The sequence below is a fragment of the Dama dama genome, chromosome 20, assembly GCF_033118175.1.
Source record: "Dama dama isolate Ldn47 chromosome 20, ASM3311817v1, whole genome shotgun sequence".
NCBI classification, from domain to species: Eukaryota; Metazoa; Chordata; class Mammalia; order Artiodactyla; family Cervidae; genus Dama; species Dama dama.
The window spans coordinates 10868123-10939822 of record NC_083700.1 but is presented as its reverse complement, the minus strand read 5'-3'; the positions used below and the strand labels follow the sequence as shown (position 1 = coordinate 10939822).

General features: G+C 45.1%; 1 protein-coding gene and 1 long non-coding RNA gene across 2 annotated transcripts in view; both read left to right on the top strand.

Annotated features, from left to right (window-relative positions):
• The window catches only part of VANGL2 (VANGL planar cell polarity protein 2), a 28069-nt gene extending 4947 nt beyond the window's left edge, over window positions 1–23122 (top strand). The window contains exons 2-8 of the mRNA XM_061120389.1: window positions 10291–10551; window positions 10679–10799; window positions 12640–13247; window positions 13987–14123; window positions 14606–14741; window positions 18562–18793; window positions 19585–23122. Coding sequence (XP_060976372.1) covers window positions 10481–10551; window positions 10679–10799; window positions 12640–13247; window positions 13987–14123; window positions 14606–14741; window positions 18562–18793; window positions 19585–19845 — 1566 coding nt within the window. The 5' untranslated portion in view covers window positions 10291–10480 and the 3' untranslated portion in view covers window positions 19846–23122. The remainder of the gene's footprint in view (window positions 1–10290; window positions 10552–10678; window positions 10800–12639; window positions 13248–13986; window positions 14124–14605; window positions 14742–18561; window positions 18794–19584) is intronic.
• A 21453-nt stretch (window positions 23123–44575) lies between these two features.
• On the top strand, window positions 44576–68711 carry LOC133040545 (uncharacterized). Its single transcript, XR_009688998.1, has 3 exons — window positions 44576–44948; window positions 47529–47600; window positions 68682–68711. It is a non-coding gene; the product is annotated as an uncharacterized LOC133040545 (long non-coding RNA).
• The last annotated feature ends 2989 nt before the right edge of the window (window positions 68712–71700 follow it).

Here is a 71700-nt window from a genome sequence, read left to right as displayed (position 1 = left end):
ATCTCCCAGAGTTTGCTCAAACTCATGTCCATTGAGTTGTTGATGCTATCCAACCATCTCATCCTCTATTGCCGCCTTCTGCTCCTGCCCTCAATCTTTCCCAGCATCAGGGTCGTTTCCACTGAGTTGGCTCTTTAAGTCAGGTGGCCAAAGTATTGGGGCTTCATCTTCAACATCAGTCCTTCCAGTGAAAATTCAGGGTTAGCCTTGAGATCAACCTTAGCTGGATTTATAGGATGAGTCAGGCAAGCAGGGAGGGACTTGGGAGGGCGCTGCAGGTAGAGGCTGAGCATGAGCAAGGAGCAGGGGTTCCAGGGAGCCACATGCAGCTGGTGTTCCTGGATCTTGAAGTATTAACTGGGGATTTGGCCTCAGTTTTCCTGCCTATGAAACAAAGTCTTGTGTGGTGGGTGGGGTTGGAGGTATTAGGGAGAGGAGAGGCTGGGATGATACTGCCTGTTCTCAGAGTCTGGGTCGCAGATGGGACTTTTTCAAACTTGCTTTCTTTCCTCCTTCCTGGGCAGCTCCCTGCTGTGTGCATCTGCCGTCATCCCTGTGGGTACCCATCTTCTTGTTTTATTGGGCATTGACTTCCCCTCTCTCTTAATTGACCTGAAATTTCTCTCACACTCTCCAGGTGGGTAACCCTGTGCATGGGGAGATTTTGATAGCAGAGACGAAGGAAATGGCCTGGGAGTAAATCCTACACACACCCATTCCCCAGAAGCCTTCCCTTTTTTTAATCCTGCCTTTTGCTGATCTGACTTGGGCAGCCTTCTGTCACCTTTTCTCCTGTGATCTGGAGGGAGATGAGGTGGGCCAGGAAGAGTCTCTCCATCGTTCTCTCCACCCTGCTTGGTGCAGAGTAGAGGCCTTGTATGGCCGCTACTTAATTTCCAGGAGTACTTTGGAAATTAGGTGTTGCTGTGCCTGTCTGATGCCCCTGGCAAGGCTGGTAATTACAGACATCACAGCTGGGAACGGGTTTGGGAGAAGCGGCTTAGAATCAGCAGAGCTGAGGATATCCTGGTAATCAGGGTGGGGCAGTCAGAGGGGAGAGTGGGAAGAAGCTGGGGGCTTGAGTCGGGCGGCAGACTTGGGGGCCCCTTCTTCTACCACTCCACACACAGCTGGGCTTAGCAGTTTCAGGAGAGAAGGCGGTGATTAGAGCCCAGGCCCTGCCTCACTCTACATGTGGAAGGAGGGAGGGGAAGAGAGAGGCTGGGCGATCCAGGAGCCTCCGAGGAAAGAGGCAGAGAGTGGGGTGAGGGGTTTTGGCTGCTCTCTCAGACCTGGGTGTGGTCTAGGTTAGACAGCGGCCGTCATATGGGGGCTGAGGCCACCATGGTAGCCAAAGTGTTGGTTCCATGTTATTCTGGGTGGGGTCTCACTTCTCACAGTGAAGTTTTGGGAACAGGGAGTGAGTGAAAGGAATTGACTGCTCACCCTCTATTGGAGAAAGAGGTGGGAAACTAACATTTTATTGAGCATCTATTATGTGCTTGACTTTGTGATATTCTGTATGCATTATTTCGTTGAATCCTCAACCTTCTGAAGTTGTCGCCATTATCCCTATTTTGCAGATGAGAAACCTGAGGTTTGGAGAGGGCCGGGGACTCATCTAAGATTACATAGCTCCTCAGAGGCTGTGCCAGGTCTGTCTGAGGTCATTGCTCTTCCGTTTCCCAAAGTGCTCGTTCCACCTTTCCATCCTCTCATTTCATTTGTTCAGGTTTGCTCATTATTGCCCTTATTCTTGAACTTGAATAATTTCCCTCTCTCCTGAAAAGCAGACATGAGTCCAGCTGTCAGCCTGAGATGTAAAGGAAGTCTGTCTTTACAGAGGTGTCAGTCTGCTGGAAGAATGGGGTCTCCCAGGTGGAGCACCTCTTTGGCATAGCCTGGGGCAGGGCTGCCGCCTGGACAGAACATCCTCGGGGGCTGGCCTCTTCCCCGCTGCTGGGTCACTTCACACGTGGGGGCTCCAGCACCATGATCCATGGAGTCTTGTTTTGTTTGGAAGGGCCTGGCTCTCGCTGGAGAGTTTTCTAGCAACCCCCTAACAGTATCGCTCAGACCCCAGAGAGTTTCACCAGAGAGTTCCTGGCTCCCCCACTCCGGTTAGAAGAGAGGGTGTGTCTGTGTAGGGAGTCTGGGGAGGGGCTCTGGCCTTTTAAGGTGAGTGGGGGCGCGCAGAAGCAGGTGTGACTGCAGTAACTTAAAAAGCAACCGAGTATGAACAGAAACACTCATTTTGTCATCTGCTTTACTCCAGGATTGGGGTGGCAGATGCAAGGGTTGGGGCATGTTGAGGCTCCTCAGAAAGAGTGAAAACCTCAGGCTGTGGGTTTGTCAAGATGGAGGACTTGGTTGGTGCTTGGGCCTTTCAGCTGGCTCGGTTTTCCTAGATAAGAACTGGCTGATTTACCAGATCAGAGGCCCTGGAGTGAAGCAGGAGGAAGAGGTTTACAGAATGGGGAGACCCAGCTCTGCCACCCGGGCCCCGAGTCACACTGCATCTCACACCCTACTGCTTTTGCCACACAAACTGGCCTTTGTTGGCGTGTCCCCTCGTCACAGCTCTTCCCATCCACATGCAGACCTAAAGGTGGCTGGCTTCTCATCCTGAGAAACCGCTTTCTGTTCCCCCTGACCCCATCCCGAGGCGGCAGCTGGGTGAGCAGGCTTTGTAGGTCTCAGGGTCAGGGACAGTTGGGGCCCACCTCGGAGAGGAGGCTGAGCAGAGGGCGAGGCGTTTTTGTCTTCCCGTGAGGGTGGGAGCATGTAGTGTCCAGGAAGGCGGCCTCTGGGTCAGTCCAGCTTGTCTGCCTCCCATGGCCCACCTTCTCCTGTCCCTGAGGACAGCTCATGGCGCCCGTTTTCCTGCCTGACTCTCCCACAGCTTCCTGATGGGCACGCACGGCTTGGTCCTCTGCTCCAGCTGAGGGAGGAAGAAGTTCCGAGCCTGGTGGGTGGGAAGGAGGGGGCTGCTCACGGGTGAGAATTAAACAGAGGACCCAGCCACCTAGAAGCCCTGGTTCCCTTCTCACCAGCTCAGCATCCGACTCCCTTCTGGCCTGCCCCTGGGAGAGATGCCAAAGGGATTACTCACCCTTTCTGCCCCGTGCTCCATCCGCCCACCCAGTGCTCCCTTCCAGACGGACTGGGAATGGGTCTGGGGGAGTCGGGGAACGGACCGCTGTGGTGTGTGTGCAACATGCGTGTGCTTGTGTGCAGTGTTTTGGGAGCAGGGACTCTGAGCGCTGGGGTGGGGGTGGGGGTGCTGGCGAGAAAGCGGAGCAGGTCTCTACAGAACCTGCCTGGCCAGGGTGGGTGGAGCTGGGTGGGGCAGTCAGGAGCCATTCCAGGTTTCCAAGGGGGAATCCGAGTGTGGGGGTGCACGTGCGTGTATCTGTGTTCAAGTGTGTTTGTGGCCTTGGAGGGTACTCAGCCTCCCCCTTGCTTTCGATAGAGGGAAGCGAGGGAAATAGATGGAGAAAGGCCTGCCTCTGGCCCCCCAGCTCCTTTTCAGCTAGAACAGCAGCTCAGGTATCCTGGCCAGGAGCCCAGTCTGAGGCTCCCCCGCCTCGCTCCCCGGCAGGCACCGTGCACTGGGGTCTGCTGGTGAACAGCCGCATGGGCTGTCTGGGTGACCCAGGCATGGGCCTTCCCCTGCTCCTCAGCCCAGGGAGGAGAGGGACCCTGCCCCCTGCCCCCGGGCTCTCAGGATGGTGAGCTCACGTCTGGGGCTGTCCTGGGAGAGTGCTGGGTTTATAGGGCGGGGGCGGGGCTCGGCGCCAGCTTTTGGACTCCTGGGTCCAGCTCTTTCTTACCCCTCGGCCCACTGAGGTCCACCTGTTCTCTCTGGCCTCCTGGATGGTGTTGTCACTTAAGGGCATTGGTGTTGTTTTCCAGGGTACAGGAGTGAGGGTGGGGGTGAAACCCCCTTTCTGGTCTAGGGCTTGGGGCTGGTCCTGGCCCACTCTGTGCCTTAGCTGTCTGGGGGGTAGAGAGAACCCAGCGTGGGCCTTCTGGGATGGAGGGCTTGTCCCTGGTGCTCGGCTAGATAGGAATGAGGAGGAGACGTGGAGATCCTCAGTCAGGAGTGGTCGGTGGGTGGGGAAGGGAAGTACCTCTCTAGGGCCAGGGGCTCTTCAGTCTCAACTGTCTCAACAAGCTGAGGCCTGTCCAGACTCTGTCCCTATGTCACTGGAGAGAAGAAGGGACAGGGCAGGAGCCAGTGAGTTCCCTCCTGTCCTGGCCACCTTCTAGTCTTGGCTGTTTCAAGAACCAGAGTCTGGAAGGACTGCCAGGGAGGGGCCTGGTCTCACTCTGAGAGGAGCACGCCTGAGTCACCGTGTCAGTGAGGTCTTTCTAACAAAGAGGCCAGAAAGGGCTGCTGCAGAGGTAGCACCAGGAACTATCGCCCTTCTTCCTCCGGGCCCTGCCTTTTCATCTGTAAAACTTGGGGTCGCACCTTGGAAGGCCTCTTCTGTGTTAGTGCTGGAGCCTGCCGAGAGTTGGGTGGGTCAGTCCACTGTTTCCTCCTGTGGTGGGTGGGGGTGAGCATGGGGAATGATGCGGGCACAGTCAGAGACACTGGCACTTCCCTCTGCTCTGTGGGAGTGTGTTAGGGGCTGCCTCCCCCCATCCCAACATCAGACACCTCCTGTCTCCACCAGTGTCTGAACAGGGTGGCCTGGACTGAGCATGCCCGTGAGACTCGGGGCGGTGTGACCAAGTTGGGGAGCCAAGCTGGACAATCAGTTGTGACTTGGAATCTGCCCTGCCTCACACTAGCTGATGTCTTGGCAAGGGGCTCGGTCTCTGTGGACAGACATCTAGCTCCTTGGATACCGGGCTGGGAGGCGGGACTTCTGGAGGGTGGGCATCCAGCATTTTGGGCAGAACTCACACTGATATCCTTGGACGCTGAGGCTGTGGTGGGTGACGCTTAGGGAGCCATGAGGCTGGGGGCCCACATGACCACACCTCCCATGGGTTTTAGTGGGGAAGGGGGGGTGCACGGTACATGCAGTAAGACCTAGGTTCTTGTGTAGGGATCAGAGACTTTTTTAAAAAATTGAAGTGTAGTTGATCTACACTGTTGTGTTAATGTCAGAGGTGCAGTACAGTGATGCAGTCTTTTTGAAGGCTACGGGAACCAGAGACGTTTTGTGGGCAAGGGTCCACAGACTTCTCTGCAGGAGGGGTCTGAAGGGGTGATCATGTCCATCTCCTTGCATCCAGGCAGGACCACCCTTCCCCTGTCCTGGGCTGAGGAGAGGAAGGCCATTTGTTTAAAAGATGGTCCGATCAGAGTGCTGCCCCTGTCAGAGGAGAACTTTTGGCTTCCTGTCCTCTTTCATTCTGAAGTCCTCTGCATGTGCCTTCCCTTGCAGCCCTGCTCTGGAACTCCCAGCCTGTCCTCTAAGTGCATATCTGTGTTCTGTCCCCTCCCCACCGTCTTCTCTGCCTGGTGGCCCTACCCCCACCGCGCTTTCCCCCAGCTCCATCGGGGTCCTCCTCACTGCCTCCTTTCCCCACTCCTGGAAGCAGCTGGGACCGGGTGTACGGTGGCCGAGAGCAAGGGAACGAGCTGGTGACCACAGCCACCTGGTCCTCAGCCCGCGCCTGGCCAGAGGATGCTCAAGTCGGGGTCCAAGGTCTCATCCACCCAGGCTGCTCCTGTGAGCGGGCAGTGGGGAGGGCCTAGTCTTGGTCTGCCTTTTGGCCAACACTAGGCCCTCCCATGCCTCCCAGTGTACCCAGGGCCTTACTCCCTCTGCCTGTTGCCAGGTTCTGAGTGTATTTTCTCCAAAGGCCTCTGATTGTTTCCTGAAGAAACCTGATCCCAGAGCTTATACAAAAGCTGGGGCCGCCAGAGGAGAAACCCCATTCTCTCCCGCTCTGTCCCTAGCCCCCCCACCTCCATAACCTCTCTCTCGCTTTGGATGCTGGGTATGGGTTCCAGGACCTGGCTGCCATCACCTAGGCAACAGGGGGCTTTGGTTGCCATGGTGATCATTGTGGGAGAAGCTGGGCAGCGGGGACAAAAGCCCCCACATTTCCCCCCCTGGTCCTCACCCCAGTCCTCATGGGATGATACTGAGACACATTCCATTAATTTTATTTCTGAAAGGCCTTTGGAGGGGAGAAGGGTCTCCTTTTTGTGACAGACTTTCTCTTCCTTCCCTCACTCCTCTCTGGCCTGTTTTTAACCCCAGATAATCCATGGTTGGCTTGAGCAGGGGACCGAGTCACTGTGTTTTTGTGTCTGAGGTGGGGTTGGGGGCCTGGTGAAAAGCAACGGAACACATTCCCTTTTACAGCCTCCCACCCTTTAAACCAGGGCACTCCCTGCCCTGGACGAAGTCCGGACTTCCCTCCTGGTCCGTCGTGCCGCCCATATTTCCACTTGTTGATCCCATCCAGTGATCCCCTCCCCCACTCTCTTCCCTGGGAATGCTGCCCACCTGGGAGACCCTCCAAACCCCTGATTCCTGGGTCCGATTAAACAAGGGGAACTTCTGCCCTTCTCGTGTCTCATAAAGTCCCTTCCCATAGCCTCTCCAGTGCTTGGGTTAATTCCTGGGGTGCTCCAGGAGACAGCAGGCAAAGGTCTCAGAAGCTGGCTTCATTTTTGGCCACTCTGTTTGGCAGGGGAGGGAGCAGCATGTTTGGGTGCTTTCTGAGGACCTTGAGTTGGGTTGGTGGGGTGGGAGAAGCAGGCCAGGGGAGCCAGGTTTATGTTGGGTCTTTAATCAGCAGCTGGGAGGAAGGTAGGGAGCTCTAGGCTGGAACAGTTTAGAACAAAGGGTTGGGAGGGGACTGGCACCCTGTCTGGTTTGAAATTTATCTGTAGGGGAAGCACAATGGCATCAGCTTCCCTCCTGGGTGTGTTTGAAGTGGTGGTTCTGATCTGCTGTGTGTGTGTGTGTGTGAGTGTTTGTGTGTGTGGCTTTAGTTGTACAAGCAGCAAGATTTATTTATACCACCTCTTTCCCAAGTTTCAGAGGAAGTGTCTGGGGATTGGAGCAGGAGTGACCCTGAAGTCAGAGTGTATTAATTGCTTAACTTATTACTTGCTGAGCAGTTAAAGTACTACTTTTATCTCCGGTATACTTAACAACAACCCCATGAGGTGTTGATGTAAAACATCATTTCCCCTGTTTTACCAATGAGCCTACCACGCTGCCAAGCGCAGCAAAGTTAAGTAACTTGCGCATGATCACACAGCTCCTCAGTGGGAGAGTTAGGTTATAAACTCAGATACTCGGGTGCAAATCCCATGCTCTTTTTGCTGTTGACTCCTCTGGCAGATGTGAGAATTCAGGCTCGGGAGACGGAGAGTCTGGGTTATGGTGTCTCTGTCTAGACTCAAGTCCATGGCAGCCCTTTTCCTCTTTATTTCTCCACCTCCCTCACCCTGTCACCCACTTGCTCTCTTCGAACCTCCTGGTGAAATTGAGTTTGTAGGAGGACTAGGAAGAACGGGCTGAGCCACAACAGGAGAGATACAGGAGATGTGTCTGAACTGTATCAGGGACTAGACCAGGAGAATGGCCTCTCGGGAGATGGGGTAGAGCAGTCCAGCATAATTTGCAGATAAGAAGGTGAATAGGGCCTTGTTTGTGGCAAAGGTTTCTAGAAGGGTTTAGGGTGGGTAGGTTAAGATACTGTTGTCTGCATTGCCCGAGTGTGTCTCTGTTACATACTTGTCTTGATATGGGGCTATGGACAAACGTCACCAGGCCATGGAGTGTCTCCACATACCTCTGTGAGGAAGATAAATGAATGGAGGTAGCATTTATTTCATCTCCCTACAGTGTTTGCAGTTTCCCCGAGAGTCAGGCGGTATCAGTTACTAGCCGTGTGCCAGTGGAAAGGTGGTGGATACAAGTCCGTATCAATCATAGTTCTTATTCTCAAATTACTGATGGTTCAGCTCAGTTGGAGAAAAGTTAACAACTACATAAAGCAAATTCATTTCAGTTCTTAGCATAATTGACCTCATGGCAGCGCTTGACCTGGCTGATTTTATTCCCACCTTGAAGCAGTAATTCTTGGCTGTATGAGAGCCCACTCTTCTGGTCTCCTTGCTCCTCTGGCCTCATGGCCTCAGCCCCTTTGCCTCTTCTGTGTCCTCGGACATGTTTACATGTTGGGGTTCTCAGGGACCCCCTGTTTAACCCTCTCACTGGGTGATCCCATCCACTCCCTTGACCTTGCACACCACCCATACCTCCAGCTCAGCCTCTTTTCTGACTCTAGCTCCTCTGACGCTCAGCTGCCTGTTTAACTGCCTGTCTCACAGCCATGAACTCAGCATGCCAGAAGCCGAACTCGCCAGTTCCTCCCCAGTCTTCCCAGCTGGTAATAGCACTACCACCTCCTCTCACACTCGGGCCAGAGATCTTGATGCTCCCCTCCCCCTCAGCCAGTCCAATTAAGGCCTGCTGGTCCTACCCAACGTATGTCATGAATGTGACCATTTCACACCTCCTCTGCTTCTCTGCCCCATCGCTGCAGTCACCTCCTTCCTCGTCTCCCTACTTCTGCCTTCCCTTCTTTCCAGTCTCTGTCTGGAGAGCTAAAACCCTTCCCAGGCTTCCCACTGAATTAACCCAGCTCTTCCCCCAACCCGGGGCTTCCCCGGTGCTCAGCAGTGAAGAATCCGCCTGTGGTGCAGGAGTCACAGGAGACGAGAGTTTGATCCCTGGATCGGGACGATGCCCTGGAGGAGGGCATGACAACCCACTCCAGTGTTCTTGCCTGGAGACTTCCATGGACAGAGGAGCCTGGTGGGCTATAGTCCATGGGGTCGAAAAGAGTCTGACGTGACTGAGCAACTTAGCATGCACGCACACTTTCCCTGACCCCGAGCCCTGGCCACCTCTTCAGCCTCACCTTCCATTGCCTCTCCCTCCCTCACACCCGGCTCCACTGGGCCACCCAGCTCTCTGCTGCCTTTGGCCTTCCTGTGGGTGGCTGTCTGCTCCGCAGGCTTTCCGCTCCGCTCTACCTGCTTAGCCCTGGGCTCCTTCAGGCTTGGTGGTTGTTTCCTCAGATTTTCCAGAACCACTCAGTTTAAAGGAGCCGTGCTCCCCAGCCTTGTCTGTCATACTGTCCTCATCCTTCTCCTTTCATCACTGATGTAGTTAGTTGTTCGTATGCACCCGTTTACATGCACCAACCCTGCTGGGCTGTGAATCCGGGGTTTCTTCCCCACTGTACTCACGGCTTGGCAGCGGATATGGTTTCTAGATGGGGCCTAAGCAAGAGGTGACGACTCAGCGAGTGAAGGTGGGAAATAACTGCTCAGTGCCCAGGGATGTAACACTGGGTGCTGAGGGTGAAGGGGGCTTTTGTGAAGGGGTTGGGGCTGGGTTGTGAGGTGGTAAGCAGGGTTGGGTGAGAGTTAGGGAGGATGGGAGAAGGAGAGGTCTTTCTCCTCTGCTGAACTGGAAGGTGAAAGTGTAGAAGAAAGACGCTGCCCCTCGGTCCACAGTGGTCAGATAAGCTACTGACATTGCCTGGTTCAGGATGTCAGGTTTTTAGAGAATGGTTTCTGCTTACCTTCCCCTCCTGCCCCTTACCACGTGATTTGTAGTTTACATTCTTTACCCTGGCCATGTGAGCACATTTATGCATGCACACAAGTCAGGCCACTCACAGACACAGACACAGACACAGACACACACACAGCCTTAAGGGGGACAGCCAGCTTAACCTCACAGTAACTGTATGTTTGACGATTTACATGCTAGGGAGACAACACCAAGAGAAGCAGCCGTAGGCAGCCGCCTGTGGGCACTCAGACATTAAGAATGGGAGGAGATTTTTGCATCTATGTCCAACTAATAAAAATAAATGGAAAAAAAAAAAAAGAATGGGAGGAGATGAGAGGCCTGGGGTAGCCTCTGGACTGATGCTAGCTGCCTCCTGCTGCGGTCTACACTGGGCCGGCCAGCTGGCCTGGCCAGAACCCATGTTCTCCAGAGTTCCTGGCCAAGGATAGGAAAGTGCTGCCCAGTTCTCCCCTGCGGGGGTCCAGGGTTGGGTCATCCTGGGTGGCCTTTGCTGTCATCTTCCCCCACCCCGCGGCACAGTCTGGGGGTGCTCTTGCTAGCAGGCAGGGCAGGAGGAACTGGGCCACTGGACAGAGCAGGAGCCTGGGGGGCCGTTCTCAGGTGGGAGCGAGGCTCCCCTGAGCTTCCGCCCTGCTTCCTGGGCATGGCCTCCCTCCCTGCTCCAGCCCCACCCCGACCAGCTGCTTCCTTTCCTCAGGAGCGCCGCTTGATTTTCTCCGAGACAAGCCCACCTGTCCAGCAAGATAGAGTCCCTCAGGGTGACGGTTGACTTCCTGAAGGTGCCCCTTGGCCTGAAGAAGCCGGTCCTGAAGGAGGTGGCAGGGGCGCCCCCCAGAAGGCCCCCGCCTGTGGCCCTGGAGCGCTACAAGGCGCGGCGTTCGGACGCCATGGACACCGAGTCCCAGTACTCGGGCTACTCCTACAAGTCTGGCCACTCCCGCAGCTCCCGCAAGCACAGGTGGGTGTGCGCGGGGTGGGCGCGCGGGCTGGGCGCGCCACAGGGCCGGCGGGCTGCAGCCGGCCGCTGAGAAACTCGGGTCCTCCCCTTGACCTTCCGTGCCTGTCCCCCTGGCCTTCTGCTGCAGGGACCGCCGGGACCGACACCGCTCTAAGAGCCGCGACGGGAGCCGGGCGGACAAGTCGGTGACGATCCAGGCTCCGGGGGAGCCCCTGCTGGACAATGAGTCCACGAGAGGGGATGAGCGGGTGAGCATCAGGGGCTGAGGTCTGGACCAGGTGTTTCCACTCGGATCCCCGGAGAAGCCGGAGGTCCATCCGAAAGGGGAAGGGACTGGAAACCTGGCCTCTTTTGACACAGAGAGGAGGGCATTTTGGGTCTACTAAGGGACGCAAGCTAGGATCTCGTCTCAGTAGAATTCTGTAGAATCTTGGTAGAGTTCAGAGATCCCTTTGGAAGCAGCAGCGTCTTTCATCTTTTACGACCCATGTGACCTGGGCTGTGTAATGGGAATTGCCTCTCCTCTGGGCTCATGCCAGCCAGTTAGGGGACTGGGAATCTGGAGTGGGAGGACGGTGGTGGGTGGGGGCTAGAGGTGTGGCAGCTTGGTTTCCCTTGGGCACTCTGGTGCCCTCTGGTGTCGGACTGTAGAATAGCACCCGCTGGTCAGAGGGAGGAGTTGATGGAGGAGGAAGTGAGCTTGGGGAGATGGGAGGGGGTTTTCCGCCCATTGCTCCCGCCTCTCTGGCCCACTGTGTGCCCCTGGCAGGGAGGGCAGGAGGCAGTGCCCAGGGCTAGAAGAGGGAAGAGGCAGGATTTGGGATGACTGAGGTGGTCCATGCATCATTCCCCCTTTCTTCTTGGGAGCATCTTAGGGAGCTGGAGACCTCACGAGACATCTCTATGACTGACCCTGGGGCTTCCTGGGGCTTGGAAGCAGATCAGTACCTGAGGGAGATGATCTTTCTCCCTCTTTCCCAATCCCGTCTTCTCCCAGAGACCTGGCCTCCTGAGTTCTTGAAGTGAGCCTGATCAGCTCTTCTGTTGTTGGGGGGTGTGCCCAGGCTCTTGAAACTTGGAGCACACGTGTCGGTATAGTGGTTGTGGTTACTCACGGGTTCCCTGAGCTGAGACAGGCAGTGCCTCCACTTTCTGCCTTCTGTTCAGGCTCCCCTTTCCGTGGGGAAATGCCCATGTGGTAGGCATTCAGACGGGCCAGAAGAGCCAGCCAGGCAGAGCAGAGACCCGGAGTGGCCCTGAGTCTGCACCACGCCTTGCATGCCCTGCACTAGTCTCTCACCTTCCTCATCCCTTCCTCTCGGTGTCCTCTTCCCTCCCCCATGCTGCCTTGGTCAGGCCGCTCCCTTAACCAGATACTCGAGTGGCTGTCTGTACTCTGAGGATAGGTACCTATCGCCTACCCTGGCCTTGGGCTTCCCAGGTAGTGCTAGCAGTAAAGAACCCACCTGCCAATGCAGGAGATGTAAGAGACTCAGGTTTGATCCCGAGGTTGGGAAGATTCCCTGGAGGAGGGCATGGCAACCCACTCCAGTATTCTTGCTTGGAGAACCCCATGGAGAGGAGCCTGATGGGCTATAGTCCATAGGGTTGCAAAGAGTTGGACGTGGCTGAAGTGAATTAGCACGGCACAGTATGGTACATCCTGGCCTTGCGAGTGGGTTGCTCGAGCCTGCTTGCTTTGCCTGGAGAGTCTGGACCTCAGGTGCCATTCTCGGACTGAGCAGCTCCCTGGCATCTCTCTTGGACCCTCTGTTCTGAGGGTGCATGTGCAGGTGTTTCCTGGTTGACTGACGGCATGAAGCTCCCCGAGGGCCCAGGTCTCAGATGTGCCATCCCTGCAGAGGCCAGACTTGGGCATGCAGGGAAAGTGTTAGTTTCTCAGCTGGGTCCGACTCTTTGTGACCCATGGACTGTAGCCCGCCAGGCTCCTCTGACAGTGTTGATTACCCTCTTTTCTCCTCTGCCTGCTTTGCTGTCTGTCTTCTTCCCCCTCACCTCTTCTCCTGTGTCCCTGCCTCCTCCTCCTCCTCCTCTTCTTCCCCATCACCACGGCCGCTCCGGCTGTAGGACGACAACTGGGGGGAGACGACCACGGTGGTGACGGGCACCTCGGAGCACAGCATCTCCCACGATGACCTCACGCGCATCGCCAAGGACATGGAAGACAGCGTCCCGCTGGACTGCTCCCGGCACCTGGGTGTGGCGGCGGGGGCTACGCTGGCCCTGCTCTCTTTCCTCACGCCTCTGGCTTTCCTTCTGCTGCCCCCACTGCTGTGGCGGGAGGAGCTGGAGCCGTGCGGGACGGCCTGCGAAGGCCTCTTCATCTCCGTGGCCTTCAAGCTGCTCATCCTGCTGCTGGGCAGCTGGGCCCTGTTCTTCCGCCGGCCCAAGGCCTCTCTGCCCCGCGTCTTCGTGCTGCGCGCCCTGCTCATGGTGCTCGTCTTCCTGCTCGTCGTGTCCTACTGGCTCTTCTACGGTGTTCGCATCCTGGACGCCCGCGAGCGCAGCTACCAGGGCGTGGTGCAGTTTGCCGTGTCCCTGGTGGACGCGCTGCTCTTTGTGCACTATCTGGCCGTGGTCCTGCTGGAGCTGCGCCAGCTGCAGCCGCAGTTCACGCTCAAGGTCGTGCGCTCCACGGACGGGGCCAGCCGCTTCTACAACGTGGGCCACCTCAGGTACAGGCGCCTGGGGCAGGCGGCGGGCCTGGGGCGGCGCGGTGTGATGGGGCCCTAGGTGACGCGCTCCGAAGGCTGGGTGGGAAGTTGTGTGCTCCGCCCATTCTAGGTTTTCAACAGTGCTTGCTGCTTGATGGTGGGATCATGCTGAGGGTCCTGGAGCAGATAGGGTGGCAGTTAGGAGTTGGGAGTGAACAGATGAACAGGGATCAGGGATCAGGGATCTTACAGAGGGATGGACCAAAGAGGAGAAAGGAGTGATTCTTGGGAATCACCACGTTTCTAGCTCTTGGAGGCACGGTCTCTTGAGGGCACTCAGTGAGCGGTCACTGAGATGAGCTGGCCAGAGGAAGAACCCCCCAGGGAAAAGATAACGAGGGAGGTTCTTCGGCTCCCTAAACGTGGGAGCAGGATGCCCCCCCTGGCCGCCCAGATTGTCCTTAGTCCTGCGAGGAATCTTGAGGGGAATGCTGGAGGGGAGGAGGTGACCCCTGGCTGGGGATCCTGGCCCACTGCCCTTTCGCCCCGGGCTTCAGCACGGCAGTGAAGGAGTAGCAGGCCCAGCCCTGGGGAAGGCTTAGGAGCCTGGTGAGTAGACCGCAGGCCCCGAGCCAGGCTTCTTGGAAGCAGCTTGTCCCTGCCCTCTGTCCTCTCCGGCCCCGCCGACCTGCCCTGATGTGTCCCCCCCTGCGACCCTTGTCTGTCCTCTCCGCCTCCCCTCCTGCCGTCTCCCCCACAGCATCCAGCGTGTGGCAGTGTGGATCCTGGAGAAGTATTACCATGACTTCCCTGTCTACAACCCTGCCCTCCTCAACCTGCCCAAGTCCGTCCTGGCCAAGAAAGTGTCTGGCTTCAAGGTGTATTCCCTCGGAGAGGGTGAGCGGCCCTGCTCCTCGGCCTCCTGGTCTCCTCCCAAGCAGGACTCCCGAGTTCCTGCCTCCCGTGGCTCTTTCACCCTTCCTCCCGTGCTTTCTCCTTCCGCAGACTGCACCCCAGCCCCTCCTGTTCTGTCACCCTCTCCACGCCAGGGGGCTGTTTGAGCTGCTGATTGACCTCTCTTTCCCTCTCTGCTGCGGTGTGTCCCCTTGCCCTGGCCCCGCTGTGTCTGCGCCTCAGCCCTGGCTCGGGGAGCTCGGGAGGCACCCGCGCGGGACTCCTGCTCTCTGGCGCCCCCTTGCGGCCTTGCTGTGGGCCTCTCCCAGACGTCGTGGCCAGGAGGGATGGGGACGGGAGGTGTTCCTGGGGGGGTGGTCCAGCTTCCTCTGGACGTGTCAGGGGGCTGGCCCCAGACTTCCTGGAGTGGGAATCAAGACGGCGCTCTGAAGGGACCAACCTCTCTCTCTCCTGCTTCTGCACAGAAAACAGTACCAACAACTCCACGGGTCAGTCCCGAGCTGTGATCGCAGCGGCGGCCCGCAGGCGGGACAACAGCCACAACGAGTACTACTACGAGGAGGCCGAGCATGAGCGGAGGGTGCGCAAGCGGAGGGCCAGGTGGGTCTCGGGGAGGGGCCGGGCCGCTGGGGAGGGGAAGACCGCCTGGCGTCTGTAGCCGATGATGACGTGGTTGGCGTGTGTGTGTGTTCGTTTTCTGTTCCTGCCTCAATAAGTCACAATGAGCTGTGAAACAACTCACATGTATTGTCGTGCAGTCCTGAGAGTCCGGAGCAGGTGAGCTGAACCCTCCACTCAGGGTTCGCGGGCTGAAATCAAGAACAAATCTAGTTTTAGCCCGAGACCCCTTCCAAGCTCACTGGTTGCTGGCAGAATTAATTCCTGGTCACCTGGACCCATAGGCAGTTTTCCTTGAGGCCAGCAAGACCAGGTCTCTGGCCAGCAGCCGGAGAGAACTCCATTTCAAAGGGCTTGTGATGAAATTAGGTCTGCAGGGTAGCCTCCTTATTTTAAAGTCAGCCGACTTGGCACTTTGATTATCTCTGCAAAACATACCAAGATTATTGGATAACCAGGGGTTGGGGATCTGGTGGAGGTGGATGGGCCTTTGAGTTCTGCCTGCACAGTGGGGCAGGGGCCGTTAAAGCCCGTGAGCCTCCCCGGCAATGGCAGGGACCGAGGCTAGACCAGCCCTCCTTCCAGTAAATCTTGGAGGCTTGCTCAGCAGATGGTACATATTTACCTGCAAAAATGAGGTTCTAGTGCCCATATCTTGGTAAATTCTTAAACACTGTCCTCATGCTTCCTTTTTTCATGTTCACATTGTCATGTGAGTGCTGTTCATGCCTGAAGATTCTTTCTTGGTGTCGACTGCTTGCCAGGGCCTGCCTTCATCTGTTGGTATTTCTACAGGGGAGGAACAGAGGGTCTTGGGACTCTGCCCTTCCTCACACATGACCTCCAGGCTTTGAAGGAGGAAGGGAGCCCTGACCCTGTTCCTTTTTTTTTTTTTTTTTTAGTTTTTAAAAAGGTTTATTTTAATTGGAGGAAGATTGCTTTATAAGTTGTGTTGGTGTCTGCTGTACAACAGTGCAAATCAGCCATCAGTTCAGTTCAGTCGCTCAGTCGTGTCCGACTCTTTGCAACCCCATGAACCACAGCACGCCAGGCTTCCCTGTCCACCACCAACTCCCGGAGCTTGCTCAAACTCATGTCCGTCGAGTCAGTGATGCCATCCGACCATCTCATCCTCTGTCACCCCCTTCTCCTCCTGCCCTCAATCTTTCCCAGCATCAAGGTCTTTTCCAGTGAGTCAGGTGGCCAAAGTATCGGAGTTTCAGGTGTATTGGAGTTTCAGCTTCAGCATCAGTCCTTCCAGTGAATATTCAGGACTGATTTCCTTTACGATTGACTGGTGTGATCTCCTTAAGGGACTTTCAAGAGTCTTCTCTGACACCACAGTTCAGAAGCATCAATTCTTCAGTGCTCGGCTTTATAGTTCAACTCTCACATCCATACATGACTACTGGAAAAAATAGCTTTGACTTATACGGACCTTTGTTGGCAAAGGTAATGTCTCTGTTTTTTAATATGCTGTCTAGGTTGGTCATAGGGACATGGGTTTGGGTGGACTCCGGGAGTTGGTGATGGACAGGGAGGCCTGGCGTGCTGCAGTTCATGGGGTCGCAAAGAGTCAGACACGACTGAGCGACTGAACTGAACTGAACTGAGGTTGGTCATAGCTTTTCTTTCAAGGAGCAAGTGTCCTTTAATTTCTTGGCTGCAGTTACCATCTGCAATGATTTTGGAGCCCAAGAAAATAAAATCTGTCACTGTTTTCATTGTTTTCCCATCTATTTGCCATGAAGTGATGGGACCAGATGCCATGATCTTAGTTTTTTGAATGTTGAGTTTTAAGCCAGCTTTTTCATTCTCCTCTTTCACTTTCATTGAGGCTCTTTAGTTCCTCTTCACTTTCTGCCATAAAGTGATTTCTGATTTCTGTCAGAAAATGCAGAAAGTGGCGGAGATCAGCCATAATTATGCATATACCACCTCCCTCCTCTTCCCCTAGCCTACCCCTCTAAGTCATCAGGCTGGATTTGCTGTGTTATGCAGCAGCTTCTCACCAGCTCTCTGTTTTACGCATGGTGGTATGTATATGTCAGTGCTGCTTTTTCTGTTCGTCCCATTCTTTCCTTTCTCCAGTGTGTCTATAAGTTCATTCTCTGTATCTGCATCTTCGTTCCTTCCCTGCAAATAAATTCATCAATACCATTTTCTAGATTCCATATATATACATTAATACACTTTATTTGTTTTTCTCTTTCTGACTTAACTTCACTCTGTATAACAGGCTCTAGGTTATACAGAGTTATAGAACTGACTCAAATTCATTCTGTTTTATGGCTGAGTAATTTTCCATTATACACACACACACACACCACATCTTCTTTATCCATTCATCTTTTGGTGGACAAATAGGTGACTTCCATGTCCTAGTTATTGTATGTACTAGTATGTACTATGAACATTGGGGTGCATGTGTCTTTTTGAATTATGGTTTTCTTAGGGTATTCATCCAGTAGTGGGATTGCTGGATCATATGGTAGCTTTATTCCTGATTTTTTAAGGCATCTCCATACAGTTCTCCGTAGTGGCTGTATTACTTTACATTCCCACCAATAGTGCAAGAGGGTTCCTTTTCCTCCAGCATCTGATCCTGTTTTTACACGAGGCTGCAGTAGATGGAAGATTAGCAGCCCCATTTCTGTGACATTGCAGCAAGTCTCCAGTTGCCGTGGGAAGGAAGCTGGAAAAGTTCCCTGCCTCCTCTGCCTTCTGCCTTGACGATGATCTCTGGATCTTCTGGGCTGCTGCTACCATAGGGGACCCTTTCCTTCCCCATTACCTTGGTTGTAACCAAGAGAAAACTTTCCCCCTTGGTTCACCTAAGACAAAGGGATCTTTTCTAAAGGAACTTTACTGAGACACTCAGGGAGGCAAAAGAATAAACAGAGATACAGCAGAATTACACAGATCCACATGTGTACTTGGCCCAGAATCCTATCCTAAGCTACTTGAAGTCCCCAGGTTCCTGGGTTTCCCTGATACTGGTGTTTGCATGTCTCTATACTTTTAATGTAAATGGGCTGCTTTTTCCTGCTTCCCTCTTGCTAACGTATTTTTGAGATTCACCCTGTCTGTATATCTGGTTTGTTGGATCTTATTGCTGCCTAGTACTCAGAGAATACTTTCAACATCTTGACCAGTCATTTGCCTAATTTTTTTTTCCATTTTGATGAATAAGTAGTATCCTTTTAACATTTAATTTTCTTACTACTGTCTAGTAACAACTTCATCTTTTTTCAGGCTTTCAGGTCTCTTATGAATTATTTGTTCACTTCTTTGCCCATTTTCTATTCTGTTCTTACCTTTTCCTTCTTGACTTGTGGCACATTTTTTGGCCTTACCTTTGCCCACCCCAGGTGTTAGTTAATGTTGCTCATGCTATCACAGTTGAATAGACATGTGTGATTTTGATGTAGTTATATCTAATAATGTTTCATGCACTGAAGTGCAATTCAGGGGGGCTCTTAATTAAAAAGGCTTTTTCTAGGGTTCCATCTATAGTTGTCTCTCTGACACTTGATTGTCCTCTATGGGTCCCCGGCTGGGCTCACTGAGCTCTACAGCTGTTTCCTATTTCTAGAGGGGTGAAGACCCTCTGCCTCCCACCCATATGCATGCATTCTCATATGCACACACACAGTCTCCAAAGCCTGGTTCTTGAGTCCAGATGAGAGCCAATAGCTTCAGGCAGAGCACAAAGGCCTGACCTCTCTCAGGCTGCTGGAGGGCTGAAGCTGGGGGGAAGCTGAGAGGTGGGAGTCTGGTCCACACCCCTTGTCTCCCCCAGGCTTGTGGTGGCAGTGGAGGAGGCCTTCACTCACATTAAGCGGCTGCAGGAAGAGGAGCAGAAGAACCCCAGGGAGGTGATGGACCCCCGGGAGGCAGCCCAGGCCATCTTCGCATCCATGGCCCGGGCCATGCAGAAGTACCTTCGCACTACCAAGCAGCAGCCTTACCACACCATGGAGAGCATCCTACAGCACCTTGAGTTCTGCATCACGCACGACATGACTCCCAAGGTAGGCCCACCTGCCCCAACATCCTTTCTCTCTCCCTTACTCTGGCCTCTTCCCTTCTGCTTCCTCTCCCTTATTCTTTCACTTCCTTTCCTGACCTCCATCCCTCTCCTGTCCCTCCCTCCTTACAGTCTCTCATCCCTACTCCATCTGCTCCATCTCTGAATGGGGTAGCTTTCTTAGGTGCTGAGAAGAGGGAGTGTGGGGACCATTTGGGGAATAACTGAGACCTATTTCTCATCTCTGTAGAGGTTCCAGAATTTTCAGATCCAAACTCCCACCAGATGTTGTTTGCTCTATGCTCTTTTTGAGCCAGTTCCACGGTCCAGTTCTATGGCCAGCTTCCTAGAATTGCCTCCCCTGAGCCATCTCTGGGGAACAGGTCACTACAGATGTTGCATTTCAACTGTGATGCCTCTAGCTTTCTGCTGGTGCAGCCCTGCTGAGTGCTACCCACTCGAGCAGAAGGGAGAGGAAAGAGTACAATGGAGGGCTTTCCCAGGTCATAGCAGGTACCTGGGAAGAGCAGGGGATGTGGGGGTCAGGAGAGCCAATCCCAGACCTGACCCTGCTGAGCCATACCACCTCTGTGGGCTCCTGCTCCTGCATTGATAAACCAGGGTCCCAGGCAGATGATCTCAGGCTGTTTTCTGCTCTAGCATTCTGAGATTGTTTGCATAGAGTGAGCTTGGGACATCTTGGTGGTCTTTGGAAGCTTTACCCCCAGAGGGGTAAAGGGGACGTGGGTAGGTGGGAGGGAAAACTTCCTGAGACGTCCCCTCTCGCTTCCTCAGGCCTTCCTGGAGCGGTACCTGGCGGCTGGACCCACCATCCAGTATCACAAGGAACGCTGGCTGGCCAAACAGTGGACACTTGTGAGCGAGGAGCCGGTAACCAACGGGCTCAAGGATGGCATTGTTTTCCTCTTGAAACGCCAGGACTTCAGCCTGGTGGTCAGCACCAAGAAGGTCCCATTCTTCAAACTCTCCGAGGAATTTGTGGACCCCAAGTCGCACAAGTTTGTCATGAGGCTGCAGTCTGAGACCTCAGTGTGACTGCGCAACAGCAGGGGGACTGGGAGACGCGGGGGGCTCCTGAGGGCGGCAGTGGGGGCTTGGTTCTCAGGCCCTGCCACGTTCCTGCCGCCCTTCTTCCTCTTGCTCTAGCCGTTTTTTTTACTTGAATTACCCCCCTCCCCCACCTGGCTCCTCCCCATTCCTTGTTTACCCCATGTGAACCTGGAGAGACATCTTGCTGTCAACAGTACCTGGGAAGCTCCCCCTCCCTTCTCCCGCCCCCTCGGTTTCGTATCATCCCTGGCCCTGCAGGAATCAGTGCCTCTCTCCCTCTCCTTTCCCCACCAACAGTCTCTTCTGGAAGGGCCTGGCAGAGCCCCACTCGAACCCAGGTTCTTGTAGCAGTTCTCTCCAGTGGTTTCCCCAAAGGATTTCTCTGGGGGGCGGGGGTCACAGATCTGACTCCAGAGAGCCACAGTGCCAAACCCCCCGGGCAGCGCTGCCCGCAGCCTCCTGGTGGCAGACGGACCTGCTCCCCCGTTCACTCACCCCACCTGAGCAAACCCGGAATACTTAAGCAGGGATCCCCCCGTGTCCTCCCACACAACCCGAGTTGGAGCCTCCCCACCCAGGGTTGTTTGCTTCCAGCTCTTCGAACCTCTTCCCCATCCACATATTCAGAGCAGGGGAAGTTCATGGGCCCTGGGGGGCAAGTACCTTTCTTCCACGGGGTCTTTCCTAGGCAGCCCCTTGGGGAAGGTCGGGAGAGAGCCCCATGAACATCGCTGACCACTACCCTCTGAACTGCCCACACCTTTGCTCCCACCATGCTGGGGTGGGTCTCCCCCTTCCTGGTGAAGGATGCCACGTAGACTTCTGTAGAGAGTTAGTGGCTTGGCTGGACCCTGACCCACCCCAGTGGTCTCAGACAAATGTTTTTCTTTTCTTCACCAGCCACCCCCCATTTTGCTGTCTCTTCTCTCGGCTCCAGAGACCTGTTGCCTCATCTCTTTTTGGGGGGGTAGCCAGCAGCTCCTCCTCATCCCCTGCCTTAAGTCCACTTCTTTGCCTCAGGGGTCTCTTCTCCTTGGCTGGCCAGGGTCTCCCCAGTTCCCTCTCTGCCTGGTTTTCTGGGCTCTGGTCTCCCTCTGTAATGGGATGAGGGACCAAGATTGCTGCCTTTGTTGGGTACTTAGCCCCTCACCCCATTTAGCTTCCATAGTCTTTGCACCCAATCTGAATTCTTGAGAGTTTCACTCTCATTTTGAGCAAAAGTTGCTGGCTTTCTAATACTTAATTTCCCTGTAAATCTGAGCCTTGAAATCAGACATCCCTAAATTATGTAGTTTTAGCCAAGGGGGATAGAACTAAGGAGTACTTACATACCTCCAGCCAGCACCCAGGTTGGGGAGTGTCCTCGTGGCCCGGCTGGAGCAGTCCCCTGGGCCAGTCCTCAGAATAACTCACAATGCCCCTTTGTAGGCCCATCTCTCCCCTGGAAAACTCATTGGTTCTTGCCTTGCAGGAGGCACCCTGGGATAAGATCCCCATTGATCTCTTACCAGGGAGGCTTCCTGTCTGTATTGGCGACTCTGGGCATGATGGAGCCTGGGGATTGTTTGTCCTGCCGTCCTTTTTGAAAAAGCACATCTGTCCACACACCGCTTCCTCGAGAAGCACTTCAGCCAGTGCTTACCTTGTCTGCACACGGGTGGGTTGCACGGCTGACTTAAGCAGGGCCTGGAGGGCAGCCTTGGGCTGGGGCTGTGGGTTTGAAGATAAGCCCGAGTGATACACATCCTGTCCTGGGGGTCCTGGGAAGGTTTTTTTTTTTCTTCTTCTCTTCAAAGACCTGGTTTCAGAGGAATCCCTTCTGGATCACATTTCTAAATACCTCACTATCCTGGAAAACGGGGCCTGGATGGTGACTGGGGTCACTGCCGTTGTGGGCAGGAGTGGGATGTGGTGTGGTTTGTGGAAGAGTTGGGTGGGGAGAAGGGAAAGTTTCTGTGATCATAGTTGCTGCCCTAGATGAGGGGTGGGGGAGTGTTTATTTTAAGAACCTGCCATGTGTTTTAATCACTGTGATTTTTTCATTCCTTTTAACTAAAACAAAAAGACATTTCCCCCCACCCCGACTCTCTCTCTAAGCACTAAGGGCTGTAACTGAGACTGGTCATGTTTTGGTCCTTTGCGTCAGAACTGTGGTATCTTCGTCTTCTTTGATTACTGTTACTGTTATTTTTTAAAATGTCAGGATGAACTGTCATGTGTGTGGCTGTGTTTGTCTTTTGCTTCTCCTGTGTGGGAAGTTGTCTGCATACTGTGAACTGAGGTGGGGTCTGTAGCTGCCTCGGTCCCTCTGACCAGCGTCCCCCACTCTGTCCCATCACAGGCTGGACTTTCTCACCCTTCCCTCGTCGGGGCGTGCCCACCCATCACCACCCCACCCCGCACACCGTCATCAAGGATGCTGTGGCTGCGTCTCTCCAGTGCTTCTCTGTGACCCCATGGCATCCTAGCTCATCCCCGCCACACCTCCCAGGCCTTCGTTTTTACCACCGGGGAAGGCCGGTCCTCCTTCCCTCCACACCACGATGCTGTGCCTCGGTCCTGCACCTACCTCGCCACTCTGCCGCTGTCCCCATCGGCCCCGGTCTCTTACACTACTCTGCGTGCTATTTCTGATCTTGTTCATTTCCCTTTTGCCTCTCCTTTTTTCTCCCCCGCACCCCCACTTCAGCCCTCTCCTTTTCACTTCCCCCTCCCCACCTCAGTCCTGTTGCCAACCCTGTTGCAATACCTGTGATGAGACATTGGGATCCCTTCTCGTCTGAAACAGCTGTTTCCCAGAGTTGAAGCCTCCCTCCTTCTCTTCTGGGCCTGGATGAGCTCCCTTTGGCCCTCTGTGGTGTCTGTCTGTCTTCTCTTTCCTCTGCCTTCCCCACGGGGCAGCATCTGCTGATGGAGTTGGTCCCGGTGTGTGAGTGTTGTGATTTGTTCTTTTGTGTGTGCAAGGAAGGGGGCTTTTTGAGTTCCTTCCAAGTGAGATTGTAAATGTAGAATTTTCCACTGTTGGATCTAGATTTTTCCCCCCCTTTTTTTGGGTTACAGAGCTGAGACCTTGTGCATGCATGTAGAAAGTTGTAAAATGTAAATTTTTTTTTTTTTAATATATAAAAAGCTTGTTTTTCCAGTTTGCAGTGGATCTAAACATTATGGCAATTTTAGGGATTTTTTTTTTTTTCTTAAACATAGGAATTAAAACTGTACAAAATTTTTTTTATATATATAAAATAAAGACATTTGACTTTTGTGGGGGCATTCTGTTTTTTTTTTTTTTTTTTTCTCTTTTCTTTTTTCTAAAACAGGAGTGAAAAGAGCCTAAGAGGGTCAGGAAGCAGTGAATGTATGTTCCTTGTTAGGGAGTGGGCGGGCCAGGAGGGGGCAGTGTGAGCTCTTTGCTGCTCCACTCTTCTCAGGATGAATGAAAAAGGAAGCTGCTTATTCTGAACTCTGATTCTGAGAAGAGAAACACTTGGGAACGTGAAGACTTAGCTGTTCTCTGGGGTGGTTGTCAAGATAAGGAGGAGGGAAAGACTCCTTTCTGGGTAGATTCATAGGAATTTCAGAGAACAGTTGATGATTTCATTCAATAGTGATAGCTCCTCACATGTTATTAAGAAACATTCCTGAAGTGTATCTCATGTTTCATCACCTTATTTCTACCAGTATCTCTCTAAGCTTTCAGATACTGTACAAAAGAATATTCTAGCAGGAGTCATTTATTTAAAATGGGAATGTTCAGTTGACACTGTGCTTGTAATCAAGCCCTGGAATTATTGTTGAGAGATGAGGGGCTTTCTCTCAGCTCTACCCAGACCCAAGCTTCTCTGTGACTTTGTGCAAAATGCTTAGCACAGAAAATTCTTTCTAAGGTTACAAATAAACAAACCAACAAATGTAAACATCCCTGTGTGACGTTAACCCATTTACTACTAGATTTTGTCCTCTTCTCCCCTGCCCTATCCTTTGCCATGGTCTGAGGATGCAAGGACCAGAGTCTTGTCCTTGTCCTGGAGGAAGATCCAAGCTACGGGGAGGTGACAAGCCAGATAACCTAACGCAAGGCTGTGAGGCCTGTTCACACGCAGAGCACAGGTTACCCTAGCAGGTTCCCAAGGAGCTCAGAGAGCCTGCCTTTAAGAAATGTAAGTAGTTTGTTTAAGAACCAACACCAGTAACACCACTTTCTGGAGGGGAGGGATTTCTTTACTTTGTTCGTGTTCCTAGCATCTGTGCCAGTTCTTCACGTCCAGTCAGTGTTCGGTTAGAAAGTGTACTGAACGAATAAGGAATTATAAGAACTAGTGATGCAGTGTGTGTGCTGTGGGCTCACTCACTGTCTGACTCTTGTGCCACCCCATGGATTCTTGGGACTCAGGTAGCTCGCCTGGCTCTTGTGTCCATGGAATTTTCCAGGCAAGAATCCTGGAGTGGGTTGCCATTTCCTCCTCCAGGGTATCTTCCTGACCCAGGGATTGAACCCCCACCTCCTGCAGCTCCCACAGGCAGATTCTTTACTGCTGAACCATCAGGGAATAGGGACATATTAAAAGGATCATATATTTACTTCTCCCTTTAAAATTGCAGTCAGGTCTCACGTGAGAATGAGTTTAAAAAATTTCTGGACTTCCTTTGCAGTTCAGTGGTCAAGAATCCTGCCAATGTAGGGGACGTGATTCAATCCCTGGTCTGGAAAGATTCCACATGCGACTAAGCCTGTGTGCCCCACCTGCTGAAACCCATGTGCTCTAGAGCCTGTGTGCAGCATCAAAGACCCAACACGGCCAAAACCGCAAAAATAAATGTAAAAAAAAATTTTAAAAACTTCCCTTGAAACTGTATCCCCCCATTCTCATAGCTCTGCCCTTCTGTAACTAGGCTTTTAATTTCACATACTGTTTTCATCTCAAAGCCAACTTTTGACTTACTGTGACCAAATTTCTACCTTACCATGCCTCTGAAATTATTCTTGTTTTTAAATTCTTTTTAGTAAATGTCTATTCAATGACTATGACATTCCCAGCCTGGGACTAAAGGTTGGTAAGAGTGGATATGTTCCTGGCTTCACTGAATCCATCTTTGTGGATCCTGGAAGAGTCTACTTAACCTCATGAACCTCTTTCTCTAATGCCAGCCCTAGGAATTAACAGATTTAAGGCCAGATTGCAATATTTAATCTATGGAATTGTATTTTCTCTTGGGGTTTTCTGAAAGCAAAGGTGCTTTCAGATAATCCCACTTATTGGTCATGTAACAAAGAGTATTTGTAACTTAGCTGAAAAGACACACTCTTTTTTTTTAGTGGAAGTACTGCATCTATCACTGAAGTTAGGAACTCACCTTGGTGGATAGTCAGGATCTTGCCTGGGACTTCTTTCCATAGTTGCTCAGAGGTGGTTTTCCATATGAATCATTAGACCCATTTCTTAACAATTCTGTATTAATTTTTTTGGTTTAGATCAGTTTAATGGCTTCTACAGAACTGAAAACCAGTTGCTTAAAATAGCCCCTGGCTTTTTATTTGTTAGCTTAAGCCAGTGATGGAAATACTATTCCAGCTGCTGAGAAGGCTATGAGGAGAGGAAGTCGGCCTTTGGAAGACCATTATACTATCAGTGGACAAATGGTCATGGGAAATGCTAGAGAGGTAGTATAGGACCGTCCACGTAGTGGAAAGATCTTGGGAAACAGTCATCCGTGCACAGGTCTCCGGTTTCTCTGTAGGCTGAAAATGGGGTCCATTTCCCTTGTAAAAAAGGACATGGCACACATGTCATCCCAGGAGCTCACAACAAATGCCAAATTCAAGTGTGTGTGGAAAATTGGGAGAGGATATTGATTTAGATTTGAGAAAGTTGGGCAAGGCACTGACCTCTCATTTCATCCTAGTGCTTTTAGGAGGATACAAGGATACTTGTGAGTTGTGTGGTCAGATACACAGATGAAACATTGTCCACATCTTCTAGGAGTTCATGGAACTTGGGCTAGTAAAATTGGGAAATTTTACTATTTTGTTGCTTACTGTTGGCACCCAAGAAAGTAAACTATTCCCTAGAGGTGGTCAGTATCATTAGCAAGAGACAGATTGAACTCAATACTTGGGGAATCTATTGAGCTTGATAGGCAAACAATTTGATGTCACCACTCAAAAAAGAGACATCGAGGTGCTCTGATATCCTGAAAGAGGATCACTCTGGTGGAAAAAGGAGTATGAGGTTTTCAGTTGCGTCCTGTCCCTTCTGCTTTCTTCTGGGCACAGTTTGCCAGTGCAGCTGCTTCACCAGGGATAAATTTGTGGTTAAAAATGTGGATTTTGGGGGCAGTGAAAATAACTTGTATGATACTGTAATGGTGGATACATGTCATTATAAATTTGTCCAGACTCATTGAATGTACACCACCAAGAGGAAAGCCTAGTGTAACTGGACTTCTCTGGTGTTCCAGCGGTAGAGCATCCGCCTACCAGTGCAGGGGACCTGCCTTTGATCTCTGATCTGGGAAGATTCCACATGCAGCTGAGCCAGCGGGCCACAACTGCTGAGTCTAGAACCCGCGAGCGGCAACTACTGAAGCCTGAGTGCCCTCGAGCCCATGCTCTGCAACAAGAGAAGTCACCGCGGTTAGAAGGCCTTGCACTGCAACTGGAGAGTAGCCCCCAGTCGCTGCGACTAGACAAACCCCGCATGCAGCAACAAAGACCCAGAATATCAAATAAATAAAAAATAAAGCTATGGTTAAAACAAAAAAACCCCTAATGCAACCTATTGACTTTGGGAGGTCAGTATAGGTTCATCAGTTGTAACAAATGGACCACTCTGATGGGGGAGGCAATACATATGTGGGAGTAGGGTCCATATGAGAACTTTATGTATCTTCTGCTTAATCTTGCCATGAGCCTAAAACTGCTCGGAAATAAAGTCTGGCCAAAAAGTATGAACTTCTGCTAAAAGATAAATAAGTGCTGGGAATGTATTAATGAACAACACGGTGATAATAGCTCGTGTTGCTGGGCAGTATTCTTGAAAGTTGCTTAGAGAGTAGATCCTAAAAGTTCTCATCACAAGGGAAAAAAAGGGGTTTTCTCTTTTTTTGTTCTTGTATCTACATGAGATGAAGGATGTTTACTCAACTTATTGTGGTAATCATGTCTCAATACATGCTATTCAACTCATTATGCTGTACACCTTAAACTTATACAGTGCTGTATGTTAATTATAACTCAAAAAAACAAGGAGGAAAAAGAAAGCCTATTAAAAACAAAGCAAAACCAAGCATAATCTTCGTTCTAGACACAGACCTAGCAAGAAAAGAAATAATATAGGCACTTGTGATTCAGAAGAAAGTCTGTACTGTGAAACCTGGATTCCTCAAGGTGTTTCCATGAAGTTTGGCAATCTGATAAGGCTAACGGAAGAGGAGGGTCTGGTGGCCCATTAGCAGGGTGACAGTTGAACATTTGCATGAGTCTACGGCGGTTTAACTTAGTTACAGTTTTGACTCCTTTCAAGTTCCTGTTAATGCTTGTTCTTATTTTCATAAGAATGTGTGACTTTAGGGCGAGTTGACTGGGATAGTTTTTACTGCAGTAAAGAGTTTTTGTTGGAGGATATGCAGTAAAGAATTGTTGGAGGATATGTTGTCTCTGTTATGAGACAAAGAAGCTCTGGGAGTCTAATGTACAGCATGGTGACTGTGTCGTGTACTTGAAACTTGTGAGGCGAGTAGATCTTAAGCTTTATCATCACACACATCAAAAAAAAAGGTAACTATGTCAGATACTGGATGTGTGAACCCGAATGTGATAATCATTTCACAAAGTAGATATGCCGCATTGTCCACTTTAAATATATAACATTTTATTTGTCAATTATACTTTAATAAAGCTGAAAAAACAGTTGTTGAAAACCTACTTGTCTTCTGCCTGTTTACCTACATCTTAACACTTTACTTCTGACCCCAAAGATGAAATCCAGTTTAAAATGAAGCAGGAAAAACTTATCCTGGAGATTTCACTTTTAAGGACCTGTCTTTGACAGGTCAAGGACCTGTCTGTCATTTGGCACTTCTGTTTGGGACAATACTGAAGAATTTGACACCCCAGAACCTACTTCCTGTAATTGAAATGTTAAGATGGTTTTTATTCTATCTTGAGGGAGGTCCTGAAAATAGAGCTGCTCAAATTTTAATTGTGCCTTGGGGCAAGGATGAAAATCACTTGAAGTTTTAATAAAAATGCAGATTCTGATTCAATTGGTCTGAGATAGGGTCTAAAATTCAGCAGTTCTAACAAGCTCCCAAGTGTTGGCTTGGTTTTTCATAGAATTACCTTAGACTGGATGGCTTAAACAGAAATTTATTTTCTCACAGTTCTTAAGGCTGAAAGTCTGTGAGCGAGGTACTCATGTGGTCAGATTCTGGTGAGGGCTTTGGTAGAGAGTGAGTGAGGTCTGGACTCTTCCTCTTCTTATACAGAGAATAACCTCATGATAGGGCTTCTACCCTCAAGACCTCATCTGAACCGATTAACTCGAAGAGGCCCCAACTCCAAAAGCAGCACATTAGGAGTCAGGGTATCAACATATATCAATCTAGGGGAGAACACAATTCAGTCCACAGGTGTTGCTGCTTCTGTTCTGTAGAACAAGACCCTAAAAGAAGCTTTGTGTTTCTATGACAGCTTCAGGGGCCCAAATATGCCTTCAGTTCAGTTCAGTTCAGTCGCTCAGTCATGTCCGACCCTTTGCGACCCCATGAATCGCAGCATGCCAGGCCCCCCTGTCCATCACAAACTCCCGGAGTTTACTCAAACTCATGTCCATCGAGTCGGTGATGCCACCCAACCATCTCATCCTCTGTCATCCCTTTCTCCTCCTGCCCGCAATCCCTCCCAGCATCAGGGTCTTTTCCAATGAGTCAGCTCTTCGCATGAGGTGGCCAAAGTACTGGAGCTTCAGCTTCAGCATCAGTCCTTCCAATGAACACCCAAGACTGATCTCCTTCAGGATGGACTGGTTGGATCTCGTTGCAGTCCAAGGGACTCTCAAGAGTCTTCTCCAACACCACAGTTCAAAAGCATCAATTTTTCGGCACTCAGCTTTCTTCACAGTCCAACTCTCACATGCATACATGACCACTGGAAAAACCATAGCCTTGACCAGACGGACCTTTGTTGGCAAAGTAATGTCTCTGCTTTTTAACACTAAGATAATTGGTCCAGGAGATTTGTTGAGATCTAAATTTCATGAATATAGTTAGAAAGGTCGGGGCTTCCCAGGCGGCCCAGTGGCAGGCAGGATCTGCCTGCCAGTGCAGGAGACATGGATTTGATCATGGGCCCAGGAAGATCCCACATGCTTCCTGGCAGCTAAGCCCTCACCTCAACTATTGAGCCTACACGTGGCAACTACTGAAGCCCTTGTATTCCAGAGCTTGTACTTCACAGGAAGAGAAGTCACCCCATCGAGAAGCTCTTGCATCACAACTAGAGAGTAAACCCTGCTGGTCGCAAAGAGAGAAGGCCAGCACACAGCAACCAAGATCCAGCACAGGCAAAAAGAAAATAAATAAAATTAAATAGAAAAGTTAAAATGTTTTTTTTAAAAAAATATAGCTTGGTAAACTCATTGTTATTTATATTATAGAGCTGCGCCATCTACATCAAATTGTCATTTATGGGACTCTTAAATGACATGTTGTGGTTTAGCCTTATGTGTAGAGTTTATGCAAACCAATTCAATGGACCACATAACTGACCCAGAGAGACATGTATAATGACCTAAAAAGAGCCAAGCTGATTAGACTTTATCACTAGAGGCCATAGAAATTAAAGGAACAGTTTACAATATAAAGTATCTGACCATAAATTCTTGCCAATATGATCAATAGAACAGAGGAAATTCAAGAGTTTTACCGTGTGTAGAGGCTCATATAAGCTTCCTTAATGTATTAGTACTTCAATACTTATATTAATTGCTATGCTGTAGTCCTCTTTGCACTTCCTGGGTGGCTCAGTGGTAATGATGCTAATTCTGCCTGTCAATGCAGGAGATGCAGGAGCTGCTGGTTCCATCCCTGGGTTGGGAAGATTTCCTGGAGAAGCAAATGGCAGCCCACTCCATATTCTTGCCTGGAAAATTCCATGACAGAGGAGCCTGGCTGGCTATAGTCCATGGGGGTCACAAAGAGTCAGACCTAACCGAGCACTCACACACAAATCATAGCCTTCTTCATGGGTCACAGCCTTGTTGTTGTGATGGGGCTTGCATAACTCAACAAAGCTATGAGCCATGCCACTCAAGCTAAATGAGTCATAGTGAAGAGTTCTGACAAAACTTGGTCCACTAGAGAGGGAAACGGAAAACCACTCCAGTATTCTTGCTGATAGAACCTGATGAACAATATGAAAAGACAAAAAGATATGACACTGGAAGATGAGCCCCCCCAGGTCGGAAGATATGCAACATGCTATTGGGGACGAGTAGAGGATAATTACTAATAAATCCAGGAACAATGAAATGGCTGGGGCAAAGTGGAAACATGGCTCAGTTGTAGATGTATCTGGTGGTGAAAGTAAACTCCAATGCGGTAAAAAATGATATTGCATAGGAACCTGGAGTGTTAGGTCTATGAATCAAGGTAAATTGGACGTGGTCAAGTAGGAGATGGCAAGAGCGAACATCAACATCTTAGGAATCAGTGAACTAAAATGGACAGGAGTGTGAGAATTTAATTCAGATGACCATTATATCTACTATTGTGGGCAAGAATCCCATAGAAGAAATGAAGTAGCCCATATAGTCAACAGAAGGGTCCAAAATGGAGTACTTGGATACAGTTTAAAAAACAACAGAATGATCTCTGTTCTTTTCCAAGGCAGACCATTCAGTATCACAGTAATCCAAGTCCATGTCCAGCCACTAATGCTGAAGAAGCTGAAGGTGACTGGTTCTATGAAGACCTACAGGACCTTCTAAAACTAACATCAAAAAGTGACGTCCTTTCATTATAGGGGATTGGAATGCAAAAGTAGAAAGTCAAGGGATACACAGAGTAACAGGTAAGTTTGACCCTGGAGTACAAAATGAAACAGGGCAAAGGCTAACAGAGTTCTGACAAGAGAACACGCTGGTCATAGCAATCACCCTTTTCCAACAACCCAAGAGACTCTACATATGGACATCATCAGATGGTCAAGGGATTCGATCTGGTAGACAGAATGCCTGAAGAACTACAGACAGAGTTTCAAAACACTGTACGGGAGGCAGTGACCAAAACCATCTCAAAGAAAAAGGAATTTACTCACAGAATGAGTGCAGCGAGAAATTTGCCTCTCAAGAAGACAAAGTGGTTGTCTGAGGAGGCTTTACAAAGAGCTGAGAAAAGAAGTAAAAGGCAAGGGAGAAAGGGAAAGATATACCCAATTGAACACAGAGTTCCAGAAAATAGCAAGGAGAGATAAGAAAGCCTTCTTCAATGACCAATGCAAAGAAATAGAGGATAAAAAAAAAGCTATAGGATGGGAGAGACAAGAGATCTCTTCAAGAAAATTGGAGATATCCAGGGAACATTTCATGTAAGGAAGGACACAATAAAGAACAGAAATGGTAAGGACCTAAGCAGAAGCAGGACAGATTAAGAAGAGATAGCAAGAATACACAGAGGAACTACACAAAAAAGGTCTTAACGACCTGGATAACCACGATGGTGTGGTCATTCACCTAGAACGGTACATTCTGGAGTGTGAAGTCAGGTGGGCCTTAGGAAGCATTACTATTAACAAAGCTAGTGGAGGTGACAGAATTCCAGCTGAGCTATTTAAAAATCATAAAAGTTAAAGTGCTGCACTCAGTGTGTGAGCAAATTTGGAAAACTCAGCAGTGGCTACAGGACTAGAAAGGGTCAGTTTTCATTTCAATCCCAAAGAAGCAAGTAAGGAAGGAAGTGTTAGTCATTCAGTTGTGTCTGACTGTCTGTGATCCCATGGACTGTAGCCCACTAGGCTCCTTTGTCCATGGAATTCTCCAGGCAAGAATAATGGAGTGGGTTAACATTCCCTTCTCCAGGGGGTCTTCCCAACCCAGGGATCTAACCCAGGTCTCCCACATTGCAGGAAGATTCTTTATCGTCTGAGCTACAGGGAGGAACCATGCCAATGAATGTATACCTTACTGTACAACTGTGCTCATTTCACATTCTACCAAGGTTATGCCCCAAATCCTTCAAGCTAGACTTAAGTAGTATGTGAACCAAGAATTTCCAGATTACAAGCTGGATTTCAAAGAGGCAGAGGAACCAGAGATCAGATTGCCAGCATTCACTGAATTATGGAGAAAGCAAGGGAGTTCCAGAAAAACATCTACTTCTGCTTCACTGACTATGCTAAAGCCTTTGACTGTGTTGTACAGTCACTCAGTCGTATCTAGCTCTTTGTGACCCCGTGAACTGCAGCACTCCAGGCTTCCCTGTCCTTCACCATCTCCCAGGTCTTGCTCAAACTCATGTCCATTGAGTGAGTGATGCCATCCAACCATCTCCTTCTCTGTTGTCTCCTTCTCCTCCTGCTTTCAATCTTTCCCAGCATCAGAGTCTTTTCTGAGTCAGTTCTTTGCATCAGGTGGCCAGACTATCGGAGCTTCAGTTTCAGCATCAGTCCTTCTAATGAAAAGTCAAGATTGATTTCTTTTAGGATTGACTGGTTTGATCCCCTTGCAACCAAGGGAATCTCAAGAGTCTTCTCCAACACCACAGTTCAAAAGCACCAACTCTTCAGTGCTCAACCTTCTTTATGGTCCAAAGTTCACATCCATACATGACTACTGGAAAAACCATAGCTTTGACTATACAGATCTTTGTTGGCAAAGTAATATCTCTGCTTTTTAATATGCTGTCTATATTTGTCATAACTTTTCTTCCAAGGAGCAACTGTCCTTTAATTTCATGGCTGCAGTCACCATCTGCAGTGATTTTGGAGCCCAAGAAAATAAAATCTGTCACTGTTTCCATTGTTTCCCCAGCTATTTGCCATGAAGTGATGGGACCAGATGCCATGATCTTCGTTTTTTGTGGATCACAACAAACTGTGGGAAATTCTTAAAGAGATGGGAGTACTAGAGCACTTTACTGGTCTCCTGAGAAGCCTGTATGTGAGTCAAGAAGAAACAGGACATGGAACAACAGACTGATTCAAAATTGGGAAAGGAGTACATCAAGGTTGTATATTGTCACCCTGCTTATTTAACCTAAAGGCAGAGTATATCATGTGAAATGCTGAGATGGATGAATCACAAGCTGGAATCAAGGTTACCTGGAGAAATATCAACAACCGCAGAAATGCAGATGTACTGCTTTAATGGCAGAAAGTGAAGAGGAACTAAAGAGCTTCTTGATGAAGGTGGAAGAAGAGAGTGAAAAAGTTGGCTTGAAACTCAAAACAACAACAACAACAACAACAACAACAACAAAACAGCTAAGGTCATGTCATCTGGTCCCAACATTTAATGGCAAATAGAAGGGGGGAAAGTGGAAGCAGTGCCAGATTTTATTTTCTTGGGCTCCAAAATCATTGCATATGGTGACTACAGCCTTGAAATTAAAAGACGCTTGCTCTTTTAATTGTGAAGAGATGGAGCCACATCCCAGTTGTGGATGTGACTGGTGATAGAAGCAAAGTCTGATGCTGTAAAGAGCAATATTGCATAGGAACATGGAATGTTAGGTCCATGAATCAAGGCAAGTTGGAAGTGGTCAAAAGGAGATGGCAACAGTGAATGTCGACATTCTAGGAATCAGCAAACTAAAATGGATAGAAATGGGTGAATTTAACTCAGGTGACCATTATGTCTACTACTGTGGGCAGGAATCCCTTAGAAGAGTGGAGTAGCCATAATGGTCAACAAAAGAATCTGAAATGCAGTACTTGGATGCAATCTCAGAAATGACAGCATGATCTCTGTTCGTTTGCAAGGCAAACCATTCAATATCACAGTAATCCAAGTCTATGCCCCAACCAGTAATGCTGAAGGAGCTGTAGTTGAACGGTTCTATGAAGACCTACAAGACCTTTTAGAACTAACACCCAGCAAATATGTCATTTTCATTATAGGGGACTGGGATGCAAAAGTAGAAACACCTGGAGTAACAGGCAAATTTGGCCTTGGAGTACAGAATGAAGCAGGGCAAAGGCTAATAGAGTTTTGCCAAGAGAACACACTGGTCACAGCAAACAACCTCTTCCAACAACACAAGAGAAGATTCTACATACAGACATCACCAGATGGTCAACACCAAAATCAGATTGATTATATTCTTTGTAGCCAAAGATGGAGAAGCTCTATACAGTCAGCAAAAACAAGACCAGGAGCTGACTATGGCTCCGACCATGAACTCCTTATTGCCAAATTCAGACTTAAATAGAAGAAAGTAGGGAAAACCACCAGACCATTCAGGTATGACTTAAATCAAATCCCTTATGACTATACAGTGGAAGTGAGAAATAGATTTAAGGGACTAGATCTGATAGACAGAGTGCCTGAAGAACTATGGACAGAGGTTCGTGATATTGTACAGGAGACAGGGATCAAGACCATCCCCATGGAAAAAAAAATGCAAAAAGGCAAAATGGTTGTCTGAGGAGGCCTTACAAATAGCTGTGAAAAGAAGAGAAGTGAAAAGCAAAGGAGAAAAGGAAAGGTATTCCCATTTGAATGCAGAGTTCCAAAGAATAGCCAGGAGAGATAAGAAAGCCTTCCTCAGTGATCAATGAAAAGAAATAGAGGAAAACAACAGAATGGGAAAGACTAGAGATCTCGTCAAGAAAATTAGAGATTCCACGCAAAGGTGGGTTCGATAAAGGACAGAAATGGTATGGACCTAATAGAAGCAGAAGACATTAAGAAGAGGGGACAAGAATACACAGAACTGTACAAAAAAGATCTTCAAGACCCAGATAATCACGATGGTGTGATCACTCACCTAGAGCCAGACATCCTGGAAGATGAAGTCAAGTGAGCCTTAGGGTTAATCACTATGGACAAAGCTAGTGAAGGTGATGGAATTCCAGTTGAGCTATTTCAAATCCTAAAAGATGAGCTGTGAAAGTGCTGCACTCAATATGCCAGCAAATTTGGAAAACTCAGCAGTGGCCACAGGACTGGAAAATGTCAGTTTTCATTTCAATTCCAAAGAAAGGCAATCCCAAAGAATGTTCAAACTACCACACAATTGCACTCATCTCACACGCTAGTAAAGTAATGCTCAAAATTCTCCAAGCCAGGCTTCAGCAATACATGAACCGTGAACTCCCAGATGTTCAAGCTGGTTTTAGAAAAGAAAGAGGAACCAGAGATCAAATTGCCAACATCTGCTGGATCATTGAAAAAGCAAAAGAGTTCCAGAAAAAGATCTATTTCTGCTTTATTGACTATACCAAAGCTTTTGACTGTGTGGATCACAATAAACTGGAAAATTCTGAAAGAGATGGGAATACCAGACCACCTGACCTGCCTCTTGAGAAACCTATATGCAGGTCAGGAAGCAACAGTTAGAACTGGACATGGAACAACAGACTGGTTCCCAATAGGAAAAGGAGTATGTCAAGGCTGTTTATTGTCACCCTGCTTATTTAACTTATATGCAGAGTACCTCACAAGAAACGCTGGGTTGGAAGAAGCACAAGCCTAAATCAAGATTGCCGGGAGAAATATCAATAACCTCAGGTATGCAGATGACACCACCCTTATGGCAGAAAGTGAAGAGGAACTAAAAAGCCTCTTGATGAGAGTGAAAGAGGAGACTGAAGAAGTTGGCTTAAAGCTCAACATTCAGAAAACTAAGATCATGGCATCTGGTCCCATCACTTCATGGCAAATAGATGGGGAGACAGTGGAATCAGTGTCAGACTTAATTTTTTGGGGCTCCAAAATCACTGCAGACGGTGATTGGAGCCATGAAATTAAAAGACACTTACTCCTTGGAAGGAAAGTTATGACCAACCTAGATAGCATATTAAAAAGCAGAGACATTACTTTGCCAGGAAAGGTCTGTCTAGTCAAGGCTATGGTTTTTCCAGTGATCGTGTATGGATGTGAGAGTTGGATTCTGAAGAAAGCTGAGCACCGAAGAATTGATTCTTTTGAACTGTGGTGTTGGAGAAGACTCTTGAGAGTCCCTTGGGCTGCAAGGAGATCCAACCAGTCCATCCTGAAGGAGATCAGTCCTGGGTGTTCATTGGAAGGACTGACGCTGAAGCTGAGCTCCAGTACTTTGGCCACCTCATGCAAAGAGATGACTCATTGGAAAAGACCCTGATGCTGGGAGGGATTGGGGGCAGGAGGAGAAGAGGACGACAGAGCATGAGATGGCTGGATGGCATCATCAACTCGATGGACATTAGTTTGAGTAAGCTCCGGGAGCTTTGTGATGGACAGGTAGGCCTGGCATGCTGCGATTCATGGAGTCACAAAGAGTTGGACATGACTGAGACTGAACTGAACTGAACTGAGCTATATTTATATATGATATCACCATAGTTTGGTCTCAGGTCAAACAATAGGGAGGGAACACAGCCCCGCCCATCAACAGAAAACTGGATTAAAGATTTACTGAGCATGGCCCCGCCCATCAGAACAAGATCCAGTTTCTGCAACAGTCAGTCTCTCCCATTAGGAAGCTTCCACAAGCCTCTTATCCTTATGCATCAGAGGGCAGACAGAATGAAAACCAGAATTCCAGAAAACTAATCAAACTGATCACATGGACCACAGCCTTGTCTAACTCAATGAAAGTATGAGCCATGCCATGTGGGGCCACCCAAGACGGACGGGTCATGGTGGAGAGTTCTGACAAAGCGTGGTCCACTGGAGAAGGGAATGGCAATCCGCTTCAGTATTCTTGCCTTGAGAACCCCATGAACAGTATGAAAAGGCAATCAGATGTGACACTGAAAGATGAACTCTCCAGGTCAGTAGTGCACAATATGTTACTGGAGAAGAGTGGAGAAATAACTCCAGAAAACATAAAGAGACAGAGCCAAAGCAAAAACAACACCCAGCTGTAGATGTGACTGGTGATGGGAGTAAAGTCCGATGCTTTAAAGAACAATATTGCATAGGTACCTGGAATGTTAGGTCCATGAATCAAGGTAAATTGGAAGTGGTCAAACAAGAGATGGCAAGAAATCGACATTTTAGGAATTAGTGAACTAAAATGGAGTGGAATGGGTGAATTTAACTCAACTTACCATTATATCTAATACTAAAGGCAAGAATCCCTTAGAAAAAAATGGAGAAGCCTTCATAGTCAACAAAAGAGCCCAAAATGCAGTTCTTGGATGCAGTCTCCAAAACGACAGAAAGATCTCTGTTTGTTTCCAAGGCAAGTCATTCAATATCACAGTAATCCAAGTCTATGCCCTGACCAATAATGCTGAAGAAGCTGAAGTTGAATTGTTCTACGAAGACCTTCTAGAATCTTCTAGAACTAACACCCCAAAAAGATGTCCTTTTCATTATAGGGAACTGGGATGCAAAAGTAGGATGTCAAGAAACACCTGGAGTAACAGGCAAATTTGGCCTTGGAGTACAAAATGAAGCAGGGCAAAGGCTAACAGAGTTTTGCCAAGAGAACGCACTGGTCATAACAAACACCCTCTTCCAACAACACAAGAGAAGATTCTACATACGGACATCACCAGGTGGTCAATACCGAAATCAGATTGATTATATTCTTTGTAGCCAAAGATGGAGAAGCTCTATACAGTCAGCAAAAACAAGACCAGGAGCTGACTGTGGCTCCGATCATGAACTCCTTATTGCCAAATTCAGACTTAAATTGAAGATAGTAGGGAAAACCATTAGGCCATTCAAGTATGACCTAAATCAAATCCCTTACGATTATACAGTGGAAGTGAGAAATAGATTCAACGGGTAGATCTGATAGATGGAGTGCCTGAAGATCTATGGATGGAGGTTCATGACATTGTACAGGAGACAGGGATCAAGACCATCCCCAAGAAAAAGAAATGTAAAAAGGCAAAATGGTTGTCTGAGGAGGACTTACAAACAGCTGTGAAAAGAAGAGAAGTGAAAGGCCAAGGAGAAAAGGAAAGACAGACCCATTTGAATGTAGAGTTCCAAAGAACAGCAAGGAGAGATAAGAAAGACTTCTTCAGTGACCAATGCAAAGAAATAGGAGAAACAATAGTATGGGGAAGACTGGAGGTCTCTTCAAGAAAATTAGAGATACTAGGGAATATTTCATGCAAGATGGGCACAATAAAGGACAGAAATGGTATAGACCTAACAGAAACAGAAGATATTAAGAAAAGGTGGCAAGAATACACAGAAGAACTCTACAAAAAAGATCTTCATGACTCAGATAACCACGATGGTGTGATCACCCACCTAGAGCCAAACATCCTGGAAATGTGAAGTCAAGTAGACCTTAGGAAGCATCACTACGAACAAAGCTAGTGGAGGTGATGGAATTCCAGCTGAGTTATTTCAAAAGCTAAAAGATGATGCTGTGAAAGTGCTGCATTCAATATGCCAGCAAATTTGGAAAACTCAGCAGTGGCCACAGGACTGGAAAAGGTCAATTTTCATTACAATTTCAAAGAAAGGCAATGCCAAAGAATGTTTAAACTACTGCACAGTTGCACTCATCTCACACGCTAGCAAAGTATTGCTCAAAATTCTCCAAGCCAGGCTTCAACAATACGTGAAACGTGAACTTCCAGATGTTCAAGCTGGTTTTAGAAAAGGCAGAGGAACCAGAGATCAAATTGTCAACATCTGCTGGATCATCGAAAAAGCAAGAAAGTTCCAGAAAAAGATCTATTTCTGCTTTATTGACTATACCGAAACCTTTGACTGTGTGGATCACAATAAACTGTGGAAAATTCTTTAAGAGATGGGAATACCAGACCACCTGACCTGCCTCCTGAGAAATCCGTATGCAAGTCAAGAAGCAACAGTTAGAACTGGACATGGAACAGACTGGTTACAAATAGGGAAAGGAGTACGTCAAGGCTGTATATTGTCACCCTGCTTATTTAACTTATATGCAGAGTACATCATGAGAAACGCTGGACTGGAGGAAGCACAAGCTGGAATCAAGATTGCTGGGAGAAATATCTATAACCTCAGATATGCAGATGACACCATCCTTCTGGCAGAAAGTGAAGAAGAAATAAAGAGCCTCTTGATGAACATGAAAGAGGAGAGTGAAAAAGTTGTCTTAAAACTCAATATTCATTGTGAAGTAATTAGCCTCTAATTAGCAACTAATAAAAACAAAAAACCTCAATATTAAAAAAACTAAGATCATGTCATTGGTCCCATCACTTCATGGCAAATAGATGGGGAAACAGTGGAACCAGTGAGAGACTTTATTTTCTTGGGCTCCATAATCAGTGCAAAATCACTGCAGATGGTGAACTGCAACTCTGAAATTAAAAGACGCTTGCTCCCTGGAAGAAAAGCTATGACCAACCAAGACAGCATATTAAAAAGCAGAGACATTAGTTTGCCAGCAAAGATCTGTCTAGTCAAATTATGTTTTTTTCAGTAGTCATGTATGGATGTGAGAGTTGGACTATAAGGAAAGCTGAGCTCCAAAGAATTGACGCTTTTTCACTGTGGCGTTGGAGAAGACTCTTAAGAGTCCCTTGAACTGCAAGGAGATCCAACTCGATGGACCTGAGTTTGAGCAAGCTCCAGGAGTTGGTGATGGACAGGGAAGCCTGGCGTGCTGCAGTGCATGGGATCTCAAAGAGTCAGACATGACTGAGTGACTGAACTACAATATATATATATATATATAAAAGTAGACATCACCACTTTGCTGACAAAGTCCGTATAGTTTTCCAGTAGTTATGTACAGATGTGAGAATTGGATCATAAAGAAGACCGAGTGCCAAATAATTGATGCCTTTAAAATTGTGGTGCTGGAGAGGACTCTGCAAAGTATCTTGGGGTGCAAGGAGATCAGACAAGTCAACCCGAAAGGAAATTAACCTTGAACATTCACTGGAAAGGCTGATGCTGGAAGCTGAAATTCCAATGCTTTGCCCAACTAACATGAAGAGATGACTCACTGGAAATGATCCTGATGCTGGGAAAGACTGAAGGCAAAGGAGAAGGGGTAAGATGGCATCATTGACTCAATGGACATGAGTTTGAGTAAATTCTGGGAGACAGTGGAGGACAGAGGAGCCTGGCATGCTGCAGTCCATGGGGTTGCAAAGAGTCAGACACAACTTAGTGACTGAGTAACATGTGTATAGAGTGAAAGTAACCTACCATCATATACCAGGAATTTGAATATACCAATAAATGCCTTCTCAAGTTTCTTTATGAAAGTCCTTGCAATTACTATGCAGTCTTTGAGGTCATAATGATCTTGTGGTTGATGCTGCTGGAAGCTTCCTTATGTGTGTCCAGTGTTTTCCACTCATTTAGTCACTCAACAAATATTTGTTGAGTATCTTCTATGTGTCAGGAACTATGCTAGGTATTGGTGATATGGCAATGAATGCTACAGATGTGGTCTTTGTTCACAGATATTGATCACAGAATAGTGAATGTAATGAATGTAATGAAGGAGTGATGGGACCTTATAGTAGGAACCTAACCGAGAGGAGCCAACTTGGAAGGTTTACTTTGATAAAAATGTCATTTTAGCTCCATGGAAAAACTTCTGCTTGAAAACATGGGACACAAAAACTCTTTGACCAGATAGAGCCTCTCTTTCTCTTCAGTTAGGAAACTGTGTCCAAATAATTGTTAAAAGTGAGTGTTAAAATCATGGGACTGAAAAAAAAAAAAAATAAAATCATGGGACTTTAGGATGTTGTCAGTAGGTTTCCCTGAGAAATGAGGGAGTTACTTTATTCAAGTCAGCAATGGTAACTAAAATAAAAGTTTTAAACAAATAAACCTTTTGGTTTAAGAATAAAATTAAAAAGAGAGAGGGAAAGAAGATAATACCTAGGAATAAACTTATCCTAGGAAGTGAAAGACATATACTCTGAAAACCATAAAACACTGATGAAGGAAATTGAAGATAGTACAAATAAATGGAAAGTTATCCCATGTTCATAGAACAGAAGACTTCTTAAAAATTAATTAATTAATTTTAATTGTAGGATAATTACTTTACAACATTTTGATGGCTTCTGCCATACATCAACATGAATCGGCCGTAAGCATACATGTGTCCCCCCTCATCCTAACCCACCTCCCTCCCCATCCTATCCCTGTGGGTTGTCCCAGAGCACCGACTTTGGTTGCCCTGCTTCATGCATGGAACTTGCACTGGCCATTTGTTTTACATATGGTAATGTACATGTTTCAAAGCTATTCTCTCAAATCATCCCACCTTCATCTTCTCCCACTGAATCCAAAAGAATGGAATAATTAATATTGTTAAAATGTCCATACAACTCAAAACAGTCTACAGGTTTAATGCAATCCCTATCAAAATAGACATGACATTTTTCACAGAACTAGAAAAATAATCCTGAAATATATATGCAACTACAAAATACCCTGAGTAGTCAAATCAATCTTGAAAAAAAGAACAATGCTGAATGTATCATTCTCCTTTACTTCAGACTATGACTACAAAGCTACAGTAATCAAAACAGTATGTGTCTGGTATGGTAGTAAAAAACAGGCATAGAATAGAGAGTCCAGATATAAACTCATGCACTTATGGGCAATTAATTTATGATAAAGGAAGTAAGGGGAAAAGACAACCTCTTCACTATGTGGTGTTAGGAATATTAGCTACATGTAAAAGAATGAAATTAGAACACTTATATCATGTACAAAAATAAACTCAAAATGGAATAAAGACCTAAATGTAGAAACAGAAACCATAAAACTCCTAGAGGAAAACAGTATGCTTTTTGACATAGGTCTTAGCAGTATCTTTTTGGGTCTGCCCCTCAGGCAAGGGAAACAAAAGCAAAAATAAGCAAATGGGATCTAGCCAAACTTAAATGCTTTAGCATAGCAAAGGAAACTGTTAACAAAATGAAAAGGCAGTCTACTGAATGGGAGAAGCTGTTTGCAAATGATATGTTTGATAAGGGGTTGATTTCTAAAATATATAAAGAACTAATACAACTCAATATAAAAAACTCAGTTAAAAAATAGAGGACCTGAATAGGCATTTTCCCAAAGAAAACATACAAATGATCTACAGGCACATAAAATGATGCTCATCATCATTAATCATCAGAGAAATGCGAATTAAAATCACAATGAAATATCACCTCAAACCAGTCAAAATGGCCATCATCAAAAAGAACACAAGTAACAAATGTTGGCAAAGGTGTGGATAAAAAGGAACTCCTGCATATTGTGGGAATGTAAATTGGTGCAGCCATTGTAGAAATCAGTATGGAGTTTCCTCAAAAAACTAAAAATAGAACTACCATAGAACCCAGCAATACCATTCCTAAACATATACACCCCCACCCCAAAATGAAAACACTAATTTGAAAAGGTACATGCACCTCAATGTTCTTCTGAAAGTCTGAGAAAGTGAAAGTGTTAGTCACTCAGTCATATCCAGCTCTTTGCAACCCCATTGACTGTAACCCGCCAGGCTCCTCTGTCTATAAAATTCTCCAGGCAAGTATACTGGAGTGGGTAGACATTCTCTTCTCCAGGGTATCTTCCTGACTAAAGGATCAGACTCAGTTCTTATCAGTATTATTTACAGTTTCCAAATATGAAAGTGACCTAAGTGTCTGTCAACAGATGAATGGATAAAGAAGATGTGAGATACACATACATACACACACACAATGGAATTCTACTCAGTCATAAAAAATAATAAAATTTTTCATTTGTGACAACATGGGTGGTTGGAAGGTATCATGCTAAGTGAAGTAAGTCAGACAGAGAAAGATAAATACTGTATGATATCACTTATATGTGAAATCTAAAAAACAGAACAAGCTAGTGAATATAATAAAAAAAGAAACAGATGCACAGACGTAGAGAAAAAACTAGTGGTTACCAGTGAGAAGGAAGAAGGAGGGGCAAAATGGGGGTAGGGAATTAAGAGGAACAAACTACTATGTATAAAATAAATAAGCTACAAAGATATATTGTACAACATAAGGAGTATAGCCAAAATTTTATAACAACTATATGTGAAATATAACCTTTGATATTATGAATCACTAATATTGTGAAACTAATATAATATTGTAAGGCAACTATTCTTCAATTAAAAAAGAGAAAGAGACTGAAATTTTGCCATTTGATAATATAACCAATATATTGGATAGCAATATAACCAATATTTTGTAATGACTGTAAATGGAAACTAACTTTAGAAAATGGTGTGAAAATTAAAAAAACTTCAAACCCAAAATCAAAATAAAAAAAAAATAAATGAATAAAAACTCTCTTTGGAAATTTAAAGTGAGGGAGAATTAGAGCATCTAATGTGCCCTGCTGATATATGTATCTATATTGTTATAGCCATGCTTTCTGGGAAACAAACTCACTCAGAAGGACAACGCAGATAGTGGAGTGCAGTTTATTACACCGGCGGGCCCGAGGCAGAGTCTCCTCTTAGCCAAGGACCCCGACCAGCATTTGTGAAAATCTTTTATACCCCATGTGTACGTGTCCAAACCCACCAGCCCAAATCCCTTGAGGCTTACAAAGGAAGGGTAAATACAAGCACAATAACCTCATCATTCACGTGTTATGTGTTCAAACAGTTAATAATCAATAAGCCCGTGGTTACATTCCAACCAGTTAATAACCAATAAGCCTGTGGTTACATTCCGATAGATACTGTCCGGAGGCAGGGGTGATTAGTGTCTGTTTTCTCTTAGGATCTTCAAGATTCCCCTGCCCAGAGGGGGTCTTATCCTTCCGTTGTCCTTCCCACAGGCGCAAAGCACAGAGTTCAGAGTCCATTGGAGAGGCGGCCTAGCACGATCAGCACGGACAGGCCTGAGATGGAGTCCAGGCCCTATGAATTCCTTCTTCAATATAACAATTGCTCAAAACTAAAAGAAAGAGAGGCTTCCCCTGTGACTCCATGGTAAAGAACCCGCCCTCAATGCAAGAGCTGCAGGAAACTCGAGTTCAATCCCTGGGTCAGGAAGATGCCCTGGAGGAGGGCATGACAAGCCACTCCAGTATTCTTGCCTGGAGAATCCCAAGGGCAGAGGAGCCTGGCAGGCTACAGTTCAGAGCCGCAGAGTCGGACTGAAGCCACTTAGCATGCATGCAAAGGAAAGAGAGACTATGGAAATCCCTCATGCTTAGACCACAGAATCCATACTTGTTTCTCCTCAGCTTCTATGGTTCTTCCTGAGGGCAAGATTTTTGCCTTGCAAAAGCTTATAAATAAATGATAAAACAGTGTGTACTGTTTGAGGAAATCCTGAGTTAAGAATTGTTAGTTCAGAATTTTCTTTTCCTTGAATTTGTAACAAGCCACATGGAAATCCTATTTTCCAGAATTTCTGGAAAGATGGGAGAGTCAATTCCTAGGTAGGTCAATAAGAAGTCTGGAGTCCCAGAGGAGGAGAGAGGAGTCTGGAGTTCTCAAAGAGGAGAAAGGACAGACTTTTTTTCCCTTTAAGTCCAGAGCTGATGATTACACAACAAAACAACTCAGCTTAAACTCTGTACTAAGGATTATGTAACAACAATGGATCCAGCTCGAGGACATGTTTCTCCTTCTTGAGAACCTTCTGACTAATGCTGATATCTTAAAATGTATATCGTGGGAGTGGGTCTGGTAAGACCTTTACAACCTTGAGACATTCTTTTGATTTATTGTAATAACCAACTGTAAAAGTATATGACTCCCTTTCTAAGACTAGCAAGGGGGCACTGTCATCCCCCTCCTGATGTCTTTGTCAGAAGCTTTCCCTGTTCCCTTTTCACTTTAATAAAACTCTGCTACACAGAAGCTCTTGAGTGATCGAGCCTGGACCCTGGTCCTGAAGCTAAATCTTCTTCTTTGGAGATCACGAATCTGACATTCTTCACCGTAAGCTAACATCTTGGGTGCTCATCCGGGGTCTTCAGGACAAGGTAAGAACGCTCAAGAGCTCTAGCCTCTCTGCTTTCTCAGCATGCATGTTTCTCCTTTTACTCTACTAACTCTACTGTGTGCTTGTGTGAATGAATGACACGCCCTGCGTGAAGCAAGTGATGAGCCCTGCTCTGCGGTTTCGCGGTGCTCGTAAGGACTGAAGGCAACCCCCAAAAGGGGAGCCTTGTTGGGTGTTATGCCGACCTGCCAATGCCAAGAAACACCCAACGTCCCTGCAAGGGGAGAGGCCGGAAATGGGCAAAGCTTGTGAACTGAACTTTCTTTTCTTAGTCACATTTTCCTGGTGCCTTTGACTGTTTTGTAATTGTGTGGGGGAATTAAAACTACTAACCTAATCTATCAGGTTATAGACTTTCAAGGGAGTTGTGATACATACCATGCGCTTTTACTTAGACTCCATGTATGGAAACGCCTAGCTTTGCTAGGAGCCGAAAGTTACAAAAGCATGTTTGGGAGTGAGGCGGAGCTCTAGCTCCAGGCATGTCTCTCAGGCTAGAGGTCACTCTCTTGGCTGCCCGCCTCAGGGGCCATAGTTGTAAAAGTGAGTCCTGTCATAGCTGTGCCTCCAAACTATATGGATGGAAGCGCTGCTAGGAGCATGAGGTTTCTAAGAATATAGGTCGAGAATCCCGGATTGGAAGCACAGCAGGCTTCTTCCTTTGGCAGTGCTGTTAGTGGATCAGAGGAGGCTCTCTGGTGGCTTTTGTCTCAACTCCTTAGATATTCCGTTTGTGGAATCTGTAGGAAAGAACTGGAAGGATTGGCCCTAGTAGCTTGAGGACAAAAATAACTTTTTCCTCGCTGGCCGACCCTTTTGCTATCACATATACTGGTGTGGTGACACTCAGGAGGGACATCTTGGTTGTTCATCCTTTTATGACTGCCTGCTTCTACTGTAGTGAGGACTGTACTCAGGAATGTGCATGGGCACGTGGAAGATGGATGTTTGCCCTAGTAATCCTAGCTTGGACAACGTTTCCAGAAAAGCTACTCTGCTCCACCTCAGGTGGCATCAGAGGAAAAGGCAAATCAAGCAAAGGTCTTGGTGGTAAGGAACTAGAAATCAATTTGAGATGTCATCAGGTCTACCCCTGGTGCATCTCCACCCGCCTCGGTGGTAGAACTGGGAGGGATGAGAAAGGCGACTGCATTGGTAAGGGACAGACTAAGTCCAGCCAGGGAAGGAAAACTTTGGGGGAAAGTCCCATGTGGAGCAGGGAGGGACGCCTCCGGTGGAAAGAAGCCACGACTGTGGATGCCGCTTTTTTCTCTCTTACAGATAAGTGATCAAGAAGGAAAGGTATCTTTTAAAGAGTTGTCTTGTGGATGCCAGGAAAATGCTGCTCTTTACGGTTGAGCAAGTATTCCTGCTGATGAGGGCGATTTGGTCAATGCATGATATGGATACACACTGCATAGAGCTGGGAGAGTTAGTTAGTTAGTGTTAGTCGCTTAGTCCTTTCTGACTCTTCGAGGCCCCATGTACTGTAGCCTGCCAGGTTCTCTGTCCATGGGATTTCCCAGGCAAGGATACTGGACTGGGTTGCCATTTTCTTCTCCAGGGACTCTTCCTGACCCGGGTCTCTTGCATTGCAGGCAGATTCTTTACTGTCTGAGGCACCACCAATTGTCCGAGGCTGAGTGCTGGAAGAAAGGAGGCCAAAGGGCAGAGAAGAATTTTTATGTTTATAGTTTTCTCATCTTGCCATAAAATATGAATTTTATCTCACACTGGTGGTTATATGTCATTAAACAGCATCACCATCTGCTTACATGCTCAAGCTAAAAAACATATGGGTTATCTTTTTTTCATTCTCCACATTCAGTCCTGCTGTCTGTTCCTGGAACACATATTGCTCATTTTCAATGAAGGGTCTTTGTATCAGGTATTCCTTGCCTGAAACGTTGATCACTTGACTTTCCTTTGCCAGATTCTTGTCATTCAAGTGTCAGCTTAATGTCACCTCCAAGAGAGGCTTTCTATAAACAGTTAATACAAAGTAGCTCAACCTCTAATAGCTGCAAAAGACAAAGCGAATGTTTCTCTGCGGAGCAGAGGGCAATGACTTAACCAGACTCTTGAGAGGGGCTCTGTGTCAGTAGGGCTTCTCAGGTGGCTCAGTGGTAAAGAAGCCGCCTGCCAATGCAGGAGACATAAGAGACGCGGGTTCAGTCCCTGGGTTGGGAAGATCCCCTGGAGGAGAGTACGGCAACCCACCCCAGTATTCTTGCCTGGAGAATCCAATGGACAGAGGAGCCTGGCGGGTTACAGACAATAGGGTCACAAGGAGTCAGACATGACTGACGTGACCTAGCATGCATTGTCAGGAATGTGAGGTTTTGCACTTACTGTTTCATGTGATTGACCCAGGCTTGAGGAACTGAACTTCTGGTTTTGGTCTACCAATAACTCTTATTTCCTCACTACTGACAGTATTAATTTTAACTTTGGGGATACTTTGATAAAGCGAATGCTTCCTTATAGCTTTTTGGCAGATACTTGTGGGGCTTGCTGTTACACTGTTGCAATAACATCTCTTCCTCCTCTCTCTCAGCAGGAAAGGAACAGCCAAACACTATTTGAACAGCTTGCCTCAATCTTAACTCTCACATCTCAGCTGCATGAACAGGTAGAATATGGGGGACTCTTACTCCTCAGTTCTTGTCCACCACTTGCCCCAAAGTATGGGGTTCAGAGAGCGTCTGAGTTGGTGGACACATTGGCCAACTGGGAAAGGGGGCCACCCCAATTCCATGGGACCTTCCCAGACCTCACCTTATGTCTCCATCTAACTGTTCATTTTTGTCTTTTCCAATATTCTTTATTATATAATAAACTGATAAATGTGTTTCCCTGAGTTCTGTGAGATGTTTTAGCAAGTTACTGAACTGAAGAAAGGGGCCATAGGAACCCTGGTTTATGGCTGATTGTTCAGAAGTACAGGTGATAGCCTGAGACTTGTAGAGTGGGGGTAGTCTCATGGGACTGAGCCCTTCATTTGTGGGATCCAATGCTAACTCCGGGTAGATAGTGTCAGGACTGAAATGACTGCAGGACACCCAGCTGGTGTCATAGAGAATTGTTTGACGTGCAGGAAACCCACACTCTGGTGTCAGAAGTGTAGTGTTGTGAGTGTCATAGTGTGAGAGTAAAAGAGAAACACACAAGTATGTTTTTTCTTTACAAAGTTATTTTGAGTTTTAAAAAAGTGCAAAATTGAAGTGAAAGTATTCTATAGGGGAGACGAAGAGTCTTTTTGTTTCTGCATGTTCTGTCAGGTGGCAAAATATTGTCTTACCAAAGTGGGTACTTTTCTCAAAATTAACTTTTAGACTGACTCTGGCTATGCTTTTGGGCACTGGATTAATTGTAAAAACAGGGGTTTCTTGCTTCTGGACAAATAAACATTTCTTAAGTTCTTTTCTAACTTTGTTTTGGTTTTTATAAAATGGTTTCTTTGGTTACTAACACAACCAGGGCTGTGGTCATTTTCTATTCATAGGTATCTTTGTTCTTTATATATATATATATATTTACTTGGCTGAAGTGTGTTTTAGTGGTGGCACATGGGATGCTTCGCTGTGGGGTACAGACTCTCTAGCTGTGCACACAGGCTTAGTTGCTGCATAGCACGTGGGATCTTGTTTCCCCTACCGGGGATCGAACTTGCGTCACCTGCCCTGCAAGGCGGATGCTTAACCACTGGGCCACCAGAGAAGTCCTGGTATCTTTGTTCTTGTCTTTATCAACTGACTGTATTCTCCTGACAATTCTCCCAAACATTGCTCTGCTCCAAAGTAAGATCCCATGTTCCACACTCTTAGAGACTTTGCTGGTGTTTCTTTTCCTTTTGACACCAGATCATCTTTAGGGCTTCTTAGATGGGTGCTGGGTGGCACCAGGCTTGCATAGCCTACCACATGGTACACATTAACAGAAGGGTTCTAGGAATGATCAGGCAAGGCTGGTTTGCTCCATGGGTCCACAGCGTCCAGTGGTATTTTACAAAGTATGCTCTGTCAGGCCTCAAAGTAAAGAAGGCAGCCCATCCTCACTCATGGTGGCTTTGGTAAAGGCTTGGGTTGATTGTAGAGAAGACAGGAATCAAGACCATTACCAAGAAAAAGAAATGAAAAAAGGCAAAATGGCTGTCTGAGGAGGCCTTACAAATAGCTGTGAAAAGAAGAGAAGCAAAAAGCAAAGGAGAAAAGGAAAGATATACCCATTTGAAGGCAGTGTTCCAAAGAATAGCAAGGAGAGATGAGAAAGCCTTCCTCAGTGATCAGTGCAAAGAAATAGAGGAAAACAATAGAATGGGAAAGACTAGAGATCTCTTCAAGAAAATTAGAGATACCAAGGGAACATTTCATGCTAAGATGGGCTCAATGAAGGACAGAAATGGTAGGGACCTAACAGAATCAGAAGATATTAAGAAGAGATGGCAAAAATACACAGAAGAACTGTACAAAAAAGATCTTCATGACCCAGATAATCACGATGGTGTGATCACTCCCACTCACCTAGAGCCAGACATCCTGGAATGCAAAGTCAAGTGGGCCTTAGGAGGCATCACTATGAACAAAGCTAGTGGAGGTGATGGAATTCCAGTTAAGCTATTTCAAATCCTAAAAGATGATGCTGTGAAAGTGCTGCACTCAATATGCCAGTAAATTTAGAAAATTCAGCAGTGGCCACAGGACTGAAAATGTCAGTTTTCATTGCAATGCCAAAGAATGCTCAAAGTGTTAGTCACTCAGTCATGCCCAACTCTTTGTGACCCCATGGACTGCAGCCCACCAGGCTTCTCTGTCCATGAGATTTTCCAGGCAAGGATACTGGAGTGGGTTGCCATTTCCTTCTCTGGGGGATCTTCCCAACCCAGGGATTGAACCCGGGTCTCCTGCACTGCAGGCAGATTTTTTACCGTACAAGGGAAGCCCAAGAATGCTCAAACTACCTCACAATTCTACTCATCTCACTCGCTAGTAAAGTAATTCTCAAAATTCTCTAAGCCAGGCTTCAACAATACGTGAACTGTGAACTTCAAGATGTTCAAGCTGGTTTTAGAAAAGGCAGAGAAGCCAGAGATCAAATTGCCAATATCTGCTGGATCATCAAAAAAGCAAGAGAGTTCCAGAAAACCATCTGCTTCTGCTTTATTGATTATGTCAAAGCCTTTGACTGTGTGGATCTCAATAAACTGTGGAAAATTCTGAAGGAGATGGGAATACCAGACCACTTGACCTGCCTCTTGAGAAACCTGTATGCAGGTCAGGAAGCAGCAGTTAGAACTGGATGTGGAATAACAGACTGTTTCCAAATAGGAAAAGGGGTATGTCAAGGCTGTATATTGTCACCCTGCTTATTTAACTTATATGCAGAGTACATCATGAGAAACGCTGGGCTGGAGGAAGCACAAGCTGGAATCAAGATTGCTGGGAGAAATATCAATAACCTCAGATATGCAGATGACATCACCCTTATGGCAGAAAGTGAAGAAGAATGAAAGAACCTCTTGATAAAAGTGAAAAAGTAAAGTGAAAAAGTTGGCTTAAAGATCAACATTCAGAAAACTAAGATCATGGCATCCGGTCCCATCACTTCATGGCAAATAGATGGGGAAACAGTGGAAACAGTGGCTGACTTTGTTTTTGGACTACAAAATCACTGCAGATGGTGATTGGAGCCATGAAATTAAAAGACACTTACTCCTTGGAAGGAAAGTTACAACCAACCTAGACAGCATGTTAAAAAACAAAGACATTACTTTGCCAACAAAGGTCCATCTAGTCAAGGCTATGGTTTTCCCAGTAGTCATGTATGGATGTTAGAGTTGGACTGTGAAGAAAGCTGAGTGCTGAAGAATTGATGGTTTTGAACTGTGGTGCTGGAGAAGACTCTTGAGAGTCCCTTGGACTGCAAGGAGATCCAACCAGTCCATCCTAAAGGAGGTCAGTCCTGGGTGTTCATCGGAAGGACTGATGTTGAAGCTGAAACCAATACTTTGGCCACCTGATGCGAAGAGCTGACTCATTTGAAGAGACCCTGATGCTGGGAAAGATTGAGGGCAGGAGGAGAAGGGGATGACAGAGGATGAGATGGTTGGATGGCATCACCGACTCAATGGACATGGGTTTGGGTAGACTCCAGGATTTGTTGATGGACAGGGAGGCCTGGAGTGCTGCAGTCCATGGGGTCCCAGAGAGTCAGACACGACTGAGCGACTGAATTGAACTGAACTGAACTGGGTTGATTGTATACAAGAGAAGTGAATTTTACCTGCATATGCTTTAGTGACCTTATGTACCTTTATGCCTTTATAACATGTGTTCATAAGTAATCACTTAGGATTGTTGTAAATGATTTCTGTAAATCATTTAGAAATCTTTAGGAGTCAGTAAATGATTTCTAAAGATATTATCTCTCACTTTGCAATATCTTTGTCTAATAACAGTTGTCAGGGCACACATTTTGTGGGAGAGATGATGAAATTTGAAAACCTTGAGATTCACTGCCTTTAGATTCAATGATTTCACTGCCCACCTCTCCAGAACAAAAAGAGGGCAATAAAACATCAAAAAATATAGAACTTAAAAAAACAAAATGGCCCAGGGTTGTGTCAGTTTATTTATCCAAACCACAGTAGCCAGAAGTTCTGTCCATAACTTTAATGAACCTGAATGTTATATAGCAAATAGAAAGCTAGAACTCTTCCCAAATGAAATACCAATGGGTAGGCCCATGACAGGTCTGGTCACTCATGGCCACAACTGGCCATATGTGATGGATAATATGACATTAAATTATTATAAGGTGTTAAGGCCAATTCATTCATAGGTTTAAGAAGCCCTGATTCAATGGGTTCAGATCAAGTTGCATTTTCAGAGGACATTGCTTGAACGTTGCAGAGAGCTTTCAGCTTTAAAAAAATTATGGATTTATTTATGGCTGCATTGGGTCTTCATTGCTATTCGAGATCTTTCTCTAGTTGTGGTGAGCAAAGGGTACTCTCTAGTTGGACTATGTGTGCTCCTCATTGTGGTGGCTTCTCTTGTTGCAGAGCATGGGTTCTAGGATATGCAGGCTTCACTGGTTGGGGTAGGTGGGCTTAGTTGCCCTGTGGCATGTGGAATCTTAGTTCCTGGACCCTATGGTTCATTGAACCCATGTCCCCTGCATTGGCAGGTGGGTTCTGGGTCACACCAGGGGAACACCAGGGAAGTTCCTCTACTTTTGTTTTGTTGGAAGTCTCATTTTTGACTTCATTTATTTGTTCCTAACGTGTAATCTGGATTGTAACTAGATTCATTTATTTATTCTTAACTAGACTGTGTACCTATTTCTGCCCTTGAACATTTGTACCACTATCCTCCACCCGAAAGTTAATTGTTGTTGCAGTTCAGTCGCTCAGTCGTGTCCGACTCTTTGCGACCCCGTGGACCACAGCACACCAGGCCTCCCTGTCCTTCACCATCTCCCGGAGCTTGCTCAAACTCATGTCCGTTGAGTCGGTGATGCCATCCAACCATCTCATCCTCTGTCGTCCCCTGCTCCTCCTGCCTTCTATCTTTCCCAGCATCAGGGTCTTTTCTAATGAGTCGGCTCTTTGCATCAGGTGGCCAAAGTATTGGAGTTTCAGTTTCAACATCAATCCTTCTAATGAATATTCAGGATTGATTTCCTTTAGGATTGACTGGTTTGATCTGCTTGCAGTCCAAGGGACTCTCAAGGGTCTTCTCCAACACAGCAGTTCAAAAGCATCAATTCTTTGGTGCTCAGCATTCTTTATGGTCCAACTCTCACATCCATACACGACTGCTGGAAAAACCATAGCTTTGACTTATACAGCAAAGTAATGTCTCTGCTTTTTAATATGCTGTCTAGATTTGTCATAGCTTTTCTTCCAAGGAGAAAGTGTCCTTTAATTTCACGGCTGCAGTCGCCATCTGCAGTGATTTTGGAGCCCAAGAAAACAAAGTCTGTCACTGTTTCCATTGTTTTCCCATCTATCTGGCACGCAGTGATGGGACTGGATGTCATGATCTTAGTTTTTTGAATACTGAGCTTTAAGCCAGTTTTTTCCACTCTCCTCTTTCACCTTCATCAAGAGGCTTTTTAGTTTCTCTTCACTTTCTGTCATAAGGGTGGTCATCTGCATATCTGAGGTTACTGACATTTCTCCCTGCAATCCTGATTCTGGCTTGTGCTTCATCCAGCCTGGCATTTCACACAATGTACTTTGTATATAAGTTAAATAAGCATGGTGAAAATATACAGCCTTGACATACTCCTTTCCCAATTTGGAACTAGTCCGTTGTTCCATGTCTGGTTCTAACTGTTGCTTCTTGACCTTGCCACAAACTTAGTACCACTATCCTCCACTCAAATGTTAATACTTTATTGTTTATCCTTCCAATCTTTTTGTGTGTCTAGGAAATACATTTATATTTTCTTCTCTGTCCACTTTTCATACAGATGATAATTTACTGTATCTAAACTACTTTTTATCCTGTGTGAAGACACAAAACAGATAAGCTGTATGATAAATTTCACTGCATTAAAATAAAACACCTTTTGTTTGTCAAAAAAATTCCTTGAAGAGAGTTAAAATGATGTGTTATAGATTAGCAGTTCTATTTGCAATGTGTATACTTGTGTTATGTAAGGGATATATATGTATATAAAAAGTGAAAGTGTTCATCACTCAGTTGTGTCTGCCTCTTTGTAGACCCCATGCACTGTAGCCCTCCAGGCTCCTCTGTCCCTGGAATTCTCCAGGCAAGAATGCTGGAAAGGGTTTGCCATTCCCCTCTCCAGGGGATCTTCCCAACGCAGAGATCAAATCTCGGTCGCCCACATAGCAGGCAGGTTCTTTACTGTGTGAGCCATCTGCGAAGCCCATATACATATGTGTGAGTGTTAGTCACTCAGCTGTGCCTGACTGTGTGACCTCATGGACTGCAGCCTGCCAAACTCCTCTGTCCATGGAATTCTCCAGGCAAGAATGCTGCAGAGGGTTGTCATTCTCCTCTCCAGTTATATGTATATATGTATATAAATCTCTTATGAGCCAAGAGAAAGAAACAAATTATTTAATTAATATTGGGCTGAAAAGTTGACTGGAAATTCATAGAAGAGGGACTTCAAATGCCCAATAAACTATTAAAAGATCAGAGAAATACAAATTAAAATTGCAATGTGAATTAAAGACTCATTTCACACTCATCAGCAAAAACGGAAGTCTGACAATGTACCGGTTATTGGTATCTAGCCAATACTGGTTAGAGATGAGGCAACAGGAATGAGAATTGCTTCAGTTATTTGGAGAACAATTTCATAATATTTGATAATCCTGTTGAGGTCCCCACATGATAATCTTGTAATTCTGCAGTTAGTAAGAGGGCCTAGAGAAACTCTAAATATGTACACAAAGAGACATGTGCAGTTTCAGTCTTCTTTTAAATAGAAAAGCAAAGCAAAGGGGGAAAAATCCCCTTAATTAAGTATCCAATTATGACCAACCTAGACAGCATATTAAAAAGCAGAGACATTACTTTGCCAATAAAGGTCCATCTAGTCAAGGCTATGGTTTTTCCAGTAGTCATGTATGGATGTAAGAGTTGGACTATAAAGAAAGCTGAGCGCTGAAGAACTGATGTTTTTGAACTGTGGTGTTGGAGAAGACTCTTGAGAGTTCCTTGTACTGTGAGGAAATCCAACCAGTCCATCCTAAAGGAGGTCAGTCCTGGGTGTTCATTGGAAGGACTGATGCTGAAGCTGAAACTCCAATAGTTTGGCCACCTCATGCGAAGAGCTGACTCATTTGAAAAGACCCTGATGCTGGGAAAGATTGAGGGCAGGAGGAGAAGGGGACAGCAGAGGATGAGATGGTTGGATGGCATCACTGACTCAGTGGACTTGAGTTTGAGTAAACTCTGGGAGCTGGTGATGGACAGGGAGGCCTGGCATGCTGCAATCCTTGGGGTGGCAAAGAGTTAGACACGACTGAGCGACTGAACTGAACTGGACTGATTGTGGTTTATTCATATAGTGAAATACTACACAGCAGTGAAAACAAACTACAGCATCATGAATAAACATGAATGAAATTTTCAAACACAATATTGTTAAAAAAAGAAAGTTATAGAAGAATATATGTGGTATACTACTTGAAAACATGCATCATAACAGTTTTTTGAAAGGTATTATGTAGTGAAAATATTTTAAAAATGCACAGGAATAATAAGCACCAGTAAATCTGGCAAGTATACTTTACATTTTTAAGAAAAGGTGATTTATATGGTAATTTTAATTTATTAAACTAGGTGTTGATTACTTAGATGTTTATTACTATCCCTTAAAGTTTTCATTTGTCTGAAATGTTGAAAAATAAAATTTGTGGTTCTGTGTAGTGCTGTTAATTTTGTTGAGATCCAAATGTTATAATATTCAAATATTCGTGCTAATTGAATGTTTGAATAGCACTTTAAAATTTCCAAAGCATTTTCTTATTTTGTTTAACCCACACATAATTTTTGATCCTTGGTGGTAAAGTAATCTGCTAACTCATGTAATTTTAGCAGAGTTAAAAAGAAGTTTGCCAATGTAGGGAGATTCTACATGAGCTATGGAGCCTGAGCCCAGGCACCATCTTTCCCACATGCATCCTTCTTTGTTCCCCATTTGCCTTACCCATGGGTGCTTTTCATTTATGTTTTTATGACCCAAAAGTGGACTCACAAATTTCCACTCACTTCCTCAGAGTATGGCCAAGACCTTCCCTTCAGGCAAAACTTGACTCTTGCCCAAAAGGGTGAGGTGTTTCTTTGGTCCCTCAGCAGGCCCACCAGCTCCCCGTAAGCAGCAATGTGTCACAGACAAAAGAGCTGGAGGGGTTGAAATATATTTAGTAAATTAATGGATAAATGCCTTACGTATCTCTGTGGCCCTCATCCACTGCAAGCCAATGACTAGCCCAAAATAGCAGTGCATATTTCTATGGGACCCCTGACGTGGTCTGAAGGAGGGTAGCTGTCACCAAAATTTGCCAGATTTCCCATCACTTGCAACATGTCATTCTAAGCTCAGCAGTTGGACACCCATCAAGTGATTAATGGGATAATACCTCAATTTTAGCTTCATGATCACTATCTTGGACTGGAATAAGAATTTAATAGACAGACAAGAATCTTCTTCATATGCTGCTATGTCTGTAGCTGGACCATAGTATTCACTCAGTGTTAAACACTGGAGTTGGTCTATGTGAGTAACAGCAGAACTGGACCAACATGAGTCTTGGCCAGTGCAACTGAGGAGCGAAGGCCTTTTTCATACAGGCTCTAGGACTGAGAAGAATCCCTACAACACTTTCATACTGATTACCTTTGTAGGTGATCCTCACAAAGGTAACTCACCACACAGCAGTAAAATCACCCACAAGTGTTCACTTCGGGCCATGCTTGGTGGGGTTTGCTAGCTTCACATGAAGTAAGTAATCATCGATGGCTGGTTTCACCACCGCAACTCAAGTCACACATACCCACACAGGTATCCTTGAGAAGGGCATCTTCTGAGTAAAAGGTAGTGTAAGCTAAATGTGGGAAGAGTAATATGCCTGTTCAGTGTAAGTATTTATTTTCATTTTGAATTAAAAAAATTAATGTTTAGGTTTCTTTAGAGTTTCTGAAATAGTATTGGGCCATAATTTATGGTGGGGGTTACCAAGGGGACTTTTTGTATTATTAAATGATTAATTCAAGAACACAGAGGCCCAGAGATTAGATGTTAGATATCTGTGACACCACAGGCTGAGGATATCTTAGGAATTTTTTAAAGGATGAAGCTGGGCACTTGGCTCTAAATTTTGGGAAGCCCGTTGTTTTGTCTTAATTAAAAAAATTTTTATTTATTTATTTCTTGGCTGTGCTGAGTCTTTGCTGTTGTGTGGGCTTTTCTGTAGTTGTGGTGAGTGGGGGCTGTTCTGCAGTAGTGATGTGCAGGCTTCTCACTGTGTGGCTTCTCTTGTGAAGCGCAGGCTCTTGGCTCATGGGCTTCAGCAGTTGCTGCACGTGGGCTGAGTAGTTACAGTTCCGGGGCTCTCAGGCAGGGCACAGGCTCAGTAGTTGTGGCATACAAGCTTAGTTGCTTCGGGGGATGTGGGATCTTCCCTGACTAGGGATGAAACCCGTGTCTCCTGCATTGGCAGGCGGATTCTTTACCACTTAGCCACCAGGGGAGGCCCCTTTGCTTTGTCTTAATTCACTTGCAAGTACCAGCCAAGCTGTAAGTTAAACTTGATGTCCTTTCCTGAAATTTGAAAAAGAGAGCTACACTATGTTTACACTTCTGTATAACTGGACTTCTTTCCATGTGCTTTTTTGTTTTAAACAAGCTGGTTGAAACAGAATATAAAATAAGCCAGAGATTTTAAGCTTTCTTCTGGTTCCAGGTTTCAACTGAACTTCCAGTCTTTGGTGCCTCTTGATGATGGGGAGTGGGGTGGGGTAACTTATGAAGATGGAATGTGGACCATTGGCAAGGTCCATCCTGTTTTTGCAGTAGCTACCTCTCACTTCCTATTTATTTTTTAATGTTCTATACAGAATAGTACAAATCCAAATTAAAAAAAAGAGTTTCAGAGTAGAAAAACCAAGTCACCTGCTGACTCTGATGAGGCAGAGATCCACCCTGGTCCGAACAGCCTGTGGCTCTGTTTGAAAAGGGACCTTGGGCTCCCGCTCTGCTCCCCTGGAACTCTCGGCTGACCAAGCCTCAATGGCACAGCTGGGTCTCCTGGAAAGATAGATTGGCATTTGTTGTAGATTCCTTTCTGGGCTTTGGTTCTTTGTGAATTGAAGGGATTCGACTGGTTGACTTCTAGGTGACTTTTTGAAGCGTCTTGTTCTATTGAGTTCAAGGATCTCAATTTTGCACTAGGACGTTGGGGTTAGGAAGAATATGATTTAATTCTCTCTTGAGAAACTCAAGCGCTGTGTTCACATTTACTGTGAAGGCAGCAGTAGCTCTGTCCTAACTCCTAGTGGCTGCTCTGCCTTCAGTGCCGTCAGGGTGATCAATGATAATGGACTAAGGTGGGCATGCATTGGAAACGTGCTCTTTAAAACATGTTCAGGTAATTTTTTGTAACGTTCCTGAAATTTTCTGAAGAAATATGAGGAAAGAGAAAGGGATTCAATAATATGACTAACATAAGTTATTTCCAAAGTGCCATGCATTGTGTTAAGCTATTTATATACACTGTTAACACCTTCTTCATTTATTATTTTTTTTAAATAAAAAGTTTTATTGGAGAAAAATAGAACCACCACGTACACAGGGAAAAGAGCACAAAAATTCAACTGATACAGAACTGAAAGTCACAACTACCCAATGTTGTTTGTGATTACTTTTCAATTTCTTAAATGGCTTCCATCAATTTTTTAAATAGCCTTGCCAATTTTCAGCTGAAATAGAATCAAGTTTTCAAAAAATTAAGAGCCTCAGCGAAGGGACCAGCTTTTAAGATAACAAAGGTGACACCAAGAGTCTCCTAATAGGACCAATTCTACCGAAAAATTCCTGAAGCACATAACTGCTGAGTCTGGTAGAACAGTAGCTCAGAGACCATCAGGGATGAGTTAGAACACTGACTCAGACGGTCCAGGATGCAGAGAGGGCAAACAAAAAAGCTGCGTTTCCCTGTCAGATGAGGTCACGTAAGAAAACCAAGGAGGTGCTAAGAAAATACAGGCAATGGCTGCCCAAAATAATTAAGAAGGCATTCTAAATACCACATATTATTAGACAACAGTGTGTAAAGTGATGCAATTAGAAAACAGGCAACTTAAAAAAAAAAATATGGTCACAGGTCTTTGAGAACTCAAGAAAACAATCAATAGCAAACACAAGAGCTGAAAGTCTTCTCAGCTGAGGGTTGAAAGTGAAAGTGAAAGTGAAGTCGCTCAGTCGTACCCGACTCTTTGCGACCCCGTGGACTGTAGCCCACCAGGTTCCTCTGTCCATGGGATTCTCCAGGCAAGAATATTGGAGTGGGTTGCCATTTCCTTCTCCACACCTTCTTCATTTAAATTTATGTATATACTTCATGCTTGTGGCGGTCATCTTGGCTCATCTCAGGTCAGATTTGGAGAAGGAAATGCAACCCACTCCAGTATTCTTGCCTGGAGAATCCCATGGACAGAGGATCCTGGCAGGTCACGGTCCATGGGGCTGCAGAGAGTCGGACATGGCTGAAGCGACTAAGCACACACATATACTTCATAACAGCTTTGTGAAATAGGTGCTACTACTACAGCTGTTTTACAGATGAGGGAATCAACACCTTAGTAACTTAGTCAATCAGGTTACAGGGACGCAGCTTGAGAGCAGGCGGAGATTTAAACCTAGGTCTGTCTGACTGCAGAGCCCCAGTGCTTGCCCACTCAGGTTCTACGGTATGTAGGTTTCTGTGGTTGCGGCACACAGGCTCAATGGTCGCAGCTCCTGGGCTCTGGATCATTGGCTCAATAGCTGTGGTGCATGGGCTTCGTTGCTTCGGGGCATGTGGGATCATCCCAGACCAGGGATGGAACCTGAGTCTCCTGCATTGGCCGGCAGATTCTTTATCACTGAGCCACCAGGGAAGCCCCGCATTGTGTCTTAGCTGGGGCACATGAGAGCCTCACTGTGTCCTGCAGGATCTTTCATTGCATCGCATAGACTCTCGAGTTGTGGCTTGCAGGCTCAGCAGCTGCAGGGGGCTTAGTTGCTCCGATGCACGTGGGATCGAGCCTGCATCCCCTGCATTGCAAGACAGATTCTCAGTCACTGGACCACCAGGGAAATCCCTCTTTTTTCATTTTTTATTGTGAAATATATCCTACGCAGATTGTATTGCATAAACCATATACATATGTGTGTTGATGTACATATGTACATATCGAGCCATGTAAAATGTCAATATTTGCTCAGATTTGACAAATAAGATGGAAATTTCATGATTTAACATACTATATACCTTTTTAATGAACTAGTTTAAAGTTAAAGCAAATTCTAGCATATACACCATCCAGTTTAAAAAATAGAACATTGTTTTCTGTGTCGCTCCTTGGTACATGCTCCTTCTTCCCCTTTCTAGGTAACACTGTCCTGACTTTACGGCAATCATTTTTTTCCCTTATGGCTTAACAACTTCTAAACTTCAGGGTTGCTGAGTCAGTGAGTCAAAGTGGCTCAGTTGTGTCCAACTCTGCAACACCATGGGATGTAGCCCACCAGACTCCTCTGTCCATGGAATTTCCAGGCAAGAATACTGGAGTGGTTTGCCATTCTGTTCTCCAGGGGATCTTCCTGACCCAGGGATTGAACTCAGGCCTTCTGCATTGCAGGCAGGTTCTTTACCATCTGAGCCACCAGGGAAGCCCTCAGGGTTGTTGGCATCCCTAAAAAATATAGCTTCTTTTTGTTTGGTTATATCTTTATATAAACAGATCATACCACATATGTTATTTTGACTATCTTTTTTTCATGCATCACTATGCCAAGATTCAGCTAGATTGATGCCTTCAACTATAGTTTGTTTTTAATGTAGTTACTTATTATTATTAATTTTTGTAAATTATTTATTTGGCTGCTTTGGTCTTGTGTCATGCAGGATCTTTTCTTGCAGTGCACGGACTCTCTAGATGTGGGACAAAGGCTTAGTCATTGCAGCACACGGGCTTTGTTGCTACATGGCATATGGGATCTTAATTTCTTGACCAAGGATCAAACTCAAGTCCTCTGCATTGCAAGGGGGATTCTTAACCACTGGACCACCAGGGAAGTCCCCTATAGTTTTTTTTTTACTGCTGTTGTATAATATTGTATTATGTGGATAAATCACAGTTTATTTATGCATTTTATTGTTGAAGAGCATTGGGGTTGTTTCTGGGTTTGAGTCAGTAAGCACAATGCTTCTGTGAATATTCTCCAATGTGTCTTCTGGTGCACCTGCCAGGGATTCTTCAAGTTTAGGGTGCACATTTATGGGTAAAATTTCTAAGTGGAAGAAAAGGCAAAACTATTTATACCAAATTTCTCTGCATCCAGCATGTATAACTTTTACCAAGTTTCCACTGCTGTGTCTCTTTTACACTTGATATTATCAGGCTTACATATTTTTGTTATTTGAAGGTGTGTAATGGTACTTCACTGTGGTTTTAATTTGCATTTCTGTGATTATTAAAGAGGTCGGGCAATTTCTCATGTCTTCACTGAACATTTGGTTTTCTCCTTTGCCCTTTGGGAATTGCCTGCTTTTATTTTTTACCTCTTTGTCTTATTGTTTTTCTTTCTCTTTCTTTATAGGAGGTCATTATATATTTCCAGCTATTAGTCCTTTGTAAGTTATACATGTTAAAAATATCTGGTCCCAGTTTGTGACTTGGCTTTTTACTTTCTTGGTGATTTCTTTAGGTGAACAGATTGAAAAAAATTTTAATGTGTGAGTATGATTAGTGCTTTTTATGTTTTGCTTAAGGAATCCTTTCTTTTGCCAAGATCATCAATATGTTCTCCTGTATTATCTTTGGAAATATTTATATTTTTGCCTCTGATATTAAGGTCTTTAGTATTCCTGGAGTTATGCTTGTGTATGGTGTCAAATAGTTGGCAAGGGTCTAGTTGTTCCATTGTGATTTATTTAAAAAACTCATCTTCATCCCAGTGATATGCTCCACCAGTTTTCACTACAGTTAATCAATGCCATCCTGTTCCAGACTTGGGAACAATGTAATTATTAACTTTGTAAACCTGCTGTTTCTTCCTCTCACTTTTTCCCTGTTGTTACTTCACAGGTGTACTATTATGAGAATACTACAGTGTAATCAATTTTGAGTACCTCTTAACTTCGCTGTGTTGAGGACTAACACAATCATAACGACCTGTAAATTCCCCTGGATCCTGTCCCCGTCTGTCATCTTGCCCCAAACCACACAGATTGAGATGCTGTGTGGCGACTGTTGTCAGTAGCTGACCCTCAGGTTTACAAAGTAACCAAGCAAAGAGTTTGGGAAGGGAACCAGGGGAGCCAAGTTGCATTCTGGGCCTGGAAGCAAGAAAGCCTGGTTCCCCTCCATAACTGTTTTCTGTGTGACCTTGGGCTGACCTCAGTTTTCTTATTTGTTGGGCTACATGAATCACAATGACTGTTTCACTTCTAAAATTCAAATAGGACTAAGTCATTATCTTTCTGTGTGGCTATATGTATATATGAGGCTTTCCAGGTGGTGCTAGTGGTAAAGAACCCTCCTGCCAATGCAAGAGACATAAGAGATGTGGCTTTGATCCTTGGGTCAGGAAGATCCCTTGGAGAAGGAAATGACAACCCAGTCCAGTATTCTTGCCTGGAGAATCTGATGGGCATAGGAGCCTGGCGGGTTATAGGCCATAGGGTAGCAGAGTTGGACACTACTGTAAAGACTTAGCACACATGCATATGTATATACACATATATAGATTTTAGCTTCTTTTTCTATAGCTCTAGTTTTTCTTGCGTGCTTATTCAGTGTGAGTGTTTAATAAACATCTGATTTCTTACCCATTTGGGGAGAATAGCGCTGGTGTATCCATGGCAGAAATGGAAAGAAGGTATCCCACATGGTGAGAGATGATCAGAAGTAGGGAAGGCCCACCATTCTGCCCCCTCAATCACTATAAAGCTCTTTAACAAAACATTTGCCTCTTTGAAACTGTTCCCTTCACTTGCAAATGAGAATAACAGTACCAGCTTCATTACTTTATATACTTATTGAGAAGATCAAAGGAGATACTACAAATGTAAATAATGGTGTATTTTAAAAATGGAAATAGTTATATACACACTCTCTGGGTACTCTCTCCAATCCTGCAAAAACAATACGTAATCAGTTTCAGTCCTCTGGAGCTCACAATCCACAGACACGACATGGTATAGTGGCAAAAATACTGTTGTAGAAAAAGAACCTTGCTCTTAGTATCATATATGTTGTGTAACTTTGGACAAGTCTTTTAACATCCCCAAACCTGATCTCTTTTATCTACAAAATGGGCAGGGAAAGATTAAACCATACAGTTGATAACTTTTAAGTCCCCTTATTCTGGGCCCTTGGAGAAGCTAAAACTATTCCTCCTCTTTTTTTTTTTTTCCTTCTTAAAAGAAACATTGTGAGGGTCAAGCAAGATGTGCAGAGAGACTTTGAAATCTTAAGGGGCTGTGTGAATGTGATGTGTGGTTATTTCTATCTTCCCCACTTCCTACCCCTGGTGTGTGTGAGTGGGTTTCATGACCAGCTATGTAATTTGCAAGGCCTGTTGTAAGATGAAAGCAGGATGTCTTATTAAAAAGTTATTAAGAATTGCAGGATAGCAACCAAACAAAGGGACCTTCTCGGTATGTGGCCCTGTGACTGTAAAGGCCACAAGCTTGTGAAGCCAGCCCTGGTGGTTTTGTAATTTCCCCAGCATCTAGCTCTCCTAGCCCCTCTTGGTGGATCATGACATATCCACTCATCTTTTTACTCATCAATGTAATACACAAGGACCAATCATACAAGTTATTACTTAGTAGAAAGTGAGGGAAGTAATGGCATGGGGTAATATACCAAAATGTAAGTATTCTTAGTTTCATTTAAAATTATACATGTCATTTAAAATTATAGTGTTTTTGATCTATTTTACTGATGCATCTCCTTAACTTGGTTGACTTCAAAATTCTGCCTTGAATGGTTTTAAACAATCTCTTGGACTTTTCCTTTGGTGTCACCTAACTTATTCAAATAATTAAGATCATGGCATCCAGTCCCATCACTTCATGACAAACAGAAGAGAAAACAACGGAAACAGTTACAGACTTTATTTTCTTGGGCTCCAAAATCACTGCAGATGGTGACTGCAGCCATGAAATTAAAAGATGCTTGCTCCTTGGAAGAAAAGCTATGACAAACTTAGACAGCATATTAAAAAGCAGAGACGTTACTTTGCCAACAAAGGTCTGTCTAGTCAAGGCTATGGTTTTTCCAGTAGTCATGTATGGATGTGAGAGTTGGACTATAAAGAAAGCTGAGCACCGAAGAATTGATGCTTTTGAACTGTGGTGTTGGAAAAGACTCTTGAGAGTCCCTTGGACTGCAAGGAGATCCAACCAGTCCATCCTGAAGGAGATCAGTCCTGAGTGTTCATTGAAAGGACTGATGTTGAAGCTGAAACTCCAATACTTTGGCCACCTGATGCGAAGGGCTGACTCATTTGAAAAGACCCTGATGCTGGGGAAGATTGAGGGCAGGCAGAGAAGGGGATGATAGAGGATGAGATGGTTGGATGGCATCACTGACTCAACAGACATGAGTTTGGGTGAACTCCGGGAGTTAATGATGGACAGCGAGGCCTGGCGTGCTGCAGTCCATGGGGTCGCAGAGAGTCGGACACAACTGAGCGACTAAAGTGAAATGACTGAAGCCTTCCCTGGTTTTTTCCCTTGGATACTAGTTTAATGCTCAGCTCCACAGATCCCAAACTTTTTCCTAGAATAGAGATAGTTTTGATTTTTACAGTTTTAAGTTTTCTGGAGTTAGGACTTATTGAGGTTTTTGAGCTGAGGGTTAGGACTTATGGGAGGCAGCCCATGTGAAGCTTCAAAGCTTTAAAGAGTAACTGCAATAAATCAACTTGCCCAAGAATGAAATGGGTTGTTAAGTATGACAACCACTTCTCACTGAAGGTTGTCCAACTAGGCTCAGTAACTACAGAGGCATTTGAGCATGTGGGGGAAGTGTGAGCAAGATGGTCTTAAGAGCTTTACAGTGCTGAAAGCCTGGTGATTCTGTGTTAGCAAAGTCGTTATCAGGTTGACTCCTCCTCCTTTACTTTTTTGAAAATGCCTTAAACTGCAAATGGGCATAAGGGATCTTTTTGGGACAGTGGAATGTTTTAAAATTAGATTATAGTGATGATTGCACAAGTTTGTAAATTTACGAAAAATTATTGAAGTGTATACACTTGAAACAGATGGATCTATGATGTGTAACTTACCTCAATAAATCTGTTTTTTAAAAGTTTCTTGAGAACATACACTGTCATATTTTAAAAACAATGTATTTATTTTACATTACACATTATATATGTTTGATATATTTAAGAGACTAGATTTTAAAATAAGAAGTTAAATCTAATACCTGGAAAGTTACCTGGAATATGTTAAAATGATGCAAACTTTAAAAGAAAGAATGTGAATCACCACTGAAATTATTCACTCATTCTTTAAATAATTATTTAATTAGTTTTAAATTTACATATGGTAAAAATCAATCTTTGTGATATATACGTCTGTGGGTCTTCTCAAATGCATATAGTCATATAACCACTACCACACTCAAGATATGAAACAGTTCCATCACACTCAAAAATCCCCTTGTGCTGCTCATATGTAGTCAGCCTGTCTCCCACTCTCAAACCCTGGCAACCACTGAGCGGTTCTGTCTCTGTTTTGCCTTTTCAAGGATATTAAATGATATATAAATTTTGAAATGATTTTCAAACTTAACAATTACTAATTTTAATTTTTAACTGAGTCATAACTGACATATAACATTATATTAGTTCCAGGTGTACAAAACAATGATTCAATATTTGTTTGCATTGTGAAATGATCACTACAATATGTCTAGTTAACATTTGTCACCATACAAAAAAAAATAGTTTTTTTTTCTCATGATGAGAACTTTTAAGAACTACAGTTTTAGCAATCTTCAAATATATAATAAAGTATTATGAATTATAGCCACCATGCTGTACATTGCCTCCTGACGACTTATTTATTTTACAACTGGAAGTGTTTATTTTTTGACCCCCTCCATCTGTTTTGTAGCACTCCCATCAAATGACACCACCACATCTCTGTTCTGTATCTGTAAGCCTGTTTTTTGCTTTCGTTCTTTGGAGGGGGGTGAGGGGAAAGTTTAGATTCCACATGTAAGTGAGATCATGTGATATTTGTCTGATTTATTTCACTCAGCATAGAGCCCTTAAGGTCCATCTAGGTTGTTGAAATTTAATTTTTGAATTAAAAAAATAATGGCTATTTTGGGGTTGTGGGAATTTCCCTGCTGATAACGAGTCAGACTGAGAAGGCCGAGATGGTCACAGACAGGATGAGGTTAGCCTGAATTCAGCTGTATGCATAGATTCACATGCAATTAGAACTGGAAGGAGTTTTAGAGACATTTAGCCAAAATCCTAATTTTAAATGTGAAGAAACTGAGATCCAGAGAGGAAAGGTTTCAAGTTTATGTAACTAGCTGTAACATCAGCCTGGCAGTCAGTTTCTTTCTTTTTTAAAAATTTAATTTTAAAAATTGAAGTATAGCTGACTTACAGAGTTTCAAATGTACAGCAAAGCTATATATATGTATATAATTCAGATTCTCTTCCATCATAGGTTACTACAAGAAATTGAATATAATTCCCTGAGCTCTCCAGTAGATCCTTTCTGGTTACTTATTTTATATAGAATGTATCTGCTGATACCAAATTCCTAATTTATCCCTCCCCACTTCATAATCATAAGTTTGTTTTTATGTCTGTGAGTATATTTCTGCTTTGTAAATAAGCTCATTTATATAATTTTTTTTTAGATTCCACATACAAATCACAGCATATGGTATCTGTCTTTCTCTGACTTCTCTTAGTATAATAATCTCTAGGTTCATTCATGTTGCTACAATTGACATTATTTCATTCCTTTTAATGGCTGAGTCGTATTCCATTGCATGACTATACCACATCTTTATCCATTCGTCTGCTGGTGAATATTTATGTTGCTTCCATGTCTTGCCTATTGTAAATAGTTCTGCTATGAACATTCAGAATATCTTCTTGAATTAGTGTTTTCATCTTTTCTAGATATATGCCCAGGAGTGGGATTGCTGGATCATATGGTTACTCTATTTTTAGTTTTTTAAGGAAGCTCCATACTGTTTTCCCTAGTGGTTGCACCAATTTGCATTCCCACCAACAGTGTAGGACAGTTTGCTCTTCTTCATACCCTCTTCAGCATTTATTATTTGTTGACTTTTTGATGATGGCCATTCTGACTGCTGTGAGGTGATATCTCATTGTAGTTTTGATTTGCATTTCTCTAGCAATTAGCAATGTTGAACATCATTTCATGTGCCTGTTAGCTATCTGTATGTTCTTCTTTGGAGAAATGTCTGTTTAACTCTTTTGCTTATATTTTTTTTTCTCTTGATACTGAACTGTGTGGGCTGTTTGTATATTTTGGAAATTGAACACTTGTCATTGTATTATTTGCAAATATTTTCTTCCATTCTGTAGGTCGTCTTTGTTTTGGTTATGGTTTCCTTTGCTGTGAAAACCTTTTAAGTTTAATTAGGTCCCATTTGTTTATTTTTGCTTTTGTTTCCATTTCTCTAGGGCGAGTGTGTGTCCTAAGTTGTTTCAGTCGGGTCTGACTCTTTGAGACCCTATGGACTGTAGCCTGCCAGGCTCCTCTCTCAACGGGGAATACTCCAGGAAAGAATACTGAAGGGGGTTGTCACGCCTTCTTCCAGGGGATCTTCCCAAGAAGGGGATTGAACCAGTGTCTCTTATGTCTCCTGCATTGGCTGATGGGTTCTTTACAGTAGCACCACCTGGGAAGCTCATTTCTATAAGAAAGTGAAAGTGTTAGCCACTCAGTCCTATTGACTTTTTGCAAACCCATGGTCTGTAGCCCACAGGCTCCTCTGTTCTTGGGATTTTAAAAAACTATTTTTTTTATTGGAGTATAACCAATTAACAGTGTTGTGATAGTTTCAGGTGCACGGCAAAGTGACTCAGCCATTCATATGCGTGTATCCATTCTCCCCCAAAGTTTCCTCCCATCCAGGCTGCCACATAACATTGAGCAGAGTTCCCTGTGCTATACAGAAGGTCCTTGTTGGTTATCCATTTAAATATAGCAGTGTGTACATGTCCATCCCAAACTCCCTAACTGCCGCTTCCCCCATCCCTTCCCCAAGGACACTCTAATTTTATTCTTTTAAATGTAGCTGTCCAGTTTTACCATCACCACTTATTGAAGAAACTTGCCTCCTTTGTTGCAAGTTAACTGGCTCTAAGTGTGTGAGTTTATTTCTAGGCTTTCTATCCTATTCCATTGATCTATGTGTCTATTTTTGTGCCAGTACCGTACGTACTGTTTTGATTATTGTATGCTGAAGTCAGAAAGCATGAATCCTCCAGCATCATTCTTCTTTCTTAAGAGTGTTTTGACTATTTGGAATCTTTTGTGTTTCCACATAAATTTTAAAAATTGTATTCTAGTTGTGTGAAAAATGCCATTGGTAATTTGATAGGAATTGCATTGACTCTGCATATTAGCACTCAGTTTCTTAAGAGTCAGATCTCAGTATGCTTTTATCTGTTACATAACATGGTTTTTACTATTGGTGTTGTCTGACTTCCAGTTCTAGCACAAATTCTGCCTCTTTGTAGTTCCTCTGCCGTATTCCCCATTGCTGATGATCAAAACAATATTTGGTATATATCTCTAATGCTGGAAAAGGATGATTTTAGACTACTATCTCATTGCTAATTCCTGACTCTTTGCATTATAAAACTGCATTTTGGTAACTCACTCACTAATAAACATAAATATTTATTTATATTATCTGATGGTTGTTCATTCTGCTTGTAGGAAAAGTGCCCAAGAGAAAACACAATCCAGAATCAAGTCACTTTAAGTGGTAAGAACTAGAAAGATCTTTCTAGATCACTTGCAGGTACTGAGGCATTGTTCGGCATCTCTCGAGTCCCCACCTGGAGCACCTTAATAAATGGGTAAAGAAAGGGACTGAGTGGTAGCTGTGCTCCCTCCTCTGATTAAACCATTTGGTATCACTATCATTATTCCTGAAAGGCTTTCTTTAACATTTCTTGTGGTGCCAATCTGCTGGTAATGATCCAGCTTTTGTATGTCTGAAGAAGTCTTTATTTCAGCTTTGTTTCTGAAGGCTATTTTCACTGGATATAGAATTTTAGGTTGATGGTTTTTTTTCCTTTAAATTATTTGTGTATTTTTGGTTATGCTGGTCTTTATTGCTGGGCTTTCTTTAGTTGTGGTGAGCAGGGGCTATGGCTCACTGTGGCGGCTTCTCTTGTTGTGGAGCATGGGCTCTAGAATGCATGGGTTTCAATACTTGTCGTGTGTGGGTTCAGTGATCGTGGCACGCAGGTTCAGTTGCCCCAAGGCATGCGGAACCCTCCCAGGCCAAGGATCAAGGCTGTGTCCCCCGCGTTGGCAGGTGAATTCTTAGCCACCGGGCCACCAGGGGGGTCCACTGCGTTGGCGGTTTCTGTCTCTCATGCACTACCGCCTCTGTCCTGCATTCTTTTCAGTGAGAAGTCTGCTATTGTTCTTATCTTTACTCCTCTGCACATGATACGTCCCTTTTCCTTTGGCTACTTCTAAGCTCCTTTCTTTATAGCAGTGGTTTTAAACAATTTGATTGATATATCTTGGCAGAGTTTTCTTAAGTCTTTTTTGTATTTGGAATTTATTGACTGTCTTGAACCTATGAGTTTATAGTTTAATCAAACTTCAAAAATTTTACTGCTATTTCTTCAAACTTTTTGCCCCTTCCATTTTCCTGGACTCAAATTACCTGTATACTAGTCAATTTGAAATTGCCCTAAATGTCAATAATTCTTGATTATTTTGTTTTTAGCCTTTTTTCTATGTTTCATTTTGGTAGTTTCTGTTGCTACTTCTTTAAGTACCCTAATCTTTTTTAAATGCAGAGTTTAATAAGTTCTTAATTTCAATCAGTGAATGTTTTCATATCAGATGTTGCACTTTTTCATATTTAAAAGTTCAATTTGGGTCTGTTTTATATCTTCCAGGTCTCTCTTTTTTTGGCTATGCCACATGACTTGCAGGATCTTAGTTCTCTGACCAGGGATTGAATCCAGGTCATGGCAGTGAAGGGCCTCCCTGATGGTGCTAGTGGTAAAGAAACTGCCTGCCAATGAAAGCGATGTGAGAGACTTGGCTTCGCTCCCTGGGTAAGGAAGACCCCTTGGAGGAGGGCATGTCTACCACTTCAGTATTCTTGCCTGGAAAACCCTTTGGATGGAGAAGCATGGGGCTACAGTCCATAGGGTCCCAGAGTTGAACATGACTGAAGTGACTTAGCACATACACACATGGAAGTGAAACTGCTGTGTCCTAACATGGAATTCCTTTCCATGTGTCTCCTTAATATACTCATGCTTTTTTCTACCTTCTTGGACATGTACAATATGTTTATAACAGCTGTTTGAATTTCCTTTTCTATTGTTTTAATGATCTGTGTAATTTTTTGGTTCTGTTATTTTTTTGTCCTCATAATAGGTCATATCATTGCATGCCTGATAATCTTTTTTATTGGATGTCACATACTGTGAGTTTTAGGTTATTGGAAGTTTTTGTATTTTTAAAAAAAATAATTCTAAGTTGTGTGTGCTATTAATTTACTTGAAAACAGTTTAATATTTTGAGTTTTGCTTTTGAGCTTTGTTAGGCAAGATCAGAGCCAGTTCACTTTATTCCTTAGTATGTACCCAAATTTCCATCTAAAATCTTTAAGTTTTAGCCTTAAGAACTACTTTTGAAATTTCTTGTAGTGTAGGTCTTCAGGCTGTGAATCTTATCCTTTTTTTTTTTTTTTCTTAAAACTCTATTTTCTAGGCCTTCTTTTCTGAAAGACATTTTCTCTGGATAGATTTAGTGTTTTTTCTTTCAACACTTTTAAAGATGTTGTTTGCTTGCTTACAATTTCTTTTTAATAGACATCTGCAATAATCTCTATCTTTCTTCCCCTGTATATAAAGCTCCTTTTCCCATGACTGCTTTTAAGATTTTTTTTCTTATCACTGGTTTTCAACAATTTGGTTATGATATCACTTTTTGTGGTTTTCATGTGTATCTTGCTTGAGGATGACGGAACTTCTTGGCTCTGTAAGTTTATATCAATAGTTTTTATCAGATTTGAAATATCTTTGTCCATTATTCCTTGAAATAGTTCTTTGCTCCTCCCTTCTTGGGTCTCTGATTACATTTATGTTATTCTGCTTAACGGTGCCATACTTCACTGAAGTACTGTCTTTGTCTCTTTCTTAAAGTATTTCTTCTCTCTAATAATAAATTTGGATGGTTTTTATTACTATGTGATCAAGTTCACTGATCATTTATTTTGTAATTGTTAAGCCCAACAAGAGAAGTGTCATATCAGATCTTGTATTTTTCAACACTACAACTTCCATTTGATTGTTTCCTGTGTCTTTCATTTTTTCCCACATGAACACTATAAGAATAGAAGTGGAAGAGAGAGAAAAGAACCAAATGCAGCATCAGTTTAAAACAACAAAAAAAAGAGGTAGTCATGAAAGTATGCCACTGAGATCTTTTGTTGCAGGAAGGTTAACAGATTGATAGCTCTAGCAGCATGCTCTGAATCCAACATTGTGTTTACACTGGAGTCATGGTTTTCATGCACTGCTCTTTTTCAATGATTGAATGTGGTATGAATACTAATGCAGGCTTTTTCTTGCAAGATGCAGACTCCTGTGTTGGGTGACTTTAACTTGAGGATTCATCAGCCTAGCTGAGACTATCTTAGAACTGCATGGCAGTCAGAAACTCTACCCATACAATTTTTTTTCCTTTCTTCTCTCTT